Source organism: Archocentrus centrarchus, unplaced genomic scaffold, assembly GCF_007364275.1.
Source record: "Archocentrus centrarchus isolate MPI-CPG fArcCen1 unplaced genomic scaffold, fArcCen1 scaffold_32_ctg1, whole genome shotgun sequence".
NCBI lineage: Eukaryota > Metazoa > Chordata > Actinopteri > Cichliformes > Cichlidae > Archocentrus > Archocentrus centrarchus.
The window spans coordinates 1,855,992-1,928,080 of NW_022060260.1; the positions used below are offsets into that span (position 1 = coordinate 1,855,992).

General features: G+C 43.8%; 1 protein-coding gene across 1 annotated transcript; it reads right to left on the reverse strand.

The window, feature by feature from the left end:
- Window positions 1-1,872: 1,872 nt before the first annotated feature.
- hdgfl3 (HDGF like 3) lies at window positions 1,873-14,628 on the reverse strand. Its single transcript, XM_030724090.1, has 6 exons — window positions 14,342-14,628; window positions 11,816-11,892; window positions 10,610-10,748; window positions 10,284-10,445; window positions 5,609-5,743; window positions 1,873-3,540 (listed from the first exon to the last, which is right to left on the reverse strand). Exons 1-6 carry the CDS (start codon window positions 14,423-14,425, stop codon window positions 3,514-3,516), a joined length of 624 nt encoding a protein of 207 aa, XP_030579950.1. The 5' UTR covers window positions 14,426-14,628; the 3' UTR covers window positions 1,873-3,513.
- Window positions 14,629-72,089: the final 57,461 nt, after the last annotated feature.

Consider the following 72,089-nt stretch of genomic DNA (forward strand, 5'->3'; position numbering starts at 1 on the left):
AGGAGTCCTGTGATGTGCAGAGACAAAATGATCCAATAACTTACAGACCTGAGTGCAGAAACATAAAACACATGCACTGCGGGCACATACAGGGAGCTTTACACGGAAAAGTGAATTTTAAGAGATAAATCTGGGCATTTCACATCCTGTTTGTGAGCTCTGGAGCTTACATTAGTAATGAGTGGAGACTTAACAGAAACATGGACAGCTCGGTGCTCTCACTGAGTTCAGTCAGGTTTACAGCTGTTTTCATGGCATCCTTCTTTCAAAATAAACAAGAACATGAAAGTAAACCCTGAATTTGCCAAAACATTTAAAAGCCATTACGGGCACAGTGTTCACTTTAGTTAGCCTAGTTTTAGACTTTCGTTGTCTACATTCATCCTTTAAAACTGATCAAATTACATTAAAAACATGCTGCAGTTACAGGCCAGGGGTCCTGCCAGCGGCTGATCCCACTGCGCCGGGCTCAGGATTTCACCGTTGGCACCGACTGCTCTCACCATGCAAGCGGTTGCGACTGCTAGCATTAGCCGGTGGTCGTCCGCTACCTGGGCTAAATTTTTGTAGCGTTTTCTGTGCTTTATGAACACAAACAGGTAAAAGAAGCAGCGCTTTTCTGAAACTGTCACATTAGTCCTGCTGGGCTGTTAGCTACAGCTACACTGACACGTTCTCTTTTCAAAGCTTTATTTAAAAAAAAACACATTTTAACTGTGGTTTTTGTCCCAGGATTGACAGTTGGACCACACCTCTGGAACTATATCTGCCTCAGCCAATCAGCACGTAGGAGTGAGCAAGCCCTGCTGCTGATGTCACTAAAATGAGTAATTAATTAAGGAATACATTTATTCTGCTATTAATAATGTGTTTGCACATTAGTGTAAATGGGAGGTTTTCTCTCCTATACTCACTGCCCTCTGCCTATGCTGTTTCCTGCTGATTGGCTCTTTGGAGAATGGGGCGGGACAAACTGTCACCTTAAAGAATTTCTGTTGTGGAGACACCGAGTCTCACCTCACCTTATTTAATGTCTCCAGCAGAACAGAGTGCAGCAGTGACCGCCCACCGATTTTAAAGGGCTCCAAGTCCAGAAGTGAATTTCCTGCCCACCTGCCCTACGATGTTCCCGAAAATCCTTCAAGAATAAAGTGTTTAAACCGTGAACCAACCAGCCAGCTGCGAGTGAATCACGACCATAAGATTAAAAAAAATTAGGTAAAACAATAAAAAAAAAAAAAAAGTAAAAGGTACACGATTGAGTACATCAGTAGCTCCCAAAGTCTGTCACAAGGTAGAAGCTGCAATCAGTTTTTGTCAAAGTGATTTTTCTATATTCTTTATCTATCTGGGTAAAAACTGTCATTGACATTAAAAATGTCTTTTTAAACAGAAATCTGGCTCAGAAGGCTGCAGAAATCACAACAAATATAACATCACAGATCTATAAACATAGTTGAAGTAGCCAAAAAGGACTGGATTCATTATAATGTAGGTACAATAACACAGAGTCAGATGTCATTCATAGATCCTGTTGACTGCACTTGATTTACCAAAATAAGCAGACATTACAAATGAAAGCACATAGAAACACTGGAAATCACTTTTTGGCAGACAGTCATTTTATGGCACAACACCGGCCTGTGAAATTTTCCTGGCTTCACTCTCATCACAATAAAGAGGAAATGATGGATTTAAACAGCACATAAACAACACAGGCTGTTGGCTACAAATTGCTAATACTACCCAGTCATACAGTACCAGCTAAACTTTTGACTGGTACTGAAACTCGCCACTCAAACACAAACTTCAATACAAGAGCAGTAAATTTAGGTCAGTTAATGAGTAATATCACAAACTAACCACCTCCTATTACCCGTTTTAAGTCACTCTTTATATAAATGAATATATATAAATGAATACATTTATATAAATATGCAACTGTTCATACTTCATTTAATTAATTTCAAAGTGAATTTCTATTACTGCCCCACCGCAGTACCTTCGCAGCCCACCAGGGGGCCGCAGCCCACACTTTGGGAACCACTGGAGTACATGATTACCACTGCTCTCATTGAGTGACCTGATGCTTGAGGTTTAAACGTTTCCATGGTAACAGCTGTTTCAGCTTAGGATTGTGGGTAGTGTAGTTCTTTCCTGACACTGACTAAAACACGGTTTTGTTGAAATGAGGCTGATTTCAGCAGCACACACCATCAGTGCTGCAGCTCACGGTGAGTCTGCTTTGGATGGTTACATTACGGTTACATAACATTACGGCTCACAACCAAACGAGAATATGATGGGATTTTACATCCAGAGCCTGACTGCAGAGTTATTCCACACGTACTTCCTGTCACAGTTTAAAATGTACCCGATATCTGTGTGCTGTAGAGTAATGAACACTACATGTTTTCACAGAGCGGTTTTCTTCCATCAGTTTAATTTTTGTATTGCTGAACACACTCCTGTGTGTGTGTGTGTGTGTGTGTGTGTGTGTGCATTTTTTTCTCAGATGCATAAGTTTATAGTGTAAATCTTGAATGAAAGCTGCACTTTATATTGTTACTTGGTATGAATCTTACATATAGACTGATAAAAATATGCTTAGTTCATTGTTTCATTTAGTTACTTTGCAGCTAATTCAAGTATTTTATTATTCACACTGAGTCACAACCAGAAAAAAATATTTAATTTTTTTAGTAAAAAAAAATCATGCATTTTGTAACTATTAAAATAAAAGATTAAATTGTATTTTAATTTTAATGCCTTGTTGTGACTTGGAGCTGTATAAATAAAGCTGAATTGAATAAATCCCAGAATCTGCTCAAACATGCTTCTGTGCAGCAGTTACACAGTGTACATGTCAAGGACTTTTATTTTGAAAGGCAGGAAGAAGAAGTGAAGTACTAAATTTGTCAGGTCACCAGGAAGGTGCTCTGCAATGACATCACAAACCCTGATTGGCTGAGGCAGTCGTTGTTTGGGGAGGGGTCCAGATGTGTAATGAGGTTTCCAAAACTCTCGGTCCAGTCAAAATCAGAGTTTTCAAACTGAAACTAAAACTTTAGGCTCTTAAAGAAGCAACTGTATGAGGATGCTTTAAAAAATGAAAACACATATCAGTCGCCTCAGTCTGAGTAAAAAAAGCTCCATAAAAACACAGATAATGTTACCAAAGCTCCTAAAGGTCTTCATGTACTTAATGCCCCTTTAAATATCCTTCAAATCACTGCATGAACCTAATTACAACCTTCAGCTGCTGATTTTAGAGGCTCCACCTGGCATTAAGTGAGAGTGCTGAGAAATAACCTGTGTGACGTAATGCCCAGTCTTACCCTGGTACCCACATGGCGGCTGATACCAGCATCAGTAAGGGTGCATCTTTCATACAAACACGCACTGAAGAACAGGAAGTGGAGGTGGCGATGGCAGCCAGCAGGTGGTGCTGATGAGAAATCATGTTGTAGATTCACCTTCTCAACGTCACAGCTACACAAAATGATTTCCCCTTTAGTGTTCCTCTATGAGGAGCTGGTTCTGAGGGCACACACAGGAAGAACAGGAGGGTCAAAGAAACGAAGAACAGCGTACACAGAAAAGATAAAGGCAGACGAATCTGAGGCACTCTGCCTTCACGTCCAGGACGTTTGTTGACTGGTTTCTGTTTACTGGACTGATGGACCTGTTGGACCTGGAAGTCAAGGACAAAATGAGACAAAGCCACATTGACTCTGCTTTGAATCAGTGAGGGACAATGAGGGAGCAAAGTCTGGTCTTTGTGGATCCTTGGATGCTCCTCCTTTGCTGGAACTGTCACATCATACCATCATCATCTGAGCTTCCAGAGCTGCACGATCTTTAGGATTTACAGAAAGTGTGCAATAATTATTTAACAAAATTAGGCAGGTACATAAGTTTGGGCATCCTTGTGGTTTTATTGATTTGAATATCTTTAGCACTAATTATTGGAACACAAAATCTGTTTTGTAAGCTCATTGACCCTTGACCTACATACACAGGTGAATCCAATTATGAGGAAGGGTTAAGGTGGCCAATTGCAAGTGTTTCTCCTCTTTGCATCTTCTCTGCAGAGTGGCAACATGGGAGCCTCAAAACAACTCTCAGATGAGCTGAAAACAAAGATTGTTCAGCATCATGGTTTAGAGGAAGGATCCAAAAAGCTCTCTCAGAGATTTCAGCTGTCAGTTTCCACTGTGAGGAACATAGTGAGGAAATGGAAGACCACAGGCACAGTTCTAGTTAAGGCCCGAAGTGGCAGGACAAGAAAAACCTCAGATAGGCAGAGGCGAAGGATGGTGAGAACAGTCATAGTCAACCCACAGAGCAGCTCCAAAGACCTACAACATCATCTTGCTGCAGATGGTGTCACTGTGCATCGTTCAACTATTCAGCGCACTTTGCACAAGGAGAGGCTGTATGGGAGAGTAATGCAGAAGAAGCCTTTTCTGCACACACGCCACAAACAGAGTCGCTGAGGTCTGCTAAAGCACATTTGGACAAACCAGCTTCATTCTGGAATAAGGTGCTGTGGACTGATGAAACTAAAACTGAGTTATTTGGACATAATAAGGGGCAGTATGCATGGTGGAAAAAAAACACAGCATTCCAAGACAAACACTTGGTACACACAGTAACATTTGGTGGTGGTCCCATCATGCTGTGGGGCTGTGTGGCCAGTGCAGGTACTGGGAATCTTGTTAAAGCTGAGGGTCGCATGGATTCCAGTCAATATCAGCAGATTCTTGAGAACAATGTTCAAGAATCAGTGACGAAGTTGAAGCTCCGCTGGGGCTGGATACTTCAACAAGACAACGACCCTAAACACTGCTCAGAATCTGAGTCATTCATGCAGAGCAACAAGTACAACGTTCTGGAACGGCCATCTCAGTCCCAGACCTGAATATTATTGGAAATCTGTGGTGGGATTTAAAGCTCCATGCTCGGAAACCATCAAACCTGACTGAACTGGAGATGTTTTGGAGAGAAGAACAGTCCAAAATCCCTTCAACCAGAATCTAGACTCTCACTGGAAGCTATAGGAAGCATTTAGAGGCTGTTATTTCTGCAACAGGAGGATCTACTAAATATTGATGTTATTTTCCTGTTGGGGTGCCCAAACTTATGTACCTGCCTAATTTTGGTTAAATAATTATTGCACACTTTCTGTAACTCCTATAAACTTCATTTCACTTCTCAAATATCACTGTGTTTGTCTGCTATATGATAGAGTCAACTGAAACTGATGATCAGAACAACCAATGATTTATAAAAGAAGATCATGAACATTATCAGGGGTGCCCAAACTTTTGCAAACCACTGTACCAACACATTCTCATCTCAAAGTGCTGCATGATACAGGTTCATCAGCTCGGGTGTCCTCTACCCTCACTGGTCAGGTTCAGCTAAGGTGTTAAAAACGACTTGGTTTAGGTTAAAACACACACACACACACACACACACACACACACACACACACACACACACACACACACACACACACACACACACACACACACACACACACACACACACACACACACACCAAACTTTCCTGATCCTGGGTGCTAACACGTTTTATTCCCACCTTACTGTCGGTGGTGTTCTGCATGATGTCATTGTCGGGGTCCCCTCCCTCTGAGCCGCTCTTCTGGTCGTCATCCTTCCCATCTTTCCCCACGTCATCCTCTCCAGACGAGATCCTCGACAGTTTCGAGGATTTCTGAGGTGGAGAAACAAACATCAGCGGGAGCTCATCCCGTTTCCATCGGGAAACTAAACCCAGTTTGAGGGACGTTCAGATCATAAAGCAGTTCAGCCGGACAACCAAACATGAGCCAAATCTCCTCAGCACGCTTCAAAACTAAATGACACTCCCAGAGTTCTGAAGGAGATTTAAAAAGAAAAAGATCCAAACAGATGAAGCAGAAATGTCGCCTTTTTAATTCACGTCAGCACAGCTGTTGTGATTGGCCTGTTCAGCACTGTTGATTCCTCCTGTGCATTTCCAGCTACTTCTTCACTGCAGTGCTCGAATTTATCAGAGAGAAAATTATAATCATAGCATCAATATAAGTGCTGACCTCTCAGAAAAAGGTGTGAACAGAGACAAAGAGGAAGTAAAATATTAAAGATCAACAAGCTATGAAATACTTTCAAAATAAAAACAGGAAACAAAACAAAAACAACACAAAGAAAACTCAGCAGATGACCCCCCCTCCCTGAGCGTGGTTCTGTTGGAGGTCTCTTCCTGTTAAATGGAGTTCTTCCTCCCCACAGTCACACAGCGCGGCTCATCTCTGATACCTGTCTCTAATTCTTCACTTTGTAGATCACCTTCAAACCACTGCTGCCTGTGAACTCTGTCATATAAATAAAGTTGAATTAAAATATTGAAGTGACACCACAGACCTTAAAACATGATTTCACCTTTAATGTCAGTTGATTCATGCTTCTTTGTCCCCACTAGGGATGTTCCTGGCGACTAATTTCTTAGTCGACTACACAAGAAAAAAAAATTTAGACTAATCGACTAGTTTAAAACTGAGAACCAATCAGATATCAAGTTCAATTTCAGGCCTGTTTAATGGATGATGCCAAAAACGGTCTAAACAAAGGCATTTGAAACCATTAATCACGTTCTGCTATAATGAGTCGCACTTTAAATGCTGTGTGGCACCACGGATTATGAATACTGCACACTATACTCCAAACAACAACAAAAAAAACTTTAAATAAATCGATGTTAAATATATGAAAACACATCATTGCAAACGATGCTTACACATCACTGAAATATGAGAAATAAACATCCAAAAAGAAAAAAGAAAAAAAAATGATGCTCGTTGTTCTACAATTAATGACACGCATCTCAGTAAAAGTTAAAATCTAAAATGATAATAAAACAATAAATCCATCCATTTTCTTCTGCTTATTCGGGGCAGGGTCACAGGGGTGGCATCCTGAGCAGTGGAGCCTCCCTCTCCTCCAGCCTACCCCGATTCAGACTTCAGCGCTGGGTCTTTGTAGAGCTACAATGTAACCTATGTAAGTGGCCGATGTTGTTGGCGGTGTTTGTACCTGTGCAGGTGCGTTAGTGTGTTAATTACCTTTCGGTCGTGTCCCGGTGTTTTACACGCAGTGTCGGCCGACAGTAACATAAAATGCTGGGATCCTGGTCACTCAGATCAGCTGACCAACTGCACCGTGATGTGCCGAGGACACAGCGGAGGCTCAGAGGAGACGGAGCCTTTGCTGTGGCAGCTCCTAAATTCACTGCCATCGGGCATCAAACAGGCCTCATCATTGGCTAGTTTTAAATCTGCTCTTAAGACCTACCTTTTTCATTTGGCCTTTGACTGGTATCCATTCCATAAAACATCTCCTGGCATGTCTAGGTGATATTAAAGCTTGGTTGGCCTTGAACTTTTTAAATTTTAATGAAAAGAAAACAGAGGTAATGGTGTTTGGAGCCAGTGGCTCCTGTGAGTCCTCCTCTGTTGACCTGGGACCCTTGGAGGTATATTTTAAACCCATTATTACTGATCTTGGTTTTAAGGTGGACAGTGATTTTAAATTGGACAGCCAAATCAGAGCTGTGGTTAAGTCCAGTTTTTATCATTTGAAGCAATTGGCATCAGTAAAAGCATTTCTATCTAGGCAGCATTTTGAAACAGTGATCCATGCTTTTATTTTATCTCGACTGGATTACTGTAATTCACTTTATTTTGGAGTCAGTCAGTCGCTACTCTCACGTCTGCAGCTGGTTCAAAATGCTGCTGCATGACTTTTGATGGGAACTCAAAAGAGAGAGCACATGACCTCTGTCCTGGCCTCACTTCACTGGTTGCCTGTACATTTTAGGATTCATTTTAAGATTCTTATGTTTGTTTTTAAATCTTTGCACAATCTTGCCCCGCCTTACCTCTCTGAGCTTCTTCACCCCTACATACCTTGCCGGTCTCTCAGGTCAGCAGACCAGCTGCTCTTGGAGGTACCAAGATCAAGAAGGAAGCTCAGAGGGGACAGGGCTTTCTCTGTTGTTGGTCCTAAGTTATGGAATGACTTGCCTTTGCAGGTTAGAGCGGCCCCTTCACTGTCCACTTTTAAAGTTCGTCTTAAAACCCATCTTTTTTCCTTGGCTTTTAACTCCAGCGGGATCTAGTTTTAAACTGGTTTTTTTTTTTCTTTTTTTTTTTTTAACCTGAAAGAGTTATTAAATTGTTATTTATTTGTGTTTTAATGTACAGCACTTTGTGTCAGCTGTGGTTGTTTTAAAGTGCTTTATAAATAAAGATGGTATGATATGGTATGGTATGGTATGAGCTGCTGTTTTGTTTTTTTGATTTTATTCATTTATTTTTTAGGATAAACTGTGTATTTTATTGTTATTTATTTTTTATTTTGTTTATGTATAACATTTTATTTTTTAAATTACCTTTTTAAATTGTATCTTCTCTTGTCCTGATGTGTTTCATGTACAGCACTTTGGTGAGTGGTTACTGTTTTTAAAGTGCTTTATAAATAAACTTGGTTTGGGATCTGGCTGGATCCGACTCTGCTGTGCTCAGTTTTTAAAGATGCAAACACATCTGTCCCTCTAGTTTTTTGCTTCTTTGTACAAACTTGGGGGAAGTAGTCAGAAATGTATGGAAGGAAATTCAGGTGTTTCTTGGGAGATGCGCTTCAGGTTACGTTGTAAAATCAAAAAAGACTAACAGTTTTAGACATAATGAAAGTATCAGGCCAAGGTGAACAGTTAGGGCATTTTTCTATAGTGATGTCAGGGCTGCAGCTCCATCTGGTGGACGATGGCTGCGTAGCATTTAGGACAAACATTTACAGCACCAGGCATCAATTAACATCTTAACAATCAGGCTAACCGACAACTACGTCTGGTACCACTGGTGACAGTAGTGCCGATTAGGCGTCTAGTTGCACACATCCCCAGTCCCCACAGTCTGACCATGCACGCATGGACACACACACACACACACACACACACACACACACACACACACACACACACACACACACACACACCAGCATCTGCTCCGGGGAGCGCTGTCACATTCCTTCAGATACACCACATGTGCTGTGTGTAATGGAGACCAGTTGCTAGGCAACTGTGGTTGCTAAGTGAGGAGCAGGATGCGGGTGACTCCATTTACAGCAGCTTAAACATGAATACAGTAACACAGAGAGAGGGGGAGGGAGAGCTCTCCTCCAGAACAAAAGGTCAAACAAAAGAAGAAGGACGCAACAAACACAGGGAAGGTCATCAGGACGAGACGCTGCTGCGAGGACAGCAAACGTCTCGATGAATGAAACTGATGAAGGATTAGACTCGATTTAAGCAATTAAAACAAATATTTAACTATGAGATCTAAACAATATCTGCGATGCTGCTCACAGGCTTTACGTGATCCTCTGGACACATCCTTCAGATACATGCTGGAGAACGGAGCTGCTTTTATTTCAGAGGTTTCAGAATCAACAAATCAAACATTCATGTTATCCTGCTTCACGAAACGTTCCTCAAACAGCAGCAAACTGATCATCTGTTGGGTCTCAAGTGAGTATCTTGAGTCAACACACACACACACACTCATCACCGTGTGTGTTCATGGTGATGATGAGGATGTCATCGAGCTCGCTGATGTTTTTTAAAAGCAGGTTTTAGACCCGGTGAAATAACCTAATCAAAGCTTTACTGTTGGGTTTGCTGACAGTAAAAAATGAGAGAAAAATGCTTCAGACTGTTAATTCTCTTTGTGATGGTTCATCACACTGTGGCTTTTTAGAGGCTGTCAGCATCAGCCAAGTGGGAACCTCCAGGGCTGAGGAGGCACCAAAAGCTGCAGTTCCTCTGCAGTCCAGCAGGGGCGCCACAGTGAGTCAGTCCCCATAGACTCCCATGTTAAAGCTCTCCAGCAGAAATAACCATGTTTACAGCTGATACAGAAACTGCTGTGCTGTTGGAGTCCTTTTAATAACAAATAACATGGCTGCTGTGTGGTTAATTGTGCTAACTGACTGTGATATGTTTGCATGCCACATATTACAACCCAACATAAACTCCAAAGCTTTCCAGAAAAACTTCAGCTTTCAAAATCCCAAAATAAGTAAAACCCTGAGGACAGATTAGTGAAGCACAGCTGATAACTTTTCCTGTTCAAGCCAAATCTCACATCAGCATCATAACGAGCTCTGATCAAAGGTCCCTGCTGCAGTTTTTGAATCTTCTATCTGGAGTCTGGTACCTTGGAGCTGGCCGTCTTTTTCCGTTTGGACCCGGTCTTTTCTCCTTTCAGTTTCTCCTTGTCATCTTCCTCCTCGATAGAGTCGCCCTCCTCGCCCTCGCTGCTGCCGTCAGCGGCATTCCCGCCCTCCTCGAGCTCCGATGAGCTCTGTTGCTGGATGGCCTGCGGACAAACAACACTCCGTGTTTGATTTGAAAAGCTGAAAGGGGGAAGTTTGATTATGAGACGCTTCAAACAGCTTTTTTTTTTTTTTTTTAAGTGCCAGGGTGTCTTTATGGCTCAGCGCCCTTCTGTCTGATCTCAGACGTGACAAACTGCCCACTGACCTGATAGCCCGTGAACTTCACTCCGGGGTTGTTCTCAATCTCCCACAGGCCTTCATTGAAACCTTTCCTCTTGTTGGATTTGCCAAATTTGTCTTTGTACTCGTTGTAGGGAAGAAGATCCTTTGGACCTAAGAATGCTCTGAAAAAGAAGAGACATTTGCTTCTGTCGTCATTATTAAAACAGTCAGAAATAATCTAAAGTTGACTGATAATGTGCAGCGAATGCACGGGGCTCTGTGGAAATAACCTGGATGAGTCCATCGCTGCTTGGTGATTCTTTCTATGTAACTTCTGCGGTTTTATTTTGCTAATTTAGTGAAACTGCTTCCTGAAAATTCAGCTCCATAAACTTGTCCAACGTAATTGCTGAATATGACCATAATTTACAAAATAAACATTAAGTTTGATTCAGTAAGACTTGAAACTAGATTGAGACCATAAACTCATCAGGAAAGAGGTCAGAGGTCAGTGAACAATGGGCTTCTTTTCTCACATACTTCTATAGAGTCAGACTTCTGAGGAGTCGCCCCCTACAGGATATTAGAAAAAAAGGCAAGTTTAAGGATCGAATCTATGTCCATCTTTTATATACAGTGTATGCTATCATGTGTGACAAGCAGGGGTGTGTGCATGGGGGGAGGGGGTGTCTCCATCCCTCCCTCACATATGATTGGCCCTTCCATGACTGCCATTGGACCATTGGTAGGACCAGAGATGGAATGTAACTGAGTACGTTTACTGGATGAAGTACGGCTTTAATTTACTTTATTCAAGGCTTTGGATGTGAATGTTCCTCCTTTTACTCCGAACATTTATTTTAAAGCTTATGTTCCTTCTTACTGTGCAAAAGTACAAACCTCCTAATATATAAAGTTTCAGAGGCTTCAGAGGATGCTACAGCAGAGAAATGTGCATATTAATATCACAGCTATGACTCCACAGAATGAGAACTTCATGCAGTTTAAATATATTTTGATGCGTAACCGTTTGTACTTAAGCAGGATTATGACTTCAAATTATGTAAAACATTCAGTCAGCACATTTAAACTCTTGCGCAGCCGATTTTCATGAACCGCCCTCAGTACGAGAGCTCAGGGCCAAACACGAGATTCATTTCTGATCAGATATCTGGATTTCCTGCGTACCTGAGCGGCACACCTGCTGCTCGCCTCGCAAACACAAGTGGAAAAATGAAAAGGTGCGTACGTTTCATGGGTCCCGAAGAAGAAGATGGGATACTTGTTGGCAGGTGGTTTGACAGCTCCTTCAGGAAGTTCATCAATCTGAAGCAGAGAGAGACAAACTGAATATTTATCAGACCAACATCTGCCGCGCTTCCTGAAACCAGAGAGGCTCCTCTGAGGTTACGAGCCGCCGTCACCCACGCACAATAAAAGCACGTAAGGAGAAACCCTCAGAGAGGTTACCCTCCTGGAGGATGTGGGGAATTAAGCTTTTTAAAAACTTTATTTATAAAGCATAGTAGCAGTTACAGAAGCAACATTGCAGTTTTTATCTGTGACAAAGCCCCCTGAAAAGATTTTTAACACATTTATGAGTCACAAGGAACAACTTTCCCTTTACAGGAAACACAACAGGCACAAAATGTAGAAATAAGAGAGAAAAAAAACAGGATTTAAATTAATAAAACAAACAGAGATAAAACAAGAACATCGAGTTATAAAATGGTCTGGGTAACGAATGAAGCAAGTCATTATATTCCATAACTAATTTATTTTTTAAGATTGGATGGACTTTATTCATCCCAACAGTTAAACACAACATGCGGAGCTAGTTTCAATAACCAGAGATCAGACAGCCAGGGACTCCCAATCAGTACAACACCCGGTCCCTACGGCGCCTCCTGTAGGCCACCATTGCTTCTTCAGGCTGCCACTGACCAGGCCACACAGGCTAAGGTCCAGCCACCAGGCACCCTCACCTCAAGTCCCCTCAGCAGGCCTGGCTCCAGGGCAGGGCCCCTGTAACCCTGTCCCAGGCAGGGCCATCATGTCCGCTGATGCTGATACTTCATAGAGGCAATGTGAAACTCTCATCTGGGCCCTCGTCCAGGACCTGTTTGCCTTGGTAGACCCTACCAGAGGTAAATGGCCCTGACAAAGCAGCTCTTTGGATCACTAAGGCACAAGTGAGGCAAAATGCCAAATTAGATACCAGGAAAGGCCTAAACACACAAGCTCTGTTCCCTGAGAATATGCTGAGAGTAAAGCCACTGATGGCATTTAAGGAACCCGATCAGCAAATTTCATGATACTCTAACTAGAACCTTTCAAAGGTTTGAGGCCACACGGCTGTGCCTGAAAAGAACATTAATAACCTGTTACCTGAACACGTCGGCAGACTGCTGCAGGTGTTTCACTTCTGTTAACAAAGCACTTCATGTTTGACAGAAATCAGTGGAAAGGCTTGGTTACAGACTCTGAGACAACGCATCCATCAGAGGAGCAAAGGCTGAATATCAGGGGACTTCTGCTGGACCCTGACATTACTGACAACATCATACACTTTTTAATGTACACTCTGACTCTACCTGATACAGTCACGTGTTATGTAACGGCTTCAGCACAGTCACACCTGTCCAACAACACATAACGTGACTGTCTCAGGCAGAGACCCTGGCTGGTGTTTCTGGGAGAATCCTGGCACAGTTCTCATATCAGAAATGAGTGTTTCCTCACTCTCTGTTTTTCAGGCATGCAGAGGAGCCCCCGAGTTTCACATGAATCACTGCTTCCATTATGAAATTACAGGAGATCAGGAGGAGCCTCTCCCATTTGTCTTGGCATCATTTGCAGTTTTCATTTAGGGGATGTTCCAATTTTACAGTAAAATATTTTTAGGAGCCATCTCATAAATGAGAACATGCTTCGTTCTTCCTCCTGCAGGTGGAAAACTGAAGCACTTTTGGAGCCCATCCTTTCAGCAACATCCTGAAACTTTTATAAGAGAGCATTTTATTATAACCTCAAAACCAAACATCCTCAGAGCGTCAAAACTTTCCGTCTTCAACTTGGACTTCATTGGAAATGACAAACATCATGAGGGCTTTGAGGGAACCACAGGTGTGGAGAGTTAACGGAGCTCCGTTAACGAGGAGACCAGGAAGGTTGTCCTAACTATAGGAAAGAAGTCTGCATTTATGGATTATTTTAATCCCGTCATTGCGGACTTCCATGTGTTCTGGGTCACGTGGTCATGTCACAGGTGTAACAGAGGAGCCGTTTCTCTGCACCTGTGCTGCTGAGTGACAGTTAGAATTATAGCCAATCATTTAAAATGTTTTTAAGGCTTCGTAAACCAGGACAGACTGTTTTATCACACAAAGCCTCAGAAATGCATTTTTGTGTCATTTTAGTGATTTGAGGAGCCTCCGTGTGGAGCACCGAGCAGCGTGAATCCGAGAGAAACACGGTGTGTGTCTGTGTGTGTGTGAGCAGGGTTACCTGAGGTCATCTGCAGCTTTACCGTCAGCACAATTTACATGTTAAATTAAAGACCCGCACAGCACGAAGCTGCGGCGGAGAGCCGCGCAGGTACACGGAAAATGGAGCACAGTTAACGGCCCGCTACTCGGTTTAAAATGTCCAGAGACCGAGGGATGCCCCGGGCCGTAAATGCGCAGAGAAATGCGGCTCCGCTCCGCCAGCAGCGGAGCGACAGCAAACCGACCCCGCCTCCCGCGCTCCCAGCCCGGCCGCATCCCGGACTCACCCTCGCCGGCCAGTGCGGGTATCCCTTCATCTTCGCGAAAACCAGATCTCCTGCCTTGTAGTCCCGCGGCCGAGGGCGAGCCATGTCTGCGGATGGAAGCGGAGCTCTGAGCCTAAAATCCTTCAGCGCAGCGCGGGCTGATCGACCATCAGTGATTTTAGATCCACGCTGCAGTTTACACCGAGAGAAATAATTAAAAAAAGGCGGAAAACGGGGCCTGACTGAGGGTTCTCCTCTTACGCACAGAGTCAGGCGTAAACGAACCGGGAATGGCCTACGGAGGCGTAAGATGCGCAAAGAGTCAGAGGAGCGAGGACCCGACTTCCGGCCTTCAAAATAAATGCAGCACTGATGCGCAACCGTCTCCTGCAAACACTTCCGGTGAAATAACCATCAGCTGACCGCTGATCGGGAAAATATTAAAAAATGAAAGATGAAGACGTGATAGCGCCCTCTGCTGGACGTGCTCTACCCTCCTGCTCCCGAGACCAAAACAAAACAGGAACTCTGTCTGGACTCCTACTGATGACCTTTGATCCTGACCAGCAGATCCTGAGAAGATCTCACCTTTCTGCTTTTTTTTTTTTTTTTTACATACTGCGTATCTCATTCAGCATCATTACCTTCCTTTAAATTTTCCGATTGTCAAAAATTTTATTTTACTTCAACCTGATCACAGTTTTACCCTCCATCACAGTCATTTTTATTCCTGTTATGCTTTATTTTCTTCCATATGTTGAATATTTGATTCAAGTGTGTTTTTAGTCAGTGCTCAGTGCACTGCACTTTGCTTTTTAAGACTGGTTTGGAAAGAAATTTGAACTCAGTTTGAACTCCTGGGATCAATAACTGAGAAACACCGTTAGCACTCCAACCACACGGTGAAGGCAGACAACAAACAACATTAATTAAAATGAGCCATCCTCTGACCCGGCTTTCCTTCCAGCTTCAAATAAACTTTATAACCTATTTTCCAGTTAAACGCTCTTACACACACACACACACACACACACACACACACACACACACACACACACACACACACACACACACACACACACACACACACACACAGACAGAGCTTTGAATCCTTTTCCTCTCACACACATTCACACTCTGCGGCTTCAGTCTGGTTTCTGTGTTTAACCTCTTCTGTGTGTAAAATTGCTGCTCTGTCCCCAAACAGCCCAATCAGCTCCTCCCTGATCTCTGACCAACATTCTTCCTTCTTCAGCTTCCACCATTCAATCCTCACATCTGCCTTCAGCTGCTTCTTCTTCTTGATGTCCAAAGTCATCCTGCAGACTACCATCTGATGCTGCCGAGCTGCATCCTCCCGACTCCACCTTGAAGTCTTCTCTCTTTCAGATTGCACCTTCTGCATAAGATGTAGTCCATAGGTGTGCACCTTCCTTCGCTCTTTTATACCACCCTATGTTCCCCCTCTTCTTAAAGAATGTGTTCACCACAGCCATTTCCAACACTGAAATGAATAAAAACTAAATTAAAACTAAACATTTGTAAACAATGCAAACTAAACTGTAACAAGCAAACCTGCTCTGGAAACAAACTGAATCAAAACTGGTTTAAAGAAACAACAAATCAAAGTGAAATAAAAATAAAAGCTGATTAAAAAATACAAAACTATAATAACTCTGGATCTCTGGGCCGTGTTTGTGCTGTTGGAGCCTTCTGGAGCATTTTTAATGCAATTATCTGACCAATAATACGGCTGCTGTGGCTTCATTGGACTAACAGGCCGTCCAAGAAGGCGGAGCTCCAGTTTTGCTGAGTGAAATTCTGGGATTTCGCAGCACTGATTAGCTGATAACTTAGCATCCCACCCTCTCGTCCAAATATGGTCATTTCTAAAAATGAATTTCAAAAAACCAACATGTGCTAAATGCTAAAGTTAAGGCTTCAAAATTAGTGGATGATGCTAGTTTATGTTATGGTAGCTACATCTTTTATATACAGTCTATAAGCTATGACTTCCTTGAGAGTTTACCGACCAGAGGAGTCGCCCCCTGCTGGCCACTAAAAAACATTAGTTCGACTTGTTTGTGCTATCTCTGTAACAGCAAAGCTCAGTGTGACACATGAACTTCTCACTGCTCAGAGATCTGATGAGTCAACAATGGGACGATCCAAAGACTGAATGATGTCTTCTTCACGAGGCAGGAACTTTTCAGTGTATTCAGCGGTGCAGTTTTTTTATGTCAGTAACTTTTACAGCTTTTTCTTCATGTGGGTGGAGTAAGGGCCTTGTCCCAGTGTGCCCTTAAACCTGTGACCACGGCTCTCCATGAAGCCTTTATCCATTGTGAACGTGTTGATGACCACACAGCTACCTGTTACTCTTTACATCTGGTTTAGTTTTCAGTGACGTGCCTGTTAGAACCTGCTCGATAACATTATGCCAAAATTTGCATTTGGAGAACTTTCTAATTACATCACAGAGAAAGCGAGGGAAGGGCAGGCAAACAGTTAAAAAAAGGTTTTACGAGGGGCACGGAGACGGACGAGGGGCACGGAGACGGAGACTATGCTGTAGTCACGCGAGACTTTGTGAATCTCGGCAGTATCGTTAATGGCGGCGTGACTCTATCAGCAAACATTTGCGTGATTAGCCTTTTTTTTTCTCGCCAATTTATAACTAGACAGGCTTAAAACTAAAAAAATATAGGTAGTTTCTTAGCCTAACTTAAATTATTTTCAACAATCTGGAGGACGGTGGAGAGGACCTGGATAGTTTGCTGCGGTACATCGACGGGTGTTTTGAGCGAGTCGTCATGGGGAAAACAGACAAGACGCCGACTCCCTCCACCAGCAAAGCAACGCCGTCCACAAAAAGAAGCCGCCCAGAAGATTCCCCAGAGGCAACTTCGCCACCCACCACCAATATTGTGGACATTCTGGAGTCCATTAATAACAAATTGTCCAGCTTTGACGCCCGCTTGGCCCTGGTTGAAATCCTTCACAAGGAGTTTCAGGCCCTGCGGGAGTCAGTCGAGTTCAGCCAGCATCAGGTGGAAACACTGGCTGCTGAAAACGCTGTCCTCAGAGAGTCGGTGAATTCCCTCACCGAGGAAACGACCCGGCTCTCAGAAGAAAATAAGAAAATTAAAGAATCGATTATCGAGCTTCAGGCCCGCAGCATGAGAGAAAATCTTGTGTTTTCAGGTATCCCGGAGAAGGCAGAGGAGGACCCGGAGGCTACAGTGAAGGAATTTATCCAAACTCACCTGAAGCTCCCGGAGGACGCCGTGAAGACCATCGCCTTCCATAGAGTCCACCGCCTGGGAGGGAAGCGACCCGGAGCACGCAGACCCAGACCGATCGTGGCCAAATTCGAACACTTCAAAGAAAAAGAGCTGGTGAAGAGCCGCGGCCGGGAGCTGAGAGGGACGGACTTCAGCGTCAACGACCAGTTTCCAAAGGAGATTCTGGAGCGACGCAAGGCCCTATTCCCCATCCGGAAGAAGTTCATGCAGGAAGGCTCCCGGGCTGTCATCGCCGTGGACAAACTGTATGTAAACGGACAGCTTTACCGAGACAAAAACACCACGCCATGGCTCAGCTGATCGATCAGGTGATCTGTGTCCATATTAACGTTCTTTTCTGAGTTTTTTTTTCAACTATCTAAACAGTACCATTAAATAGTCTAAATCTGTCTAAGTAGTACCATTAACGCCGACGAGTCAGCATAGTACCGTGATCGTTTGTTTGGTTGTTTGTTCTGTTTTGTTTTCCCCTCATCTAATTTCATTCTTATGTCACTTAGTTCACTTTTTACACGTCTTTTTTCTTTCTGCACTCAGCAATATGTTTACGTCACTTACAATGCTACAGTTTACTACACTAACATACAGCGCAGATGCACACACACCAACATACAGCGCACATACACACGCACACATCAATATAAAGGGCACACGCCAACATACAGAACATATGTACACACACACACACATCCTTAGTGAGCACACAACAGTCCATCAGTTAGTTTAAATATGAGCACACTCAGATTTGTCTCATGGAATGTGCACGGGGCTGGTTCGAGGGAAAAGAGACTAAAAATTTTTAATCGGTTAAAAGACTTAAAAGCAGATGTTGTTTTTCTACAGGAGACACATGTGTCCAAAACATCTGTGCTCACTCTTTCCTCTCCACAGTTCCCTCACACGTACTCAGCCTGCTATAACTCCAAACAAAGAGGTGTAGCTATATTGATTAACAAGAAGATAAACTTTAACATTAGCAACAGTACAATAGACCCTGAAGGTAGATTTATAATACTTAATTTATCTATACAGAATACAGATTTATGTATTGCTAGTATATATGGACCAAATGTTGATGACCCCTCCTTCTTTCATGCTTTGTTCACTTCACTCTCAGATCACTCTGACACCACACTTGTAATAGGAGGAGACTTCAACCTGGTACTTAATGCAGATATTGACAGGCTCAGTACAGCAGCGAGTCAGAGGAACTGGCAGTCTGCAGACATTCTTAAACAGTACATGAAGGATTTTGGACTTTGCGATGCTTGGCGTTCACATCACCCTACTTTGAGAGATTATAGTTATTTCTCACAAGTACACAAATCTCATTCCCGCTTAGATTACTTTTTAGTTAGCAGCTCCATAATGATGGATATCACAGACACTCAGATTCACCCTATCACTATTAGCGATCATGCACCGGTGTCTATGTCTCTGACACAGAAAAGAGTCACACCACCAATCAGGAACTGGAGATTTAATACATCATTACTTAAAGAAGAAGATTTTATTAATTATTTCAAAAAGGAATGGTCAGCATACTTAGAATATAATGATATTCCAGGAATATCACCATGTGTTCTTTGGGAAGCAGGAAAGGCAGTAATGCGGGGCAAAATAATATCTTACTGCTCGCATAGGAAAAATAAAGAAAAAGCACTTGTGTTAGAATTAGAACAAAAAATTAAATCTTTAGAAACTGCTTATGCCGCTTCACCACAAGAACATACAATTATCAGCCTGAGGAAACTGAAACTGGAGCTAAATGAAATAATTGATAAAAGGACACAATTTATGTTGCAGAGGCTGCGTTTGGAAAACTTTGAGCATGGAAATAAATCTGGAAAATTCCTGGCCAAGCAATTAAAACTGAATAAAGAAAAAACAGCTATTTTTTCTATTAAAGACTCGACTGGTATTATTACTCATGACCCACAACAAATAAATAACTCTTTCAGAGACTTCTATGAAGCCTTATATTCACCACAGATTAACCCATCTGATACTGAAATTGAAGAATTTCTTAATAATATAAATCTACCAAAACTAAATGACAGCCAGGCTGCAGCTCTGGATTTACCTCTTTCATTGTCTGAACTTAGTGAAGCCCTACAGCATCTCCCAAATAATAAAGCCCCAGGCCCAGATGGTTTTCCAGCCGAGTTTTATAAAGAATTTTGGTCTGAGCTAGCTCCCATTTTTTTCAGAATGGTAACTCAGATTCAGAATGACCACATCTTATCTCCAACCTTAAACTCTGCTAACATTAGCCTGCTTCTTAAACCAGGCAAAGACCCCACACTCCCATCCAGCTACAGGCCAATCTCTCTCATTAATGTAGATCTTAAAATAATTTGCAAAGCCCTTGCCAAAAGATTAGAAAGTATTACTCCATTTATTGTACATCCAGATCAAACAGGCTTTATCAAGGGTCGGCACTCAGCCAATAATACACGTCGACTGATAAATATAATAGACTATTGTTCTATTAACAAATTAGAGACGACAATCGTGTCTTTAGATGCAGAGAAAGCATTTGATCGGGTAAATTGGAAATTCTTACTAGCAGTTCTGCAAAAATTTGGATTCGGTTCATCCTTTATAAACTGGATCAGAACACTACACAGCTCTCCGAATGCGCGAGTTAGGACAAATGATCTCATTTCACAAAGTTTCAGTCTGCAGAGGGGCACTAGGCAGGGCTGCCCACTCTCTCCCTCTCTTTTTGTAATTTTCATTGAGCCGCTAGCAGCAGCAATCCGTCAAAATGCAAATATTAAAGGGATTCAAACTGAAAATATGGACCATAAACTTAGCCTTTATGCTGATGATGTATTACTTTTCCTTGGGAATTCACAAGGCTCTCTTTTGAAGACTATCACACTGATAGATAAGTTCTCATCTATATCTGATTACTCTATCAATTGGAGTAAATCAACAGTTTTGCCTCTGAATTGTAATTTCCAGAGAACCTCTAGGACCCCACTAAAGTCAGGAAATATTAGATATTTAGGCATAAATTTTTCCGCCAGGCTCTCAGACTTGGTACGATTAAATCATATCCCCTTATTAAAAACAATAGAGGATGATCTCACACGTTGGAACAGTTTACCTATATCACTTATGGGGAGAGTTGCTGCCATTAAAATGATGGTTTTACCAAAAATTAATTATCTATTTTCATTGATCCCTAATAAACCTTCTATTCCTTGGTTCAAGTCACTAGATTCAAACATCTCAAAATTTTTATGGAAAAACAAACCGTCAAGAATAAGCTTAAAAACTTTACAAAAGCCAAAACACAGTGGAGGTCTAGAATTACCAAACTTTTATTACTATTTCTTAAGCAGTAGATTGCAGTATATTTCAAAGTGGATCAAATCCAACTCATTAGACAACCCATGGCTGGATCTAGAACAGGCGTTTTGTGGAAAAATAAAAATCTCAGATTTACCTTTCATTAGTTCCAGTATTAAACATCATAACTGCTATAAAGTCCTTAGTATAAATACCTCTCTGACAGCCTGGTGGGAATTTTTAAAAATAACTAAGTCTTCACTCATCCCCTGTAAACTAACACCCATTTGGAACAATCCAGATATTTGTCAGAAAAAGAAAATGCTGAATTTTCCGTTATGGCGTGATAAGGGTATAAATAACTTAGAACATATTATCCAAGATGGAAATTTTATCACGTTCCAAGAACTTATATCAAAATATAGAATTGGCAACGGTAGATTTCTGGAATATCAACAAGTTAAGTCCGTCCTACAGGGAAGATTTAACCTTAATCAATTGAATCTAGAAATGCCTACTTGGGTAACAGAATTTCTTAACCTCTGTACCCCAAAATTGTTATCAAAATTATATAAATTATTAATAAAAACTGATGATTCAGTTTCCCTCCCAATTACAAAATGGGAGCGTGATCTTTCTGTCAACCTGGATCAAAATTTATGGACAGAAATATGTTTAAATATCTTCAAAATGACTAAAAGACCCCAAATACAACTTGTACAATATAAGATTCTCCATAGAACATACTACACTGGACAAAGGATGTTCCAAATGGGCCTTACACACTCAAACATATGCACCCACTGTACAAGCAATTCAGAGGATAATCATCTACACGCTCTGTGGTCTTGTGTACCAGTTCAGAGATTTTGGCAGAGGATTTGTGAAGATCTATCCACATGGTTTAGCTGTCATATCCCAACTTCCCCCAGACTATGCATCTTAGGTGATGTCAGTGAATTAATTATGGAGTTAAATATATCACACATAGTTCTTACTGCCTTGTGCATCGCTAAGAAGATGATCCTCATGAACTGGAAGACAAAAAATAAACTATGTATTACTCAGTACAGAAATTTATTAGTAGATCATGTTAGTTTAGAGAGAATGTCTGCTTCATCTAAAAACAAATTGGAGGAATTTGACTCTCTTTGGTTCCCACTGCTCAGCTCCATTACTTAGTGGGGGTGGTGGGCTGCGGGCTCTGCTCCTGATGTGCTTTGTGGGGGGGTGGGGGGGGACTCCGGGGGCCTGGGTAGCTGGTAGCCTCCTGGGGCTGGGGTCCTGGGGCGACCTTCTGGTGATGTCTGTGTGCCTGTCCTGGTTGATGGTGGTGGGGGCTTGGATGGTGCTGCCTTCGGTCCTGGGGTGTGGGCGGGGTGCTTGGGGGGGTGGTGCCGGCCCTCGGTCGGTTGGCTGGTCTTCCCTGTATGGCTTGGGGGCTGGGGTCTGGGGCCCCGGCACTGGGGCCGCGCCGGCTCCCGGTGGGCCCCCCCTGGCGCGGGGGGGGCCTCGGCTGTCCCGGCCGCGCCGCCGGGTGGGGGGGGTTGGCCTGACGTCGGGATGTCCGGTCTACGCTTTTGGGGCCCTGGGGTGCCTGCATTGCAGGGGGGTGGGGTGGGGGATGGGGCCGCGGTGGGGTGGTTGGGGGGGACTGGGCACTGCATTTCCATGCCCAGGCCAGTATGTCCTGTCGCCTGTTTGTGTCTATTGTTGAGTGAATGGGCATCTAGGAGGAGCGGGCCGCCCTCTGCGGTGGGGGCGAGGGCGCCAACCTCGGGTGCTGCAGTGCTCCGGGATGCTGTCACCGCGGCCCCGGGCTCACCTCCCCCTGCCCTGTGCTGGGGTGTGGGAGGTCGGGGTGCCTATTGAGCCAGCGGCCAGCTGGCTCTCTTCTTCCCGGATTTTTCCTGGTCATATGCCCCCCCCCCCCCTCCCCCTCCCCATACACAAACACACACACACACACACACAGAATACACATCACTCACAGATGTAGGATGGAGAGGCCACGTGGAGAGCTGCACCACCACTTGCCTCTCCGTTTTAATTGCACTTTAGTCATTATAACTCACAACACATACACACTTACACCCTGATACACATAGGACCTTTGGGGCAGGCATGTTACTCAGAGGTTGATGAGATGGGCCGCTGAGGTGGCCCCACTCGGATCCTCGTCACTGTCTGTCTCCAAATTTTATTTGCACTTTAGACATGGAGGGTTTTGGGGGGGCAGTGTGGGCAAGCGCTGACGACCAACAGTTGGCGCTTGTGGCATAACTGTCCCCTCAATTTTAACTGCACCCTATACACCTCATTCACTCACAAACATTAACACATAGACCTACAAGTTGGGGAGGAGGAGGGGTGGATGGGTCATCTTACACCCCGATTTCTTGCGTCTCGCCCGGGGTAGGGGTCGGGTGGTTCCTTGGGGACCGGGCTGGTGGCGTCCTGGGGTCGCTGTTGGCCCTGGGGTGGTTTCCACTTGCCCCGCCTTCAGAGGGTGGGTAGCTATGGATGAATGTGTGTCTTTGTGTATTTGTCACCGTCTCCGTGAGTATGGGTGGGTGAGTGAATGTGTATGTATGGCATATCTGTGTGTGGGTAAGTATGTATGGGCATGTATGAGTATCTGTGTATAAATGTGTACACGGGTGTCTGGGTGTGTTTGTATGTATGGCTGGACCTGGGTCTGGGCCTTGTGCCTTGCCTCCTGGCCGCTCCTTGCTGGTTGCCTCCTCCCCCCTACCCCCCTGGGATGGGGGTGCCTCGGGGTTCCTGGGTGGGGCTGGGTGTTCTGGCGTGGGTACTGGCCTGCCCCCCTTGGGGGTGCGGTGCGGGGCTGCGTTGGCTTCTTCGGCGTGGGGGGGGGCTCTGTGGAGGGTCGGGCGGTCCTTGGGTGCCGTGGGCCCGGGAGCCCTGCCGCCGGCCAGTGCAGGGGGCTGGCCGCTGGGGGGGGGCTGGCTTCTCATCGCCTTGGGTTCCCTGGAGCCCTCGCTCCTCGACTGGGGGGGCTCCGTCTGAGACCACCCTCTCCCGTCTGCTGGGGTAGGTGTGCGGTTGTCTTTGGACTGAGTGGCCGGGGGTCTTCCTGGCCCTTGGTGGGCTGCTGGTGGCCTGGGGTTCTGGGGGCTTTCCGTACCTGCCTCTGGCTTCTGATGGGTGGAGCTGCAGCGTTTTGCCCTCATTGGTAAGTACGTTCCATGACACAGACACAAACATGACACAGACACAAACGCCCACTCAATCACAACTCAACAAAATTGTTGGTGTGCGTAACATGCTTTGTTAGTTTTGTTTTTCACACACAAATTTATTTTTGCAAGTATTGATAGTATTTTTTTTTATATGTTAAAGTGATGAACTATCTGATTAATAGACTTGTGCTCTTTCCCCTTTTTTTTGCTCCCTTTCTCTCTCCCTTTTTCTTCTCTTTATTTTCCTCTTCTTCAGCCTGTCAGCTCTGGCTGTTACATAGTATGTGGAAAAATAACTCAGATAAATAAAATAAAGGGTTAAAACAACAACAAGAAGAGCCTATTGAGAACCTATAGAGCTCATCTTGAAATAGCAAATATGTTTGGCACAACAACGCATTCAGATCACAGTTCTGCTTGCAAGATCTACCAGACATGACAGGCTAAAAAAAAAAAAAAAAAAAAAAAAAGGTTTTAAATAAGAAACGGTCTAAACTCATGGGTACAGGGTTTGTTTGAGCATTAGAGGGACTTACTTTGCAGCTTTGCTAACCCTTTTTTGCAGTTTCTCTGAGCACTGCACAGGCTGAGTTTGCTGGGACGTCCATTCCTGGGAAGACTGAGTCACTGTGTTAAGAGAAGACCAGCAAACTACCAAAACGTCTACTTTAATAGAAGTGCTCACACTTGCTGATCAATTAATCAGTGCAGTGATTTTTTATTTTCATTCTCAAAAAGAATAAATAAAACCAAAGCATCAGGCAGCTGCAGTCCTAAATATCACTTCATCCCTCAGATCTCTGGCTTCATTTTGTAAACCTCACATAAAGAGCTTCTGTGATGCGTTTGATTCCTCTTTGAAATCAAAGATGCTGCAGCTAAAGTTAAACACTTGTACACAAGTAATTTCATGATATGACTGAATGCCTCTGGTACATAATGTGGTCTCATACCAACTGCTAATATCAGGACACCACATCTTCTTCTTGACAGTGAGATGTGCAGGATTGCACCATCTGTGGTTCACAAATAAAGCCAGACCGCCACCTTTTTCTTGCCACTAGCTTTAGCATCTCTGTCTGACTGTATGAGGCTGAAACCAGGTAGATCCTCATTAGAGTCTGAGATGTTTGGATTCAACCATGTTTCAGTAAGACACACGAGACTGACTCATGTTGTACTTTCTGAGTCTTCACCGATATCTCCAGCTCATCACTGTTGTTGGGCAGAGAGTTGACATTTCCCATGATGCCTGTTGGCAGAAAGCTTCTATCTCCACAGGGCTGGCCCGAGGCATAGGCGACATATGCGGCTGCAAGCTCACCTAAATTTTTCATGAAAATATTTTTTTACATGCCAATGTCCTAAAAGGAAGAATAAACTATTATAACGCTCCAGAATTGTACAGTTGTAGCAACACTGTCTTAATGAGTAGACTACTTGCTGACTGCCTTCGTGTGTCAGTGTGGTTTCAGGTAGTTTGGTGCAGGCATGCGCATCAGCAGTGCTCCAGGGGACCCGATGGTCCGTCAGTTTTGTGGATGAGGCTACACAACAGAAATGTCCCAGAACAGGCCTTTTCCTCTGGGGCAGAGAGGAGGGAAAAGAAGATTAGAGGAGGAAAAAAGGCAAGAGGTTAAAGGTATGTTTCCATACTATACATTTAGTTGGTAACCAACTCCAAATGGTTGTGTAGTTAGCAATCCCTAGCTGGTATGGTTGGTCAGAGGTGGTCAAATGTATGGTTATCAGAGGTGGGAAGTGATGAAGTACAAATACTTTGTTACTGTACTTAAGTAGAATTTTCAGGTATCTGTACTTTACTGGAGTATTTATTTTTCTGACAACTTTTTAAACAAATATCTGTACTTTCTACTCGTTATACATTTTCAAACAGACTCGTTACTTTAGGTTTAACATCTGAATGAAGTTTTGATTTCCGGTCACTGCGACTTCAAACATCAACCGGATCTGAGCCTAAATGGAGGAACAATAACACATTAAGGGTTGACTAAAAATATCAGGTAGAAACGTCCTCAAAGAATTACTTTTACTTTCTTACTCTGAGTACATTTCAGAGCCTGTACTTTTACACTTTTGCTTGAGTAAAGAAGTTGAACCAGTACTTCAACTTTTACCAGAGTATTTTTTGACACAAGTATCTGTACTTCTTCTTAAGTACAGGATGTCTGTACTTTTGCCATCTCTGGTCTTTATCATGTTTCCAGAGCTCTATAGAACAACACAACCTGTCCGCCTGTGTCGCCGCCTCAAAGCTGAAGTGTTTCTAGTTAATATACATTTTGCTTGGTTCTTATTGTCATGGTCCTGGGTTTATGACCCAGCGTTTTCAGTTTTTGGACTTTCATTTTTCTGTTGTTTCAGTTACTGTTTGGTTCCCAGTTTATTGTGTTTTTGCAGTTTTGTATTTTTGTTGTTTTCTGCTAATTCCTGGTCGGTTTCATTGTTTATATCCTCAGACTTCTTACTTTAGTTTTCTGGGTTCTGTTACTGGCTGTTGTACACTTTGTATTTAATCCCGTGTTCCCGGGTCTGTTTGGTGTTTCATTGTTTCTCCAGTTAAGTAGATTTAGTCCTGCTCTCTGTTCCTTGTGCTGTAGTTTGAGTCCTCCTCTTGTGTCTAGTTACCTGTTGTGTTCTTGTTCCTCTGGTGTTGCTGTTGTGGTCCCTCAGTGTGTCTGTGTCCCTGTGTTATGCCAAGTCAGTATTTCTCTTTCCATGTCTACTTCCTGTTTTACTTTGGCAGTCCTTGTATCGTGTTCAGTTTTTCTTGCCTTGTCTTGTTCAGTTGTGCTCACTGGTGTATCTCCCTGATCACCTCCTTCTGTTCTTTGTCACATCGTCTCACTTAGGTAGTGTGTTTCCTTGTACCTGATGTGCATCCAGCAATAAAGCTTTGCCTCCTGAGTCCTGTGTTTGGGTCCTTATCCTGCCTGCTGAATCATGACTCTTATATGTCAGGGCTGTTGATGGGACATGCTAGCTGGGCATATCTTGGCTTTATTCATGCACGTTCAGACATAAATGCATTTGTAAGCTGTGGTGGTTTAATCCGACTGGTTTACTCACTGTTCCTGTGGTGACAGCGTTTTGCTGTCTTCACACTGTGGTCAGGTTGCATGGATAGACTCGTAGACCTCACTTTCATGCCTCATTTGTGGTCTTGGGGTACTGCCAAACCTTTTTGTGGTATAACAGCGTAATAACATATTTACGGCACTTCTTGCTGCACTGAGTAACCACTGACCACTTGTGTTCAGTATTATTCCAGTGATGCTCAGCAGTTCTATATGCTCAATAATTGTTATTTTTATATTACAAATGGCTTATTTATTAGTCTGTAATTAGGTGCATTTGCATAGTTATGCAAAACTATGCATCTTTTGGATGAAAACAATCCAACATGTCCAAAAGCAGGTCAAACACCCAAAATCACATATTTCCTAAAAAGCCTATGGCCTCTAGATTGGATATGACATGCACTGATACTTGACCCACCCTCCTCCACGTCATGGACATGACGTAGTTTTTACATAGTCTATCACACTGAAATACATTGTTTTTCAATGGGCTTGTGTACATGAAACAGCAATGCATCCCAAAAAATTAATATTCAACTTCAACCCTCCAGCATTAATAACAGTTAGGCTCAGGGGACAATGAGGAGATATGAGTGGGGCCTCAAATAAAATTTTGCTTAGGGCCCCTTCAAGGCTTGGACTGTATGTCCACTTCTAAGCCTTCCCCCTTGCAGCAGCACAGCAACCACAAAAACACCTCTTCATCTCAGGGTGGAATAAGGTGGCATCTTCCACATGTGCTCCATTTCAATGAAAACAGCTCTTCTCTTGAGTGAACTCTTCTCCTCACAGAAGGATCCATCAGTACTTGACAAAAAAAAGGTAAAAATACAACAAAAATAAAGTTGGACTAAAGATCAGCTGAAGTGCATGTTTTGCTCCCTCATTGCTTCTAATTCCTTTTTCCAAATCGATTTTTTGGTTCTTTGTCTTTTGAGCTCAGTCACTGCAAATTTGGTCACAGCCTGAAGCTCAGTCTGAGGGGCAGACCTCAGAGGGAAAGCAGAAAGTGTCGGCAGACATTTTATTTCCATTTTACATATCGGCACTTGTATTTATTGAGGTCCATGAGTCACTGTTGCAGTAGTCCCGTCTGCAGCCTTTGTCAGACTGTGTTTCACAAAGTTTTCCAGCAGATGGCAGCAAGAAACAAGCACCTACTTCAAGAGAAAGACATGAGGTATTCTTTGTGTAACACGGTTCATGCAGAAACTGTAATAATGTGTGTGTGTTACATGTTCTTACAGTTCTCACGGAAGACAGAGCGAGGGCAGGCGTTGAAGCCCAGCTGGGACGGTTACGTTTCTGCAGCAGTTTGAACTGCAGGTGGCAGCAGAGGCAAAGAGAAGCTGGACCTGGAGCTCTCCTCTGGCTCACATGGTTCTCATCTGTCTCCTGCAGATATTTGTGGACTGCTGAGCCAGTGTCATGTAGCGCTATTTCACCATCAGGAAGCCATTAGGCCGCCCTCTCTCCCTCCCTCTCTGCAGTGCACTCACTCACTCCTTTATCCACACACACCCACCTTGACAACAGGTGGTCAGATGAAAAGCATTTTCAAGGTGCTGTCATGTCGTTGGGTCAGGCTTTTTAAACTAACAGCATTAGCCGGGGTCACTGCTTTTTATCGTGTCCTTGAAGTTGTGTTTAATTCAGAAATGTTGCGAAACTTTGTGCTTTTTCTCTGCTGCTCATTGGTGCACAAAACCCGGATAAATCTGGCTTCTATGGCTGCCAGTAGCGCACTGTCAACTCCCATGATCCTAAATAGCCACAGTCATAACAATGCCTGCGACCAGCCACAGCACTTCACAGCCATGAAGCCCCCCCGGCACGCTCAATTTATCATACATTTTGCACTTTCACACTGTTCACAGAAAGACCTTCATGTGGCATTAGTGTTAGTTTGTGAAGAGGACCTCTGACACCCGGCCCGATGCACCTTCCACGGCTCACAACCTGAAGGGAGAGGCGTGAGCCGAGGACCCCGGCACACAAATGTGGGCAATTTGGTTTGCGGCTGACACCCGGCGCTCTAAATAAATGATCTAAATGCTCGCCAGAGATTGTTTTGCCACTGCCGCCCCTCAGCAATGACACGAGGGGCGGGAGAGGGGGCCAACGCACCCCCGTGGCCCTGTGAAGGCCAGCCAGGATGAATATGCGGAAATGAGGCAGACATCCAGTAAATAATAGTTGCCATTGTGCCCCTCAGCGAGCGGTGGGGCCGGGGATGGGCTGGAGGGGGGGCCGATGAGGGAGGGGGGGCTCTGCATGATATGCCAGGCCCTGACATGGCACCCAGACCCAGAGCTGTCACCCCTGCGGAAACATCACCCTCGCCTCCACAATTTGTGCACTTAACACTTCAGTTGGCACATGACAGGTGCTTATTTCCCCGCACTGGCTTCCCCCTCGCAGTGATGCCTCTGAGCCCAGGGCACACTCAGCATCTGGTACGGGTGTCTGTCCGCCGAACTGCTCGCTGGAAAGTGTGTGACTACACCAGCGATACTTTTCACATCCGCTCACATCGCATTCGCAGCCCACTGAGCATAGCTTCAGTTTGTGTGTGTGTGTGTGTGTGTGTGTGTGTGTGTGTGTGTGTGTGTGAGGGACAGAAGAGTCATGTGTCCACAAAGAGCTCAACATGGTGCATCAGATCTCTGCAGGCCCAATGAAACATCTCATACAGAGGAGACACAGATTAGGATAAATGCTGAGAGTGTGACACAGAGCACCCTTCAGATAATAACTCTAACAAGGTTTCTCTTTGATCGCCACGTCTTCACATATGAATACATGGTGTCAAAACTGAATTATATGGAAGAAAGCTGGCATATGAGAAATGCCACTAGACTAGAGTATATGGAGTGAATGCCAGAATATAAGGAATCAAACTTCAACATCTGGAATAAAAGTCAATCTATGGAATAAAAACTTGCACGTATAGAGAGCATATTTGTGCTGTGATTGGGCACAGGTGAAGCAATCAGAGTGTCAGAGGTGGGACGACAAAACAGTAAGCAAAGAAACAGAGACACCAAAATAAAACAGGAAGTGATGAAAACAAGGAAACTAACAGAAGCATCAGCGAGACAGAGAAGGCTCTTACCATATTAAGGTTTTATACATAAACTGCTTTGCACAGTCATATGTTCAATAATGCCTTAAAGGCTGTGATACATCAGTATTAATAATTTATCTTCATCTCTGACTTTTTATGGGTCAAACCTGGAAACCTGCCTATGATTTCATTCAGTCCGGTGCGTCTGGGGGGCTGAGGACCACACCGATCCTCTCAGGGAGGATCAGTGTGGTGAGGGAGGGCCACGCTTTAAACGCCTGAATACAAAAATAACACACACAGCACTGAATGGTGCTAAACTGCACAAATTTTAGTCCTTGTTTGAAAGAACAAGTTTTTTTTTTTACATAAAACAATCCACTTGTATTTTTAATATTTATTATATTTGCATAATAAAAATAAAGATCTTTGAGGATTTCAGGCTGTATTTTGCTGTTTAACCACAGATCGTATAACAGGTGGGCCTAACCGCCGTGACATCACCCGCTGGTTAGTGAAACCCTGTTATGAACCCCGGATAATCCTCCTTTCTGTCTCTTAGAATGATCATAATTTACAAAATGGACCTAATGTTTTATTCAGGAGGACCTGAAATGAGAGACTGAGCCATAAACCCATCAGGAAAGCGTGCGCAGAGGTCAGAGCAGAGCGCTGATTTCCCGTAGACTGAAGTCCATGGGAAACCCTAGCTATCGCCCCCTGGTGGTTGGACATTAGAAGAATGCATGTTAAAGGAGCTTTAGTGTTTGCTTCTTTTATCCTGTCTGTGGGCTTAATGACCAGAAACCTCCCAGTTTCTCCGCATATCGTTAACCTCTGACCTTGTCACCCCTCTGTTCTAGTAAAGAGATGGCCATCGTTTTTGGCAAATCTACTCTGAAGGTTTTCTTTCACTTGTTTGTTGATGTAACTGTGACGTCCGCTCCAGAATGATCCACGGCAGCTGGAGGAGGCTGGGGTGGATGGATGGGCCTCTAACACCGCAGACGGGCAGCTGATTGTTTCCTGCGTATGCTTTTCCAGCGCTGCGTGATGATAACGTGTGGGTGACTGCTCCCATGTTTCACACCGGAGCTTTTTCTGTTTTCTGACTCTTTGACTGACTCATGGTTCTTAATCATCCAGCCAAGAAAGGATACAGCAGGGTCTGTGTTCACTGGATTTAATCCATGTGATAGAAATATGGTGGCTACATACAAGGAAATAGATTCTGTTGAACAAGTTACTGATCAGAGCTCACAGGTTACTGATTAGTCCTGAATCCCAGACCCATTTTTATCAACTTATGTGTCAAAATCTACTCCAGTGCCATCGAAAGGCCACTTCCACTGAAGTTAAACTAGTTTAATTGTAAACTGTTTGGCTTCCACTGCTGAAGTATGAGAGAATACACCCTCCTTGAAATGGCTGTAAGCTGTTTGGCCTTGAAAGTACCCACGCTCCCCAGTGTTATAAATAATTGAATGTCCTGTTGAGACTGGCTCTTACCTTGGCGCCCTAAATGACTTTCCTGGATACTGTAATCACACTTGTCATGCTTAAGTCCTTTTCTTCTTGAAGTCAAAGTCACGGTTTTCATCCTTCACTCCCAAATCCCACGGCTGCGGTTGACAATTCAAAAACAGAAGTGGGACTACTCCACTTTCTGTCCTTGTCAATCACAAGGAGTCTGACTCCTTTCCTGCAGGCCACAGTCAAGACTGCAGGGAGCGATTGTCAGGTGGCATTACTGTCCCACGAACGCTGCTAAAAGCCAGCTTTTTTACATTACAAAAAAATGTTGATGCATTATTTAACACAGAGATCAGGCGCAATTTCTACGAAGATCTTGAGTTCTAAAACGGACGGTTGCAGCCAAGACTCCTGGGTGATGGCGAGGCGGCTGTGAGGCTGTGTGACAGGACTGCTTCAGCTTTTCTCCTACACACACACACACACACACACACACACACACACACACACACACACACACACACACACACACACACACACACACACACACACACACACACACACACACAGTTAAGAAAACCTTTGAATATGTTCCTAGCCTTAACTGTGACTGCTTCTGAGATGTAAATCTTTAGAATAGCACATTTGTTTGGGAACTATTTTCAGCAGTGTATTAATACACTTCTAGTGAATGTCAGGGACACTGCCATGAAACATTGACAGTTTACGTATCAATTTGAAAGGCAGAGCAAATTCACCCACAGCCCTTAATGTTAATATGCACCTAAAGCGGTTCAGGTGAAAAAGGAAGGAAACAGAGATCTGTGCATGTCTTCTCGATGAAAGGAGAGCACGCTTGTATTCTGCACTGACTGCACTGCATTCACAGATAACTTTTTCTATACGATCCAGAGAAAAACCAAGGATTTCACATCATAAAACGTCACATAAAAAGAAGGATGCGTCATTGCCACCGTTCATAGTTTTTACCTATTTTCATTTAATGAATATTATGTGAATTCTACAACATTTGATTGATATGTTCCACAATTTCTTTCCCTCAAGAGGACAGTGAAGCACAGCAAATGTCCACTCAGTTAACTAGAAACTCTGTATAAGCCTGTTATTTCTTCACAAATACAATTTTAAACATTAGAGAAAAAAATCTTCATGACCATCTCAAAGACATATCTTTTTATTCAGCTGCTTTCAGTGCTGCTGGTATTTGTCTAGACTCTCTCTGATTGATCTTTCTGAGTTAACTTCAATAGTTACTTCTTCCAAACCATCAACATATCTATTAGACCCCATTCCTACTAGACTGCTCAGAGAAGTCCTTCCATTAATTAATGCTTCAGTCTTAAATATGATCAATCAATCATTATTAGTTGGCTGCCATGGTCCTGGGTCTTTTGCCCAGTGTTTTGAGTTTTGGTAGCCTGTTGCAGTTTTGAGTTTTGTATTTTTCCTGAGGAGGATCAGTTGTGAGTATTTACTTTTGGTGCTTATGATATTAGGTTTGCTCTGTCTTTGCTATGTTCTCCTGTGTGCCTTCTTCTCTGTGTTTGTTTATTTCCTAGTCTGTGTGTCAAGTTCACGTGTCTTAGGGGCTCGACACACGGGGAGCGACAAATGGGTCGCATCCCCACCGGGGTGAAACCGAACACACAGGACGCAATAGCGACGGCAGCTTTGCGAATCGCGCTCTCACGTCACTCGCCTCCAAGAAATGTGATTGGTTATGAAACTGGAGGGATTTAGACATTTTCAAACCAGCCCGTGTCAGACACGGCAATAAAGATGAGGAGTCAGAAGATTTTAGTGGAACTGACAGAAATCTTGCTGTTAAGTCTCCTCTACAAAAAAAAAAGACGACCTTGGGTTCATCCTATATTAGCACAAAAGTCCTGGTCTTGGTCTCTGGGTTTTTCACTTCCTGTCTTATTTTGGTAGTATCTTGTCTCTTGTGCAGTGTGTTCATTTTTGCTTCCCCGGTCTTGTTAATGTAGTTCTGTCCACCTGTTCTTCCCAGCTGTTTCTTATTGTCTCATTACCTGGTGTATTTATTGTTTGTGTTCTTGTCAGTTCTTTGTCATGTTGTAGTCAGTAGGTCATCTCATGGTGGTGTGTTTGTCTGTTCCTGCATCTTCCTGAAGTTTATTGATTACCTCTTCAGGTTCTGTTCCATGGAGGTTTTTGACTGGAGATTGAAATTAAGCAATAAAGCCTCTTAAGTTTACATCTGTCTTCTGAGTACTGAGTTTTGGGTTCAAAGTATGCCTGCCACACTGCCCGCCATGATGGTTGGCTATGTACCACAGGCTTTTAAGGTGGCTGTAATTAAACCTCTACTTAAAAAGCCATCACTTGACCCAGCTGTCTTAGCTAATTATAGGCCAATCTCCAACCTTCCATTTCTCTCAAAGATTCTTGAAAGAGTAGTTGTAAAACAGCTCACTGATCATCTGCAGAGGAACGGTTTATTTGAAGAGTTTCAGTCAGGTTTCAGAATTCATCACAGTACAGAAACAGCATTAGTGAAGGTTACCAATGATCTTCTTACAGCCTCTGACAGTGGACTCATCTCTGTTCTTGTCCTGTTGGACCTCAGTGCAGCTTTGATACTGTTGATCATACCATTTTATTACAGAGATTAGAGCATACTATAGGTATTAAAGGTACTGCACTGCAGTGGTTTGAATCATATTTATCTAATAGACTCCAATTTGTTCATGTAAATGGGGAGTCTTCTTCACACACTAAGGTTAATTATGGAGTTCCACAGGGTTCTGTGCTAGGACCAATTCTATTTACATTATACATGCTTCCCTTAGGCAGTATTACTAGAAAGCATTGCATCAATTTTTATTGTTATGTAGATGATACTCAGCTTTACCTATCAATGAAGCCAGATGACACACATCAATTAGTTAAACTGCAGGAATGTCTTAAAGACATTAAGGCCTGGATGACCTCTAATTTCCTGCTTCTAAATTCAGATCAAACTGAAATTCTTGTTCTCGGCCCCACAAATCTTAGAAACATGGTGTCTAACCAGATACTTACTCTGGATGGCATTACTTTGGCCTCCAGTAACACTGTGAGAAATCTTGGAGTCATTTTTGACCAGGATATGTCCTTCAATGCACATATTAAACAAATATGTAGGACCGCTTTTTTGCATTTGTGCAATATTTCTAAAATTAGAAACATCCTTTCTCAGAGTGATGCTGAAAAGCTAATTCATGCATTTATTACTTCTGGGCTGGACTATTGTAATTCATTATTATCAGGCTGTCCTAAAAGCTCCCTGAAAAGCCTTCAGCTGATCCAAAATGCTGCAGCTAGAGTACTGACAGGGACTAGAAAGAGAGAGCAGATTTCTCCCATATTGGCTTCTCTTCATTGGCTCTCTCTCAACTCAACTCAACTCATCTCAACTCAACTGTTTCTGTTTCTCTACCATTTTATTTTAGACATGATATCTCACCCACATTAATTTCTTCGTTAAAGTCTTTCTGCAGTTAAAATGTGTTCTGGAGAGGAAATCCTGGACTCTTAGAAACTTGGAGCCTCTGGTGCACAACAAGCTTAATGAGATGGCACCGGAGAGTGAAGCAGAATCTATAGGAAAATGATCTCTCTCTCTCTCTCACACACACACACACACACACACACACACACACACACACACACACACACACACACACACACACACACACACACACACACACACACAGTAAGTCAAGGTGTGTGTCCATTAATAAATCATGGCGGACACAAGTTTGGTGCTGCAGACTTCCAGCTCCTCTGTGGTGCTGAGAGGCTGGTCCTGACAGGTAGGGAGGAGAGGCCAGCTGTGAGCGATAGCCAGGTGGTCCCAGTCCCAGCACCCCACCATCACCACATCAGCCTGCCACTGCCCTGATTGGCATTAATTGGCAGGTAGTGGGGGATGGGGGGGGTCAAAGGGGAACAGAGGATTGGGGAGGGAGGAGAACAGCAGTGAGACAGAGAGGAGCTGGATGATCTGTGGAGGCTAAACAGAGAAAAACTCACCTGTCAAACCCTCGATACTGTTTCTGTTTCACAATCAGTGGAAAAAGTCCTGCTCACCTGATAGCAGCTCCACAGTTAGTGTGAAAGGGGCCAACTCCCCTCAGACTAATCTACGAGAAAAATGAGCCGTTCATCTTTGTGAAAGTAGCTGCACAAGAAAAAATCACTTTAGGCTGGACCCAGCCACACCTCCGTTAACAATCTTTTAGGTAATTTTGCCAACAGATGATTCAAACAACACGTTCTCATCCCGGCACATTAAATATAAAGCTGTGTTTTTCTCACCTTTCGCTGTCTTTCCGCACCGGCTGCTGAGAGATAACCCTTTTAAAGACCTGCAGAGTCTGCATGAGCAGGTTTTTACTTTTGTTTCTCATTTGCTTGTTCAGCTTAAATCTGCTCTGTTAAGGTTCAGGAAAGATTGTGGTTTGGGTTAAAATACATCAATAACCCAGCGCCTTGGAAAATGAAGTTGGGAGTGACAAAAGTGTCCCAGTGACACCTTAATCTGGTGCATCGGACACCACTGCCACCATGTGGAGCAGCCCGGGCTCATGGCTAAATGTGAAGTAGTCATGAAAAAGCAATCAGTGTGAACGTGGGTGGGCACTGTCTCAGTTTTCTGTTATAATGAACACGACTTTGAATCGAGTGTTTTGTGTCTGGACCGCGTACGCAGAGCCATCGGAGTACTTTGGAGTTTGTCTCTTTAAACCTGGAAAATCTCCACTTGTAAATGGACACAAATCAGCAGATGTGAGGAAAGAGTGTGTTCATGTACATGAAAACAAGGAGGGAAACTTGTGTTCATTAAGAGATTAAACTGCTGTGTTCTGGGTGGGTTTGGAAATGCTGAAGATGAGATAAAATGCATGATTTAATGCAGATATTCTGTATCAGAAGGCTGATTATGAATCATATTTTTAACTCGGGAGCTGAGTGTATGAGGCTAAGTGAAGCAGAGATGAGGACAGCGGGGTCACGCCGCCATCAGCTGCCTGCTGACCAGCAACCGCTGTGCTGAACAGGAATCAATACTGAGACCCAATATCACGAGTTTATGAAGAAGATGCACTTGCCTCCTTCGCCGTGGCTTTTAAGGCAGCTCCTCGCAGGCCTGGACTCAAGATAAACATAACCCTCATGACTCCCAGTAATTGTTTGTTGAACAGTTCAGACAAACCGGCTGAATGAACGGAGGCACTCAATAGTGTCTCCTTGTCACTCCAGTGACAGTTACTTTGCAGGGACTGAAAAACATGTTTTTCTGGCTCTTTCTTCAGAAAACCCTTTTATCTTTCTGTTTTTACCCATTTCTTCTTGGCCTGAACCTGGGTGACTCGGTCTTTTCTTCCCTCTGGGCTAAATTGATGGCAGTGCAGGAGTTAATTGTTCAGGCATGTGTTTGGCTTCCTGATGGAGAGTGGATGTGGATCAGGTTGGGGTCATGGTTCACAATGACATGTTTTTTTTTCCTGGGTGCTGGAAATGGAGAAGAGGCCATGGGAGAGTGCTGAACATGGGGGTGAATAGGAGTTCCACCAAGGCACTTAAACCTGTTTCTATACAGCCGGCAACAAAAGAGAAAAATCATCGTACACATCAGAGACGATGGCATATCAATGAGAGACGGCGCTTCACAGAGACGGCGGACACACAAAGAGCCTCCATTTGTCAGCATGAAAAGAAGTGTGACATACAGTAAAATAAGCACAGAACAGTTAGCTTTCAGGAGTGAACTCTGAGAAAACTTTAAAACTTTCATTTATAATTTCATACAGACGCATCTAAAGGAATGTGATGACTACCACTTTGCTTTGTTAGGCAGGTTTTAGTCTGAAAGGACCATTTATGGAGAAGTTAAAAGCAAAGGCGACTGGAAATAAAGTGCAGAAAACCACAAACTGTATTATCAACCAAGAATTAAATAAGATTTTTTATGTGTTTTATATGTTTCTAACAAATCAAAGGAAAGCTTAACAAAGATACTGAAAATACATTATTAAAACCTTTGATATTTGCTTTTAAATAGGTGCAGTTTAATGGAAAAGACTCAGTCTACAGTCTCTATGCTTTCATATTAACAAATCCCCTAACAGACCAAAATCAATAACACTGATCCTGCTGATTGATTATTATTCTGATAAAACAAAAACGGTCCTGGAAATACCCACCAGACTGGAGGTGAAATGAGAGATTTCTGTTGATAAAAAAATAGCAAGTAAAAAAGTATTATTAAAGAAATGAAGTGGAAGTTAAAAAAAAAAAAAAAGCCTTTTTTTTTTTAGGACTTTAATGATACAAAAACACTTCCAAATGCTTTAAAGACATACATTAAAAAAAAGTCTCTAATTCCTAAATGATGAATGCAATCTTTCTGTTTAAAGGTGACCCATCCAGCTCCAGGTTTTTGTCCTTGGACTCTACCAAACCAGCTTTGCATGATTCACAGTTCAAAATAATCCTTCTTTCTCTTATCCTTGGCCTTGGTGCACCCCTTCAGCTCTGTCTGAACTGTGGTAGTTCCTCATCCTTTAATTCAGTTCAATTCAATTTTATTTACATATATAGCTTTTCAGCATCACTCTGAGAAAGGATGTTTCTAATTTTATAAATATTGCACAAATGCAAAAAAGCGGTCCTACATATTTGTTTAATATGTGCATTGAAGGACAAATCCTGGTCAAAAATGACTCCTAGATTTCTCACAGTGTTACTGGAGGCCAAAGTAATGCCATCCAGAGTAAGTATCTGGTTTGACACCATGTTTCTAAGATTTGTGGGGCCAAGTACAAGAACTTCAGTTTGATCTGAATTTAGAAGCAGGAAATTAGAGGTCATCCAGGCCTTAATGTCTTTAAGACATTCCTGCAGTTTAACTCATTGATGTGTGTCATCTGGCTTCATTGATAGGTAAAGCTGAGTATCATCTGCATAACAATGAAAATGTATGCAATGCTTTCTAATAATACTGCCTAAGGGAAGCATGTATAATGTAAATAGAATTGGTCCTAGCACAGAACCCTGCGGAACTCCATAATTAACATAAAAGCGCTTTGAGTGCTCAGCTAGAGTAGAAAACAGCTATATAAGAACCGGTCCATTTACTGTTTAATAAAATGTTATGGTCAACAGTATCAAAGCTGCACTGAGGTCCAACAGGACAAGAACAGAGATGAGTCCACTGTCAGAGGCTGTAAGAAGATCATTGGTAACCTTCACTAATGCTGTTTCTGTACTGTGATGAATTCTGAAACCTGACTGAAACTCTTCAAATAAACTGTTTATGATTGGCTGCCCCTCACAGACAAAAGGTTTAAACAGCAGGTAGTTAGTTCTTCTGTGACCATAAGAGCTGCAATATATTTTAACATTATAAATTCCAGTTAGCTGAGGTGAAGCCTAGCAGACAGCTAGCAGCTACAGCTGTCTGCGTCGCCATCCACCTGTCAGTCCAATTTAAACAGGTGGAGCCTCTGGTGGACATAAGAGGAGCTGTAGCTTTTGGTACTTCCTTTTTAAGCCCTGGAGGGTGATGTGAGCAGCAAAGAGAGGGAGAAATAACAAAGATATGCAACTCAGTGCTAAGAAACATAAAAAGAGACCCAAAGGAAAATGGCTGATATGGCAGACTATGACAGAAAACATACAAGCCTTTAATTGGTTAAACGTAAAAATGCAGCATATTTGATCACATAAAAGGCGAACATACTGACATCGTTCTTGCTTCAAACAGTTTTTTTTTCTCTCCAGCCATCAGCTGAATGATGTCTCGCCCGGGTGAGGCCCAGAACCGACACTTGGGTGACCGCACAAGATAAAAGGAGCCCCCCTGCTGGTGGGACATCACAGCTATGTGGTGGTTAGTGTGGGGGGAGGCTCTGCCCTCCTCATCAGCCCCAGATCAGCAGGCACCGGCCCAGCATCTCGTGGCATTACTTCAGCCAGCTTAAGACACCAAATTGCAGTGCAGCCGGACAGCGATCTGGGGTTATTTGTCTCAGCGGCTGCTGTTTGGCTCCTTTAACTCCGTCAGTGTGGGGTGAGCGGAGTCAGGAAATCGCAGGGCTATTTAACAAAGCTTGTGTAATTGATTGTGGCAGATCCTGCCAGCAAACAGCAGGTCCACAGCCCCTCTCATTGCACCCAGCAGAGGGCCCGCATTGATGTGGATAAGGGAATTATCTCTCCTCTGGTGACTTGGACTGGAGGACACTGGAAATTCAATTAAACCAATCTACTGTATGTTCTCAGCATCCAGAGCCAGCGTCCATACCGAGGTGGCTGAAAGCTGCTGCTTCAAAAACAGACAAAGGTGGGCTTTATGACAGGAGTTAATGTGTTTTTTCCCTCAGATGTAAAACTACACAGAAAGGAGCATAAAGCAGGGGAGGGTTACACATGGGGCTGTGTACTTGTGACTCTTTGGCTCATCTCCAGCAGCTCTTGGTGGCTTTGAAAAAGAAAACTCGATCAAAATGAATATTTAAATAATATTTTTAACATTAAAACTTCATATATCACTGCTGTAAGTGATTCTTTACATTCTCAAGTTTTGAAAATATGGAGCCTGGACATTGATTTTAAATCTATCCTCTGGTGTCTTATTCTCTCAGTTTTTCTGGTTAGCATGGATGTAAACACATAAATGGTTAGTCCGCAGATCTCCAAGCCATGCAATCCAAAAAAAAAAAAAGAAAAAAAAAAACAGCGTGTGGACAGATTTGTTTGCTTTCACGCTAATGCTGCCAGCATACAGCACACAGCTCAAACAGGCCAGTTTCAGTTTAATGGAAGCTGCTGCACATTCTACATGGTGTTTCTGTGATAGCGAAAAATAAATCTATTATTGTTTCCCAGCCAACTCCATCTAAGACTGAGTGCTGTACTCTGTGCTGGCCCCCCAAAAATGTGCTGGACTCTGAGACTGTGTGTTATGCACCTTTGTGACCCTCCTCTAAGATTGTCACTAAAATTAATATTGACTCGGTGTGTAACTTTGCAAAAACAATGTGGGACTCTGTAGTTTTCTCTGGGCCCCTCCCCAATCAGACCAGGAGCGACATGTTTAGCTGCATGTTTTCCTTGAATCGCTGGCTGTCTGAGTGGTGTCCAAAAAACGACGTGGTCTTCATAGATAATTGGCAAAGTTTCTGGGGAAAACCTGGTCTTGTTAGAAGAGATGACATCCATCCCACTTTGGATGGAGCAGCTCTCATTTCTAGAAATCTGGCCAAATTTATTAACCCTCCTAAAACCTGACTACCCAGGGTTGAGACCAGGAAGCAGAGTTGCAGTCTTACACGCCTCTCTGCAGCTTCTCTCCTCCTGCCATCCCCCCAAAACCCCATCCCCATAGAGTCGGTGCTGCTCCCAGACCACCAAAAAACAATGCTAAAATCAGCAAAAACTATTTAAGCATAAAAATAAAAAAAACAATATAACTTCCTCAAACGAACCAAAGAATAAAACAATTAAATGGGGATTATTAAACATTAGGTCTCTCTCTTCCAAGTCCCTGTTAGTAAATGATTTAATAATTGATCAACATATTGATTTATTCTGCCTTACAGAAACCTGGTTACAGCAGGATGAATATGTTAGTTTAAATGAATCAACACCCCCGAGTCACAGTAACTGTCAGAATGCTCGAAGCACAGGTCGAGGAGGAGGAGTAGCAGCAATCTTCAATTCCAGCTGATTAATTAATCAAAGACCCAGACAAAGTTTTCATTCTTTTGAAAGCCTGACTCTTAGTCTTGTCCATCCTAATTGGGAAAATCAAAAACCTGTTTTATTTGTTATTATCTATTGTCCACCTGGTCCTTACTCAGAGTTTCTGTCTGATTTCTCAGACTATTTATCTGATTTAGTGCTCAGTTCAGATAAAATCATTATAGTGGGTGATTTTAACATCCATGTAGATGCTGAGAATGACAGCCTCAACACTGCATTTACTCTATTGTTAGATTCAATTTTCTTCTCTCAAAATGTAAAGGAGCCCACCCACCACTTTAATCATACTCTGGATCTTGTCCTGACATATGACACAGAAACTGAAGACTTAACAGTATTCCCTGAAAGCCCCCTCCTGTCTGATCATTTCTTAGTAACATTTACATTACTTTAATGGATTACACAGCAGTGGGGAATAAGTTTTATTACAGTAGAAGTCTTTCTGAAAGTGCTGTAACTAAGTTTAAGGATCTAATTCCTTCATTGTTATGCTCTTCAGTGCCAACACAGTGCAGAGCAGCTACCTAAACTCTGCTCCCAGTGAGGTCGATTATCTCGTCAATAGTTTTACATCCTCACTGCGTACAACTTTGGATACTGTGGCTCCCCTGAAAAGGAAAGCTTCAAATCAGAAGTGCCTGACTCCGTGGTATAATTCACAAACGCACAGCTTAAAGCAGATAACCCGAAAGCTGGAGAGGGAATGGGGTCTCACTAAATTAGAAGATGCTCATTTAGCCTGGAAAAAGAGTTTGTTGCTCTATAAAAAGCCCTCCGTAAAGCTAGGACATCTTACTACTCATCATTAATTGAAGAAAATAAGAACAACCCCAGGTTTGTTTTCAGCACTGTAGCCAGGCTGACAAAGACTGTAGAGCCGAGTATTCCTTTCACTTTAACTAGTAGTGACTTCATGGATTTCTTTACAAATAAAATTTTAGACATTAGAGAAAAAATTATTCAGAACCATCTCAAAGATTATTCTTCATGTTCGGCTGCTTTCAGCACTGCTGGTATTTGTTTAGACTCTTTTGCTCCAGTTGGTCTTTCAGAGTTAACTTCAATAGTTACTTCCTCCAAAGCAGCAACATGTTTATTAGATCCCATTCCTACTAGACTGTTCAAACAAGTCATTCCAATCATTCCAATTATTGATGCTTCAATCTTAAAAATGATCAATCAGTCTTTATTAGTATTAGCTATGTACCACAGACCTTCAAGGTGGCTGTAATTAAACCGCTACTTAAAAAGCCATCACTGACCCAGCTGTCTTAGCTAATTATAGGCCAATCTCCAACCTTCCTTTTCTCTCAAAGACTCTTGAAAGAGTAGTTGTAAAACAGCTCACTGATCATCTGCAGAGGAACGGTTTATTTGAAGAGTTTCAGTCAGGTTTCAGAATTCATCACAGTACAGAAACAGCATTAGTGAAGGTTACCAATGATCTTCTTAGAGCCTCTGACAGTGGACTCATCTCTGTTCTTGTCCTGTTGGACTTCAGTGCAGCTTTGATACTGTTGACCACAACATTTTATTACAGAGATTAGAGCATACTATAGGTATTAAAGGTACTGCATTGCAGTGGTTTGAATCATATTTATCTAATAGACTCCAATTTGTTCATGTAAATGGGGAGTCTTCTTCACACACTAAGGTTAATTATGGAGTTCCACAGGGTTCTGTGCTGGAACCAATTCTATTTACATCATATATGCTTCCCTTAGGCAGTATTATTAGAAAGCATGGAATCAATTTTCATTGTTATGCAGATGATACTCAGCTTTACCTATCAATGAAGCCAGATGACACACATCAATTAATTAAACTGCAGGAATGTCTTAAAGACATTAAGGCCTGGATGACCTCTAATTTCCTGCTTCTAAATTCAGATCAAACTGAAATTCTTGTACTCGGCCCCACAAATCTTAGAAACATGGTGTCAAACCAGATACTTACTCTGGATGGCATTACTTTGGCCTCCAGTAACACTGTGAGAAATCTTGGAGTCATTTTTGACCAGGATATGTCCTTCAATGCACATATTAAACAAATATGTAGGACCGCTTTTTTGCATTTGCGCAATATTTCTAAAATTAGAAACATCCTTTCTCAGACTGATGCTGAAAAGCTAATTCATGCATTTATTACCTCTAGGCTGCACTATTGTAATTCGTTATTATCAGGCTGTCCTAAAAGCTCCCTGAAAAGCCTTCAGCTGATCCAAAATGCTGCAGCTAGAGTACTGACAGGGACTAGAAAGAGAGAGCAGATTTCTCCCATTTTGGCTTCTCTTCATTGGCTCCCTGTTAACTCTAGAATAGAATTTAAAATCCTTCTCCTCACATACAAGGTCTTGAATAATCAGGCCCCATCTTATCTCAAAGACCTCATAGTACCATATCACCCCAACAGAGCACTTCGCTCTCAGACTGCTGGCTTACTTGTGGTTCCTAGGATACTTAAGAGTAGAATGGGAGGCAGAGCCTTCAGCTTTCAGGCCCCTCTTCTGTGGAACCAGCTCCCAGCTTGGATTCAGGAGACAGACACCCTCTCTATTTTTAAGATTAGGCTTAAAACTTTCCTTTTTGATCAAACTTATAGTTAGGGCTGGATCAGGTGACCCTGAACCCTCCCTTAGTTTTGCTGCTATAGGCCTAGACTGCTGGGGGGTTCCCATAATGCACTGTTTCTTTTCATTCACCTTATTTACTTTGTTTATACTCCACTCTGCATTTAATCATTAATTGATATTAATCTCTGGCTCTCTTCCACAGCATGTCTTTTCTCTCCCCTCAGCCCCCCCTCAGCAGATGACTGCCCCTCCCTGAGCCTGGTTCTGCTGGAGATTTCTTCCTGTTAAAGGGAGTTTTTCCTTCCCACTGTCACCAAGTGCTGCTCATAAGGGGTCGTTTTGACTGTTGGGGTTTCTCTGTATTATTGTAGGGTCTTTACCCACAATACAAAGCACCTTGAGGCGACTGTTTGTTGTGATTTGGCGCTATATAAATAAAATTGAATTGAATTGAATTAAAACTGTCCACATTTCACAGACTGCATTCCCTGTGTCTTGTAATAGTGCATGTGAGCAGGCCCCACCTTACACTGATTATGGTTCACTGCCTGCACCTTCTGGGACCATTTTAACCTGAGGCTCCCCCTGTGCCTGAGCACTCTGCACCCAATCTGCTCCTCAAGTGGGGGTGGCTAGGGTCCAACCTGTTCCTAGGGTGAGAACAGTCAGGCCCCAGCTTCAGCCTCAGAGGATTAGGAGCCAGAGTCAGAGGGTCCCATTCTACCTGCACCTGAACCTGAGCTTTAGGGTCCTGAGCTGCCGAACCCGAGCCCCCCTCAGTGTATGGAGTCCAAGGGTCCGACACCGCCTGTGTCAGAGGTGTCCCGTCACCTTCGTTGATGTCAGCCCTCAGAGAGTCTCTTCATCGACCGGCCACTGGAGATGTCCCATTGTTCTTCACCAACACTGGCATCTAGAGGGTCTCCTTTTTTGCTGGCCCCCAGAAGGTTTCTTCTGACCCCCCAGCCAAGCTACCAGAGGGGTCCCATCGCCTCCTCTTTATGCCAGCCTTCAGCCATGCCACCTCGGGGTCTCTGTTTTCCAGGGCTGGCTGGCCTCCAGAGTTGCTTACTTCTTGCCCACTGGCCTCCTGGCTGGCCTCCTGAACCCTTTTTGCCTCTGTTCTGCTTCATCTCCAGCATCCTACCTTGGACTATTTGTCCCAGCCTTGTGCCGCTGCCTTTTGTTTTGGTTCTGGCCCCCTGTTTTAGTCTTTGCTTTTGATCTCGGCTCTTGTATTTCCATTCAGTCCTGGTCTCGTCTCTGTGTCTCTGTCTTCTCTAAAATTTTGGACAGAAAAGGGAGCTTTGAGAATGGCCTAAAATTTTAAAAAATCAGTCTAAGCCAGGATTTTTTAATAAGTGCTGTCACCACTGTATTCTTAAAGTCGGCAGGCACAGTTCCATTAGCTATGCTACATTATTAATATTAAGCACATATAGCGCCAAGGTGAAAAAGACTTCTTTAAAAACAGCTGGACTGTCATGGTCTGCCAGCTGGCTAGGATGTTATATTCTTTCTGTCTCTGTTTGTATTGCTCTCTTTCTCTCCTCTGTCTGTGTGTGCGTGTTAACCACACCTTTGTGTTTCAGTGGGCGGGTCCTCCTGGTTTCTCCCTCTGCTACTGAAGCACACCTGTTTGCAATCTGCTCATTTGGATGTTACTTAAACAGAGGAGTGACCTTCAGTCAGTGTGGGATTGTTGTACCACTCATGTTAGTGACATTGGGTCTGCTACATACCTGTCTGAAGTATTGTTTGATGAAATACCTGCCTTCTCACCTGTGTGCTTCCTCTGTTCAGATTTCCTTGGTGTTCCCAGAGAGAGAGGAGCTGAGAGTGAGAAGTTTGGACCAACCTGTTCTGTGTGACCTGTTTGTGAGAGTGAGGGCAGTTAATGGACTTTCCCATTCAGTGGTGTCGGAACAGATTCGCCATCTGGAAATCTCACCCTGTTTAGTTATTGACTATCAGAATTGAAAATAAAATAAATGTTTGAACTTTTAGTCATGAGTTCTGCTGTGAGTCCACCAGCTTGCTGAGCCATGACACGGGCATGTGACAGAGCTGTTGGTCCACGAAGTGTCTCAAACCTTCTTACTCTGGGTGCTGTTTTGGCTCAGTGGGTGCGCAGGTGAACATATACCTTATAGCTGGAATGCAGCGGCCTAGGTTTGAGTCCGACCCGTGGCCCTTTGTGTGTCCTCCCCTTCTCTCTCTCTGTCTTGCCCCACCTTCCTGTCTATCTTCACTGCTCCATCAGCCAAAAAAAAATAACCACCTTAATCTGCAGGACTGCAGCTTGAGATCCAGGACTAAGATTATAGATACTTTCTCTGATTCTGTGCAGTCTCTACTTTATTGTGATCATTATGTTTGTTCTGTTCATGTTACAATTATTTTCACTTTTTATTCCTACTTTCTGTATTCCGTAAATTACTCAGTCCATTGTGATAAAGCAGAGTTTCATTTTCATCACTTCTAAACAGATTAAGATGTTTTTTCCAGTGACTCCGCAGAGATATTTATATCGCTGGGAATTGGAAGTGTGTGTCATGTCTGTGCCATGTTTGTAGCTGACTGAGTTAAGACTCAGAAGAACTTTAAAACCCTGAGAGAAAATCTTCCTTTCTGGGTTTTAAACAACTTAAATTGCCTCCATGAGCTGTGTGTCACAGCCACCGCTGCTGCCACATGTTGATAAGCAGCTGGATCACTGGGTAAAAACACAATAACTCACTTTCTATTTTTATTTTCTTTAACCTGCATGCACCTCTTCACACCTCTCACCTCCACTGCAATATCAGAAATAAGGGTACAGTGAATACAGACTTTCACTGTTTACTTTCAGGTGCACCAATTTATGGCTTAGGGAGAATTATTGGACCTCAAAGTAACCGTGTGTACCATTTCTGGGTTCAAAAAGGTGCACAGCAGTAAAACGGTTCATATTTGCATCATTTCTTCTAGAGTTTAAGGTCCAATATCTGTAATCAGACAAGTACAAAAATTTTGTAAATTATTAATTTCACTGCATAAGTTTCCATCCATCCATCCATTTTCTTCCGCTTATCTGGGGCCGGGTCACGGGGGCAGCAGCCTAAGCAGAGAAGCCCAGACATCCCTTTCCCCAGCCACCACCTCCTGCTTATCCAGGGAAACACCAAGGCGTTCCCAGGCTAGCCGAGAGATATGATGCATTTCGGCCTCCTGTTTACACAGAGATGCTTCAGAAACGATCTCCGTTTACACAGAAACGTTAGAAACGGTAAAAACGATGTAGTTCCCATTCCCAGGCCACAAATTGGTGGTGGGTTTTTTTTTTTGCAAAGCTTGTTTATGCAACATGCATGCATGGAGGGACTCAGTGGGATGCGCGGCAAAGATCTGTGGACTGACAATGAGTTGGATTGCTGCTGCCCACAACACTAAATTATAAAACTGCAAAAACACAGGAAATTATTGATTGGGAATCGTGCCACTCGAAGTACGCAGATATTTCAGTTAAAGTTTAAGTTAAGTTCAAAAGACTGAGCAGCACAAGAAACACTTGTGAATCTGCCATTGCGATTGTTGTTCATCTATCAGCGCGTGCGCAGAAAACTGTGCCGTCGCAACCATAGTGAGCACGTCGAGTGCCCCCGTTTTCAAAAAGCATCGTATTTGCCTGTTTACATGGAGCCGGAGGCTGGAGCATTTCAGAAAAGCTCCACTCTGGAGGCCGTTCCCAAAAAATATTGTTTTCACTGCGTTCTCGTATAAACGGGAGGCCGAAACGCATCAAAACGACCCAGTTTCCACTGGAAACGTTGTCGTGTGAACGAGGCCTGAGGCCACCAGAGCAGAAGCTTTTCACCACTTGGCTACACCTACAAACTGTGTCCATTAAAATTATGAACAGAATCAGTGACAGAGGGCAGCCCCGGCAAAGTCCAGCACTCACTGCAATACGGACCAAGCTCTCGTTGCAGTTGTACAGGGACTGGATGGCCTGTAACAATGGGCCAGACACCCCATATTCCTGCAGCACCCCCCACAGGATGCTCCATGGAACGCAGTCTAATGCCTTCTCCAGGTCCACAAACATGTAGACTGGATGGGCAAATTCCCACGCACACTCGAATATCCTTGAGAGGATAAAGAGCTGGTCCAGCGTTCCGCAACATGGACAAAAACTGCATTGTTCCTCTTGGATCCAAGGTTCAGCTAACGGATGAGGTTTCCAGCACCCTGGCGTAGACCAGCACCCCTTTAGTTGGAGCATGCCCTCCGGTCCCCCTTCTTAAAGTTGAGGACCATCACCCCAGTGTGCCAATCCAGTGGCACCACCCCTAATCTCCACGTGACATTGCAGAGGTGTGTCATGCAAGCCTTACAACATCCAGAGGCTTCAGGAACTCAGGGCGAATCTCATCCACCCCAGGGGCCCTGACACCAAGGAGTTGTTTAACTACATTTGTGGCCTCATCCCCAGTAATGGGCGAGTTGTCCTCCTCGTTCCCAGACTCTGCTCCCTCTACAGAAGATGTGTCAGTGGGATTAAGGAAGTCCTCAAAAAAGATACTTTTGATGAAAATGATAAAAAGATGATGTTTGTTTTCCACAGAAACTACTGAGCTGAATTTTGTGAACTGTGTTGATCAGGTGGAGCATGTATGAAGGAAGAACCTGTTAAATTCTGCTGCAGGTCAGAAGTGGTTGGGAATGACCTCCCAGATTTTCCTTTTAGTTTTAATTCTTTGCTCTGCTTTACACACACACACACACACACACACACACACACACACACACACACACACACACACACACACACACACACACACACACACACACACACACACACACACAGGAAGTATCACATGTCTGGGTGATAAATGTCACCCCTGAGGTGTCTGGCAGACGCATATCTGATAATATTTAATTGACGTATAGAGTGCATGTCTCCACAACTGCAGGCCCATAACCCAATAGTGTTTGACTGGCACTCCCCTCTGCTGCTGTGTGTTGTGTTACACCCTGCCTAATACTAGCTGCATATTAATTCTTATGTTTCATCTGTCAGATCGAATTGTTTCACAGAACCATGTGCTAAATACATTGCCAGTAAACACATCATCAGCAGGTAATAGTGAAAAAAGAAATGAGTTTAAAGCTGAGGGACGTTTAATTCTGTTTGAGGGTGAAATAGAATCTGTGGATGAGCAAAACTTTAAAGAATTGAACAACAAACCGTTTCCTGTTTATTCACAGTACATTTGTATCATTCAGCACCAGTGATATGTTTTATGTCATTTTTGTTTATATATCCACACGGAGTGAGTAATTCAGACTAAATACTAACTAATAAGCACTCACAAGGAGCCTGTGAATATGACCGTGGATGATGGCAGATGCATCGGGTAATTTTTTAGGTAACTGCTGTTCAAATATGATTACCTTGTTATGTTAATACACTCCCCTCCAAATTTATTGGCACAGTGAGGTCAGTCCCTTAATTTTTGCTGCAGACTGAAACATTTGGGTTTGACATCAAAAATCAATCCAAGTATTTCCATCTGGATCTGATCCTTTGGTCTGAAGCCACCCAGTTTTCTTGTGAGCAAAAGCGGAACAGATAAAATATATTAAAAGGAATTAGACTTAATATTGATATAATAGTGACAAAGAAAGGAAAAGAAACAAAGGCAGGATGTAAAATACACATTAGAAAAGAACCCTTCAAAGTAAAACAGGAAATAACCCAAAGATGAATAACAGTGAAAGATGAAGACAGAAGCAGTAGGAAACACAAAGGAGCGCCGTGCCCATGAAATAAAAAGAATTAAAGCTGATGGACCACAGGTTGTAAACATGCAGCCCTGGAACCTCACGCTGCTCTCCTGCGGCTGAATTTGAATATGCAAATAAACAGTGTTTATTTTTTTAAACTTTATTAACAGAAACGAGAGGAAGCCAGCCGGGAGAGCCCGGGGACCGCGACACAAAGTGACTGCAGAGCTTTATGGCTGCTCTGTTTCAGAGCCGAAACATAGTAACGGATATTTTTTACTTCACAGTTACATTTTATTTTGCTGGTAATAAAAAAGAAACACCAACAAAAAAAAAAATGTACTTCCATAATTTATAAAGTACAAAAAAAATATAGTATTATTATTAAAATGACAAGTGATCATAAATAGCTCAGCTATTAATTAATTACACCTGTTAGTGATGTTGATCAGCTAATTTAGAAGTAACAGTCTGTCTCCTTCGTTATAAGGCTCAGATGGCTTTTTTAAGTACCTACAGTTTTTTTAATTGTTCATTAGATTGTAAAGGTTGACAGACCTTTTTAGTAGGAATGGGTTTAATCATGAGAGGATAATGATGCAGAATATCCAGCATGCTGGAGTAAAAATAAAAAATGTTTGGCTCAGGAGATCATGAAGCAGTAAGGTCCAAACATGAAAACAGTGGAAAAAAACCCCTCTCAGGTCTCAGTTTCCTTCACACACACACACACACACACACACACACACACACACACACACACACACACACACACACACACACACACACTCCACCATCCCCCCTCACGTTTGTGGGTAATGGATTTTTATCAGGGCAACAGTATCAGGGCTGATTTTGACGAGTCCCTCGGCTGCTCTGCGATTCCTTTTGAAATCCCTTTCTTTAGTAGTCTTGTTCAAGTAGCCTGAGGCCATGGCCCTCAGAGATCACAATGTTATTAATACAAACATGTCAAACCGCATGCTGAAATTCAAAACAGAGGTGCCAAAATGTCAAGGTGTCAAACTCCTGAAATATAAATTATGCTTTAATATTCCTAAGCACTACACAAAATATGCTTCAGTGCATAAAAAGAGTGATGCAGACCAGTGTTTAATATTTCAGCGTAATGTCACCACAGCGGCGGCAGCAGAGGGGCTTCGCTGACGGCCGCGGCCCCGCCTCTGATCCGAAATTTTGAGAAGCCTGCAGGATTAATGACTGGACCCCCCCACACCCCCCCAAGTCACTCCAGCATAGGAAGAAAATTCAAGGACGTCTGCTGAGAGAACAAAAGAGCAGCTAATTATCATCTAATATCCCCAATTTGTTTATTTTCTGCTGTAAATGCTGGCTGCTGTTTGGAGGGTGAAATGAAACACAGCTGAATCTGTTTAAAGACTCAGACCTTTAAACCTGCTGCATGGTGTGTTCTCAGGCTCACCTCTCAAACCGTGAATCAGTCACCAGGTGTGTCAGTGGTCAAAGTGAGTGTCGAATGCTTTAGCAGGCAGGCAGGTGAACAAAAAGGGTTTCATTCAGATGTTATGTTGTGTGTAGGAGTTTGAACCATAGCACATGTGGCAGTACCTCCATTTTCCAAAAAGTAGCGTTTTAGCCGTTCACATGAAAACAGAGACCGGAGCGCCTCAAAATGCCCCACTCTGGAACCCGTTTTCAAGTCGCGCCATTTTTCAGGGACTCAAAACAAACCAACGGCCAAAATGCAACAAAAAAAATTACTATTTTGACCTGAAAATGTTTTCATGTAACCGGGGCCTGAGACTCATGCCGCCTTCTGTTCATCATTCAGGTTTCATATTGGGTTTAGTAATAAATAATATAATGCAATGGCCAGTCTCTGTGTATATAAAGTCCACAGCTCAGCCTTCCACCTTCCATTCACCACATTGTCTCTGAGTCGTTTGCTGTCATGCTTTCCAGCGTTCTTCAGGTCCTCTGTTGACACAGGTGGGAATAATTAAGGTGAGGTAGACAATGATGAGAGGAGGGAAAAGAAACAAAAGCAGGAAGTAAAAACCACAAAAAGACACAAAAGAAAACAAAACAGAAAATAACCAGAAGACAAAAAATCATGAAACAGAGAAAACCAAAGCACGAAGGACCACAGTGAATCTGCTCATGCATGACTTTTGGACAGATTTTACTGGATTTGTGTGTGTTTGCTGATGCAGGAATGAACCCTGTTTGTCTTTAGTAAAAACTTGGATTTCTCTCTGTCCTCCTCTTCCTCGTGTTCATCTCATATAGTGGGGAACGTTGATGCTTTTATTCCATTGTTAATTTTTATCTGTGGTCTGATTTCTATGGCAATCTTCCAGAAAAATCCAAAAAGATGACACTTATGCTCCCTCCCAAAGTCCAGGCCTCGGTGCCGCACGTCTGCTTCCCAGCAGCGCTGACGCTGAGCTAAGTTAGCTGCACTGCTCACTACCATCACCAAACGACCGGCTCCCAGCAGGGAAGTACTAACAGTATCAGTAATACAGATTAGTATCACTGATGACATCATCGAGTATGAGGATAGCCCGCTAGCTGTGCGTTAGCTGTTGATAGCTTAGTCATGCCTAGGCTGCAGTGCTGTTTGGTCTGCTGCTGGCAAACTGATACCTCTTCACTCTGAGAAAATGTGATGAAGGCCTGCAGTCATTAGCCCCTTTCTGTGGGGTCGCCTGCAAAGGTCAGGTCCTGCTCTACTATATAAATGTCCTTTTAGTTTGTCATTAGACAGGCAACGTGATGGCATCATTTCATAGCCTATCAGAATATTCAGGTTTTGTGGATATAAATGAGATGGTGCAGTCCTTACAGGTTCATAAAAAAAGGTCATTTTAGCTTGTGGGGAGGCGGCTGCTAGGCAACGTGATGACATCACCATATCTGATAAGCTGTTCTGTTGGTTTTTCATATAATGTGTAAATCCCTCCTCAGGCCTCAGCCTTAAATCAGTCAGGTGATAACTGATAACCGGGACTGAAGTTCTGTTGCACTCTCAGGATCTCCTTCACAGGTACAGCTGAGGGCCAAACTGCTGCTGTGTCTTTCAATGTGACATCCTGTTTAAAGCCAGCAGGGCCACAAATGAGCTTCACTTTCCCCTGACATCTGTCCATGAACACAAATCGCTTCAATGACCTCTGAGGATGATATCAATATTTACGGCTCTGTCTTCTCCTTCTCGTAGCTACCGGTTGGCATCTGCGGCACCAGTTAGCAACCAGTTAAACGCCTCCACTGCACATCGCGCCTGTCACTTCCAGTGACCATGAACGTCTGATTCGAAGCCATCTTGCATCTGTGGCGGGAGAGGCTGGGATCCATCCGGAAAGGCAAAGTTACCTGATGTGTTTTGTCACCTCTTCCGGTTGCCTGAGCAGGCGTTTGCATTTGAGCGCTCGCTCCGGGGCCCGGGAGTGTCGGACTGCATCTGCTGTGGCTGCTCTCCTCCCGCCAGCTCCTCTTCATGACATCTGAAACGAGCCAGACCAGCACCGGTTTACACATGAAATGCTCAGGCCACTCAGCCCTGTGAGAGCAAACTGTCAGTCAGACAGAGCAGGACCTTGAAGCGCTGACCTGCCTGCTGAACTGAGCTGAGCTGCACACCTCCTCTGCACCGGGAGCGGGAGAAAGATATTCCATCTATTAGTTTATCATCTCTGCTTTTTCTGCAGTCTAGTTTCTCCTACTTTCACTGGGGTAAAGAATTGTTTGCATCATTATATGGGCTCTGTTAGATGTCACATGGAGCAGTTCATGCAGTTTGAGACTTATAACTACCTGAACAAGAAAAAAAACAGATCATCTGCTTGGCCAGACCTGAGGTAACAGGGAAATTTGTTGGTTACATTTTAATGTGTAAGTGTAGGTTCTAAAAGGGCTCTTTAGCCCTCTTTCACCATAAAGCTTTCAGAGTGATGCTTTTCCCCCTTTAATCATCTCATCCTTAAGTGAAAGTTGTCCAACATTTTGAGAAAGAAACATGGTCCAAGGTCCAAACCTAGCAGACAGCTAGCAGCTACAGCCGCCTGTGTCACCATCCACCTGTCAGTCAAAGAGACCACGCCCCTCGTAATGCAAATTGGTGAATTATAAAAACATTCCTGTACAGTTGTTATGAAAGAGAAATTAACTATAGAGACCAAAACAGTTTTTTTGTAGCAGGTTGTAAATGTGGGTACGGGGTCACTGTTGGAGCCTCTAGAGGACATTAGCAGGCCTTACATAATGAAAGGCCAAAGGTCATACAAAACTCAATTTAAATATCATTAACTCCACGTTTGTCCTTCTTTCACATAGTTTGGACCACACTGAATCCTGTCAGAACTACAGTCAAACTTCAGTCAGTTTAAAGCAGCTGTAGAGTGGAAGGCTGGAGGCAGACTGTGACTCTAAGTATTGACCATTTCAGAAATGATGCTGATCCTCTGACCTGCTCTTATTTACTGCCTCCTCGTCTTCATACCGACTCACTCTGCAGTGGTGTGGATGACCTCTTCTAGCAGCTTCAGAAGAACCTGTCTCCAGTCCAGCTTCTTCTATCAGCCCTCCCATCACACGCTGACACCACGGCGGCACTTCAAAGAGGCCTGCGTTTGATGCTAACCATCAATATGCATTTCATCCTGCACTGCTTTCTCCCCACCATTCCTCCTCTGTGTCTTCTCTCTGCTGTAATTGCCTTCAGAGCCAATTAGCACAAATTATTTGCGACCGCGCTGGTGGTAAAACTCCAGCTCTTGTCGGTGGAGGTGTCGCGGGGGTCAGATATATTAGCTCAGTGGCTCTCATTTTCTGTAAAGCTTTCCGGTCTCCACTTGCACAAATAGGCGATCAGCATAACCCGTGTCAACCCTTCCTACATTAATCTCTGTAAGTGCATTATTAGAAGAGCACCAGCTCACGATTTTTCAAGGCTCACGGGGCACGCTGCCCTAAACATGTGAGACTGGTAAGTATGTTTAGTTAATTTGTTGGGCTGTGTGTTAAGTCGATGTTTGGCTAATGCTGCCAGGGCCATTTCACTGTGGTGCCGGGCTGTATTCCCCCTTGGAAAATACATGTTTTACTCTGTGAGCCAGATCAAAGGAGCGACGCTGGGATCAAAGGCCGGCATCACGCCGCTTTGGTCACATCTGCGTTGTTTACATGAATGCTAAAGGCACTTATATCAAATATTACCAACTTTGAAAGATGTATGTATCGAATCAAAGCATTTTGATGTCACTTTTGAAGTACATCAGTGCATTTGGGGATAATTTCCAAAATCTCCTCACAATTACACAACAATTTTGTAAGCCTTAAACAAGATGGGAGGACTAAGCCCTGGTAGAGTATGCATCGCTTTGCATTCCACCACATCCCCACTATCAGCAGCCCCCGTGGGGATGTCTGAGCAGCTCGGCCAGCCTCGCTGTGTCCGCGCCGTGGACCGAACTCTGCAGGATCAAACGCTCGCCATACAAGACAGAAAAACAGTGGGGAAACAGGGATACTTACTGTACCTCTCTCTCTGTCGGGCTGTTGTTTATCTGTTGACCTCAGATTTCTCGTGTGGGTAATCTTCCCCGACGGGAGGCTGAGAAGGAGGAGGAAGAGACGTGGGTGAAGGAGGGAGGAGGAGCAGAAGGGAGTTCAATGACCTGTGAGCCAGCCTGCTGTTGGGCTGGGGGCTAAACAACCACCAGGAACTTCGAACCCCCCCCCCCACCTCTAACTGGATTATAGACCCTGCTATTCCATCTCTTAAGCAGCCCTCACCCCTCCTTCCATCTGAGCCCTCTTCACTCTTTATGCTCCTCCGTCCCCTCCAGGTGGAGAGAGGAGGTGCATGGATAGGATGGGACGCAGCGCACCTACTCCGAAGCCCCCCACCCTTTACTTGCTGTCTTTCCCTCTGTCTCTGTGCCAGCAGCTGACCCCTGACAGAGTGGTATGTGTTGGAGATAAGTATGTCAGGACTCAGGAGGAATGTAAGGTTCAGTGGTTTGGGGTGATCTGCAGCGTCTGGCTCTGTTTCACCGCCGGGACTCACTCAGCTTCCAAAGACAGCTTCTTATCTAGACACAGACACACACACACACACACAATCCTAAATAACTAGATTTAAGAGTACAACGCCAAAATAACACACAATTTCAAAATAACAGTAAATATTTCAGAGACACTGATGCAAATATGGAGTTAGTGTTATGTAGATCACATGCTGTTAATATTCCACATATCATCATCATATTATTGATATTATTCACTTAAAAGAATCCTGTTGAGTGGATGAGCAGGCGACCATGAATGCCACGTGGCGGTGCAGACGGCCCGGGTTCATGTCCCGACCTCTGGTCATTTACTGCGTGTTTTCCCCCATCTCTCTCTCCCACTTTCCTGTCTCTCTCCACTGTAGCCTATTGAATAAAGCTGCAAAAGGCCAAAAATCCTATGTACCTCAAGTGTTGGGGTGGCTGTAGCTCAGTAGGTAGAGCAGGTCACCTACTAATCGGAAGGTCAGCGGTTCGATTCCTGGCTGCTACATGCCAATGTATCCTTGGGCAAGATACTTAACCCCAAGTTGCTCTCCGACCGTCCCATCGGAGTATGAATGTGTGTGAATGTTAGCCAATTAAAAAGCACTTAGCTTAGTAAACATGGAAGTGCTTGTATGAATGGGAGTGTATGGGTGAATGTAAAACATGTTGTATAAGTGCTTTGAGTGCTCATACTGAGTAGAAAAGTGCTATATAAGAACTAGTCCATTTACCATTCAAATCTGCAGTTCCTCTGCAGTCCAGCAGAGGTGCCACAGCGAGTCCATTCCCATAGACTCCCATGTTAAAACTTTCCAGCAGAAATAAACATGTTTGCAGCCTGATACAGAAACTTCTTTGGTCTCTGTGGATCATTTCCCCCTTCATAACAGCTGTACGGGGGATGTTTCTATAACTCACCTGTTTAAACTGGATTAAGGCTGAGCCCACCCACAGCAAAAGTCCAACAGTGAAGCAGAGTGACCAAGAAAAAAAATAAAACTAGTCTCACTTTGTGAAACTCAAAACTCTCCAAACAGCAGATGTTAATTCTCTCATTATTTTTCAGCATCACACAAATACACACAGCGGTGCTGGATGGTGGCCAAGGGCGGAGGCTCTGGCGGACCGATGCCTGGCTACCGAGACTGGCTATTGGGACATGGATTGTCACCTCTCTGGTGGGGTAGGAGCCTGAGCTAGTGTGTGAGATTGAGAGTTACTGGCTAGATATAGTCGGGCTCACCTCAACGCATGGCCTGGGCTCTGGAATCGGTCTCCTGGAGAGGGGCTGGACTCTGTTCCAGTCTGGAGTTGCCCTCGGTGAGAGGTGGTGGTGAGCTGGGGTGGGTATTCTTGTATCCCCTCAGCTCGCTGCCTGTATGTTGGAGTTTTCACTGGTAGATGAGAGGGTTGCTTCCTTGTGCCTTCGAGCCAGGGAACAGGTCTTGACTGATGTTTGTGCATATCTGCCAAATGACAGTTCAGAGTACCCACACTTCTTGAAGTTGCTGGGCGGGGGTGCTTGAGGGTGCTCCATCTGGTGACTCTATTGTCCTACTGGAAGTCTTCAACGCTAATGTGGGCAATGACAGTGAGCCATGGAGGGGCGGGATTGGGAGGAACGGCCTGCCCGATCTGGACCCGTATGGTGTTTTGTTATTGAACTTCTGTGCAAACCACAGTTTGTCCATAACAAACACATGTAAGGATGTCCATAAGTGCTTGTGGCACCAGGACACTAGGTCACAGGTCAATGATCGATGTTGTAATTGTATCATCAGATCTGCGGCTGTATGTTCTGGACACTCGGGTGAAGAGAGGAGCTGAGCTGTTAACTAATGGTGGTGAGTTGAATCACATGGTGGGGGAGAATGCTGGCCAGACCCAGGGCACCTAAACATATTGTGAGGGTGTGCTGGGAATGCCTGGCAGAAGCCCCAGTCAACAAGATCTTCAACTCCCATCTCCAGCAGAAATGAGCTTCCTCCAAAGGGTGGCTGGCCTCTCCCTTAGAGATAGTACAAGAAGTGCAGCCATTCAGGAGGGGCTCAAAGTAGATCCGCTGCTCCTCCACATCGAAAGAAGCCAGTTGAGGTAGTTCGTGCATCTGACTAGGATGCCTCCTGGGTGCCTCTTGGGTGAGGTGTTCTGGGCATGTCCTCCCGGGAAGAGGCCCTGGGGCAGACACAGGACATGCTGGAGAGATTATATCTCTCGGCTTGCCTATGAATGCCTTGGGGTCCCTCCGGATGAGCTGGAGGAGATGGCTGGGGAGAGGGAGGTCTGGGCTTCTGCTTAGGCTGCTGCCCCAATGACCTGTCCCCGGATAAGCAGAAAATGGATGGATGGATGGATGGATGGATGGATGGATGGATGGATGGATTTTGCAGCATCTCTGCTCTCCTCTCTTCATCCTCCATCTGTCTTTATGCCCATCCAGCAGAATTCCTGTTCAGTGGTATCAATTTATGTGCAGTTTTTAGCTATATTAGAAATTGTTTGATTCAAAAATGATTTTGTGGTTCATGCTTTGTTGTCTTAATGTGTCTGATTGAAATGATTAGAACTGTGAGTTTGAATGGTGCACTGAGGTGAAAGTAAGCCGGTACGGTCCGGTACTGCGTACCACTAAAAGATTCTGCGCTGGTACGCAGTACCTGGAAGAGGGGGAGCGGCTGTCTGCTGTAAAGCCGTCATTCAGAACCGGTCACGGCTGCACTTTGGGTCAGAATAGATCCACTAGCAATAAGCAGTCTAAAGCACGACTTAATCAGTTAATAAATAGCTTTTTTTTCTCATTTCAAATTGTTTCTGAACTGTTCATGCTGTGCTGGAGCCTCAATTCTCCAGCTTCTCTCCCCTCAGAGATCGAGGCTTTCGTCGACGGCCAGCCTTTAAAACATCCACCGCTACGTTTAATGTCTGTCTGCTTGTTACAGAATATCCCAATTAAAAGCAAAGAGAGATTAACTAATTGTGCTTCATGTTATTCTGCTCAATTTCAACAACACAGCACAGCTCGAAAATACGGCTTATGACCGAAGATTTCATTTATGCTACATGAGAGCGCATTCACCCCAAAACACAGTACCAAGGGGACTGAGGTTTGAGAAAGTTTGGTGGTTATTTATTTCCAGAAGTTTTGTATTGGTGGACAGAGGCAGAATGCATGTACAGTGTGTGCAAACATCTCAGTTCCTTAACAGTTGAAAAAATATGTTCCACAGTGTCAGGTGCTTCTAATTTCTGCCTTATACAGGTAGGCAGCGGTAAAGTAAAAAAAAAAAAAAATTATATATATATATATATATATATATATATATATATATATATATATATATATATATATATATATATATATATATATACACACATACATACACACACACACACACACACACACACACACACACACGGTTTTTGTCATAGTACCGGCAAGAATTTAAAACTACTTCCACCCCGGTCATAATACAGCATAATGCATTTAAACTACCGCAATTTGTCTTTAAAAATTTATACCATACATGAAATTAAGACTGGTATACTGGTACATGGTATAACAGCAGCACTATGATGCACCCAAGCAGTCTGTGGATGCAGCATGCTGCCCAGGTTATGTAGCTGGTGATTTAAAGGTGTGTTACAGTTTCCATATCTGTGAGTTGGCTTGGGTAAATGTATTTATTTTTTAATGGTTACGCAGTCTTGTCTGGGACCAACTACACTAATGCGCCAAGTCCAAAGGGCGAGGCCACTGGAGCGTACAGGTGGTTTCTGTCCCCTCTCATTACAGGTGTGCGTAGAAGCCTGGTTACACTGCATTTGTGTACACGAGTTAGTTTTATTTTGAACAGCTCTCGTGGGGGAATGAACCACCTCAGCTGTTCTTCATTCACAAACAACACTAACAAAACCCTGAAATGCATCCAGCGTTCAGACTCACTGAATCACACTATGATGTGCAGGTCAGCTTCATCCTGCAGCATTTTCACACCAAGACAGGTCACCGCAAGTTAATATTGGTTTATGAAATAAGAGCCTTCACAGAAAAGTGCAGAGACACTCCTTCAACAAATGGCCTGTATTACTGTAAGTGAAATGATCACAGAGCAGGATTTGTTGGGCTTCCCACCTATGCTGGGCACTTTTCTTCAGCTTTGTGCTGTTGTGTATTTACTGCTGTCGTTTGGAGGGCCAGCCTTTAATCGGTGTTGCGTGTGTTTTGCGGCGTGTGAACTGATGCACCGGCAGCCATCGGCCCTCAGCGTCTGTCGCTCTGACTCAATGGCTCGGCTCAGCGTTAGTCTGTAATTCCTCTCCCCTCTCTCGCCCCTGGAGGGCAACATCAGGCCCATAAACCCAGAGAGAGCAGGGCGGACACACACTCTCAGAAAGCAGAGAGTGTGTGTGTGTGTTTAGTCCTCTGGAGCTGTGCTTGTACCTTACCTCTGGGCAAAATATGGGTCTCAGCTTGACAGCCGACACTATAATTTCCCATTGCGACCCCTGATAGGCAGGGTCAGTACAATATCATCATCATGCTGGCCGCCATGGGCCAGCCTGAGGAGAGGTGGGGTTTGTGCCCCCCCTCCTCGTAGACACAATGTGAATCCAATTACCCGCTTTGTCTCTGGCCAGAGTGCAATCCAAGATGCATGGCAGGGAATCGCCGGGCAAGGAGGAATAACAGCGCCGTCACTGCAATTTCACAACCCGTCCTAAACGCCGTTCCATCTGTAAACACGAGGAGACCACATGTGATTATATGATTTACACTGCTTTAATGTGTTGGAGTTTTTCATATAAAAACAGTTTGAATGCACAGACGTGAGCAGCTTTCTTCATATATTTAATAAGTCCCTGTGCACATGCAGTGCGCTCAGAGAGCGACCAATGAAGCCTAAAAAATTAAAACTTCAGCGTGATCAGGGAAAATTCTCACAGCTGGGATTAGAAAAAAATGCAGTTTGTACAGATACTGTGAATTCAACAGACCTAATAAGAGAATTCAGTCAGTTTAGACACTATACAATTATGATTTATAATTTTGTCACACACAAAAGTTTTTGGCACCATCCCAAATCCATTAAAGCCAGTGCCAAAGGAAAATCGTGACTGCCAAAATGCTCACATTTAATATAAAATATCAGTTCAAACAATCTGTGAATGTACGTCAAACAACAAGCAGCACACAGAGTCTCGACTCTGTGTGCTGCTTTATACCATACAGTGAGATCCTACGATGAAACCAGTGGTTTCATCGTAGGATCTCACGGCGTTCCTGTGCGGTTCTCTTCATGGTTCTCTTCATGGTCCATATTTCAGCACCGGCTCTGTCCAACACAGTTCCTGTTATCAGAGGAAGTGAAGATCTGGATTTACTGTAAAAGGCTAACAGTAGATCTGTCAGTTTCTCTCCTCAACTGTATTTTAATTGATCCAAAATCACATTGAGGCTGTGTGTATGTATGTTGTACATACGCTGCTGTTCCATCATGCTGACGTTCTTAGAAACAGGAGCTGAAATGCAGCGTTTCACACAGAGGAGGCGCAGCAGTGTAAACATGAAAGCATGCAAACCTGTTCTGTAAAGGGCCAGTTCACCACACGTTACACAGCCTTCCTGATAAGAGAAATGTTTGAGTTGAAAAACAGGACCCTGAAGCAACTGTGCAGCTGTTTACTGCAACCTCACCACTCATTTGTAATACTCAGTGTTTTTCTTTAATAATCGTTAGGCAATGATTGCTGCTTTGGCTCTTCTTATCGTATAGGATTGGTGTGTTTAGTCATAAATAACAGGGATATTTAGGCTGAAAGCTCCTCGTTTTGGCCTGAAAAAAAGGTTTGAGCTAAAATAAAACACTTTTTCCTGAGCTTTTTCTTAGTTGCCATGGTGATGCGTCCTCGCTGAAGACTCTGGATGACATACGGGATGCAGACAAACCTACGTCCTCCTGAAATACATCGTGAAAAAAATGTGGTAGTTTGTGTTGAAGAAAAGGAAAAAGTCCAAAAAGGTTTTTTTTTTGACTGATTCAGGTTTTGTTATGAGGCTGCTCCAGAAAGCGGACCTGCTGCCCACCAACCAGAGCTCAGCCTGAGGGCTTCAGGCACAAAGTCTCTGTCTTCTGTTTCCATCTGATGAAAGCTCATTAAAGGTGACCACATGTTTGAGCAGCCTGAGGAACTCCCACTCGCTTCATCACCGTTAGAGACTTATCAAAGACATTCTTGGCTTACCTCAATTTGATTTGTTTGAATTTATTCTTTACTATGGAGTCAGTTACAGGTCAAAGGGAATTGTTTGAATTCAGCCACATTGGAGGGTTTTCCAGCATGAACGGCCTGTTTGAGGTCAAAGCATCTGATTTAAGTCCAGACTTGGACCAGACCGCTCCAAACCTTCAGTTAGGGTTTCAGAGGTGTGTTTGTGGACCCAAATGCAAAGACACAGAAGGCAGGACTAAACTCAAAGTGAGTCACAGTAACAAAACCGACTGAAAACTTAACAAACAGCGGCGTATACAAAAGAGCAGACTTTAATAACAAGGCTAAAAAATATATCATTAGAACAGAAAACATCAAATAGCCCTGAAACCAATCAGATGATCGATTACCAACATTTCCACCTAAAATTAGAAATCATGTGAAAACATTAAAGAAAAAGTTACAAAACACGAGATAAATAAAATCTGTAAACACAGGCAGAATAACACAGCAGCTCAATAAGCTAAATACTGGCTAACCAAGGATAGCTTAAAACGAAGGCCTTTTTCTGGAGGCCATCTTTGCCCAGTCTCTTTCTGATTGTTGAATCATGAACTCTGACCTTAGCTGAGGCCTGCAGTTCTGTACTTTTTCACACAGGGCAGGTAGGGTCAGAAAACTTTTTCCCTTTAATAAATAAACTCATCATTTAAGAACTGTATTCTATTTACTTGGGTTATCTTTGTTCAATATTAAACTTAGTTTGATGATGTGAAACATGTAAGTGTGACAAATATGCAGAAAACTAAGAGATCAGGAATCACTGCACTGTATGTGGTTTTATTTTGACGCTACACTTGAACCCACTGTTTTGAATTGAGATGCAAATTGTTTCTGTAAATTTTATTATTGTGTGTCGCTGTGATGCTGGTGATCCTGTAAGTGTGACGTGAATAAAGCCGAACATTTTGACTGTGCAGAAAAGAACCTGAAGATAACGGAGTGTCCTGGGCTGGCTGATTACACCACACTTACACAACATGATTGTGCCTTTACAGCCTCTTGCATGGCACAGTATATATTTAACCAGTTCCTGAGAATAGTACAGGCAAAGTGTTAAATGCAGGTTACTGAGTGTAGAAACACTGCGCCACTCATGATTGCAAAAAAGCGACTTCAGGTCCATTTATTGACTTATTTTTGTCTCTCTACCAAACATGCTCTTGGAGGCAATCTTTGACAAGTGCTGCGAACACATCGTGCCTCGCAGCAAAGTAAATATCACAGGCTCATGTTTCTGCAGCCGACCCAAACTTATTGATTTCCCCCCCTTTTGAAAAATACATTTGAAAAGGCCCTAAGCTATCTGACACTGCTGAGGGCCCTGACACACACGGGTGAGTCTCCAGGCCCCTTGGGTACATCTTGGGACCCCGAGCAGCTCTGGCAGGAGGAGAGGTCAGAGGTTATCCTGTCAGGCCATGTCCTGCAGGTCCCCCTCCCCTGATACTGATGTCCAAATAAATCTCCACCTCCCCCTTCCCCCCTCCCAATGAAGCAACATGAAAGAGGGCAGAGCCATTACCGCCGGTTACCACAGCAGACGAGCACCACCCCTCTGTTTATACTTCACTCCTCCATCTCCTCTTCCTTCCTCCAGCTCTATGTGTTATCAGCCCATCCCTCCTCTGCCTGATTCCCTCCTTTGATTCTTCACTTCCTGCGCCTGGTGAAGCTGGCCTTGGACAGCCAGTCCTGCTCTGACTGAAGAAATAAGAGCACAATGAAGCTCTTTGGTTTCCTGGGTCCCTCTATCTAATCGCAACACTTACAACAGCTCAAGGCTTCCACTTGCTGTCCCTGAAATCGTCAGTTACACTGAAGACATGCATCAAGTTGTCTATCATGAAAAAACTCCCACAAAACCAGATGGAAATCACTGCTGGATTTCTAAATCTATACTTTTTATGCTTGTATACCTGCTGATCTTCCACTCTCAGAGTCTCTACTCAGAATCTGAACCAGCTGAACCTGTCAGGGGTTCAAGCAGCGAGCGCCAACTGGAATCTAAATCTTTGTTCCTTTCCTGACTCTTACTGTGCCTTAGTTCACACAGTTAGCATGCTTCCACGTAGTACTCTCTGTATGCTTCATACTCCCTAATGTAGTATAACCAGCATAACCACCATTTTTGATTGACCTTGTCTAGCCTCTAGCTTCAATCTTCTACACTGACATGCACGCATAAAACCACAGAATCTATATAATCCTGTTTTAAAGCCTCAAAATTATCTCTCAGCTGCCACCGCGTCGGTTTTTGGAGACTACAAGGTGGAGTGCATCCACAGACTGTACGGGAGCATCACATAGACACAGATACCTGCTAGCCATCGTTCAGTAACATCCAAATAACATCCCAGAGTTTCACTCAGCAAACTGGAGCTCCGCCTTTCTTGGACAGTCTGTTAGGCCAATGAAGCCACAGCAGCCATATCATTGGTCAGATAATTGCATTAAAAATGCTCCAAAAGGCTCCAACAGCTTAGCAGACAGCTAGCAGCTACAGCCACCTGTGTCACCATCCACCTGTCAGTCAGAGAGGCCACGCCCCTAATAATGCAAACTTTAAGCCTTAATCCAATTTAAAATTTGCAGTAAGGCTAGAATGATATCTTTAGGATTATTATGTGTATAAAATGTCAGTGACAAAGCAGGACATCAGGTGATAGGAACAAAGTTCACGAGACACTGCTGTTCATTTCCTGTTTCAGCATGTTCAGTAAATAAGCTGGAACATTGTATTTTATACCAGATATCATGACACAATAGAGAAGATTGAACAACTTCAACACAGTCTGATAGTTTTGTGCGGCACGTTGTTACTGTGTGTTACCTCAGTGACCTTGAAAAATATCCGCCTCACCTGTAACACCAGGCCTTAGACACTCCAACCTGGCAGCTGGAGCAAGCAGCAGTGTGCTGTGTGAAGTTTCTGTATTGACCGGGCTGACCACAGGTGGTAGATTGATATATCTGACTGACTTTGCAGAGCGAGGCGAGTGACCGGACTATCTGTCCAAAGTCATAAAGTTGTTTTGTACATGATTGTGTCAGAATTTGCATCTATTGATATTTGCGGTTGGAGGAGCATGACTGAGCAGTGCATGCACCAATAAACACGTACACTAACACAGTGTCATGGACGGTGCAGAAGTCTGTTTATGCCAATTTAAAAATATTTATCATTTGTTTTTAATGATCCGGTTAAGTTTCATTTTATTCTTTGAAAACGTGGGAACTGATATAAAACATAGACAAATTCATAGTTTTCATTCTTAAAGAAGCTCAGCTTTACTTTAGAAAGCATCAGCCAAAGAGTGCTGAGGCATCGACAGGCTGTCCTTCTTTGGTATGTTGTGTGTTCTGTAGGTCATGTTTGTTGTCCAGCAGCTGAGGAGAGCAGTGTATATACTGTACACCTGAGTATGAATAATAGAAAGGCTAACGTGATGAAGGTACTAATGTCAAGCTAGAGCAGATTTTAGCCATCAGTAAATCGTGTCCTGGCACAAAGCAAAGGTGTATAACTAACATGGGTTTTCTACACTGTTAGCCAGAAAGTTTAACGTCTCACATCGCTCGCATGCCAACAGCAATGTGAGACACAGAGCCTGTTTTAGCTGTAAACCAGTAAATTATTATCATATCTTATACCACTGACAGTAAGCAGCAGCTCCAGTGGGTCCGAAAAGGTCAAGAAGCACATGGCAGTTCGAAGAGGGGTCAAACGGCTGAGAATAAAACCAAATGCAGGCTTCTTTCAATCAAAGGGGAGGCAGAGAAAACATAGCGGTTTCCACCCACAGCTCCATCCACCAGAAACCAGCAGCTCACACTGCTCGGCCATATGTGTTTCTCTTAGCTGCTGCACAAACACAAGCTGCAGACTCTGTCCCCGTCCGAGCCCATAAGTCACAGTCTGGTCCTGACCTGAGGTACCCAGAGTGATGGCTTCAGGAAAGGGGGACTTCCTCTGAGAGCAAGGAAGAGCAGAGGGGCGGTGGTGAGGTATGACTGTGGCAGGAAGCGCAGTGTGTGGCAATCCTGCAAGGACAGACGGCTCGACACTCGGCACCTCTTTGTGGTCGTATGCTGCTGGATTGCAAAATGGACCTGAGGGAGGAGAGAGACAGACCCGGGGGAGAAAAGACTAATTTATGCCTCAGTATGCCAAAAACGGTCCGCTAAGGACTCATCGCATTCCCCTTCTGTTTGTCACGTGCATCGGTCAGAGTTCGGAGAGGACACAGCTGAGGGGAGGCTGAGGGCGTCTCCCTGCAGAAACAGATGAATCACATCGAGGGAACAGAGGAACGGCCATACACAAACAGAGTCCTTGCTTCTTGCCTCAGAACCTATAAAGTGGACTCATCCTGCTTTCCTGCTTTTTAGTTTCTAATCATGAGGTCAGTGTATGTACAAGTAACCCCTGTGATAGAAAAGCTCAGGCTGCAGATTGCTCTAAACACTGAGTTTATCGCTGTTGTTTCTGCTCTTGGATCTGTATGAGCAGATATGTCCTTGTATGTTCATCTGAGGCACGCTGCTCTGGCTTGTAAACACTGTGTATAGACGACGGATGTAGCTTCTTAAAACTGAAGCAAACATGGACGTGCCTTAAACCTGCATTGTTCCTAATGACCAGCGGGGGGCGACTCGGCTGGCAGTAAAAAGGCCTGTGGTTGGGTAGACAGCCCATCTAAAGGGGCATCCACACAGGAAACGGTTTGCTTACTGAATGCCAATGATGTTCAGTGGTCTCTGGTTACCATTCCATTCCTGTTAATCCCATGTTACAGAAACTGGCTGCAGTTTAGCCAGGGTGCAGCAGGGGGCGCTCCATTGAACAGGGGTGAATGAAGCGAAACACCCAAAATAATGATTTCCACCTGCTTTCAGACAAAAATATTTTATTTTAGTTTTCATAAATCCAGTATGGCACATGTCTGACCTGAAATAAAGACTGTCTCTCTCACAGTGGAGCTCATCTACACCATAAAACAGTAGCATCCTGCTGATGCGTGCTGATTGGTTGGGTAAGGATTTAGGACAGTGCGGCTTCCCACTTCTAAGCGATAACTCCAGCAGACGTTGGGACTGTTTTATCTAATGTGCATCCAATGAAATTTACATTTTCATTTCTACAGCTCCAAAGAGCCCCATTCGTTTTGGACGAGAGCGCCCAGGAAGTCCTCCCTCATTGATAATAATAAGTTTGCTAATAAAAGTCTATAAGAAGATTTTTTTTATGTGTGACCTTGGTTAACACCGATGAGTGTTTGGTCTCAGTTGCTTGTCTGAAGCCCCGCCCACCTGCTGTCCAGATTTCCTGTTTGTGAGGGGCAGCCGATCTGAAGAAAGCTGGCTTGAACTAACCCAGGATAAGACAGAGAAGGATTATTTTGAATTGTGAATCATGCAAAGCTACTCTTTCAGGGTCCAAGAATAAAAAGAGAGAGCAGAATAGGAACACTCTCTGGGTTCATGGAGAATGGGATTTACTACATTTGGCCAGTGGTATTTTGAAAGGTGAATATGCTGAAAATATGCTGAAAGATTAAAACTCCTCATGTGTAAAGGGAAAATCATGCAGTGAACACATTTTGAATCATGAGTTCATGATTCTGGTCTTTCTCCTGTCTGAACAGCCCAGCATGAAACCAAAGATATGACTGCAGATAAATAACAAAGACAGATTCTTGACAATTATTCTGCTAACACCGTCTGAATGTCAAGTGACTCTCAGGTCCTGAACCAAAAGGTCTTCATCAAAGACTAAAGCCTGATGGTCTTGACAAGCTCTCCACCCAAGTCTAAACATCTTCCTCGTGCCTGGTCTGTTCTGGTCCTTTACCCAGACGGCCCCCACCAAAACGCTACTCATCTTTTATGTCTCTTTCTTATCCTCCCAGCATTCAGCAGGTTCTCCTTTCTGAGGCGTCCCATGAGGGAGACAGGTGAGATGAAACGGGGTAGGTGACGAATCAAAGGAGGAAGAGCAGGTGGGGGTTAAGGAACACTGTGCATGTGCTCGGTGTCATCTGACTTTCAGGCTGGTTTGCTGATCTCCTCTGATGTACAGTACATGACATGGGCCTCGGAGCCCAGCCCCTAATCAAGCCAACAGCGGCTGCAGTCACCCCCCCTTCTTCCCCCTTCCTCCCCCACGGGAAGGAGGCAACAAACCAGCAGCTGTGCTCACCTCCTCTGCCTCCTCTCCTCCAGTCAGGTGGAATGAGAGGATTGGAGAGGACTGGAAGTGGAACAGAAGGGTATCAGAGTAAAGCCGGAGATATTTGCATGCTTCCCAACGCTTCAGAGCCTCCAATTAGCATCGGAGGCCCCTGCTGCCGGCTGCAGGACCCGAGAGCGGCTGGGCCAGCGGTGGCATTCCTGGGCCTGAGGAGGATTAACACACCCCCTCCTCCTCCTCCGAGCGGGGATGTGCCAACGCCATGACCCGACCGTGACCGTGTACGTAACACATGAGGTCACTCCGTGGAGTCTAGGAGAAAGCTGTCGTTGTTCATTTGTTCATAGTTCAAATTCAAGTTAATTTAGTTATTAAGCTGAATTGTGAAAACAAAAAGTAAAAATTAAAGTCAAGCTGCCACTTAAGGTCATTTTTTTATACTCAATTCATGACCAAAGCATAGGCCTCGTTAGGCCTGACGGTCCTGGGGTTTATTTTGGGAATAGAAATTTCCAGACTCTATTGATCTGTCATTCCAATCATGCATCAAAGCCCCTGAAACAATCACCAAAGCAGATCTACTTCATAACACTTGAGTCCAAAGACTGTCATGTCACCTGCCTGTTTGTGGACTCCACAGCACTTTGGCTGCCATGCTGATATTTTGGTGCCAGAAGTGAGCGTATGAGAGACTCGAGAGCTCAGTTATCACAAATGTGAGCTGCATCAGCTGCAGGTTTGGTGCTGCGGGGCTGGTTTCAGTGCTGGTCGCTGCTTTGTTTGTGGTCTCTATCGTTTGCCCGCCTATATTTGGAAATGAGACTCTCGCAGTGGTTAACGCTGTTGCCTCACAGAAAGAGGGTCCTGGGTTCAGTTTGAAGGGCTTTTTTAATGCATGATGGTTTAGATAACTGTTCACTCTTTTAACAGCTAAAAGGTCTGAATGTGGAAATAAACAGGTGATAATATGTAAGTGTCTACAGCTTGTTGAACTGCCACAAATTTATTTCATGCAGCTTTGTTACATGCATCACTGTTGGCCACAATAACCTCTCTATACTGTATAAACTACTATACCTGCCTTCTTTGGACAGCTTAGAGGACAGCTGCTGTTTCATGCACAGTCAGGACATTCAGGTAACATGAAGAAGATGTTTCAAGTCTCACGTCCAGCTCTGTCCAGGGCGAGGCCCCCGTGGAGAGCGGTCCGAGTTAGACTACAAAGAAAGCGGCTGAGGCGACTCAGGTTCCCAGAATCTGCGCTTTGGGAGCGGATTCAGAGAAGAAATGAACGTCTGCAGCTGAACAATCAATACTGTCACTGAAGAATGGCACAGCCCGGAGATCTGAGAGCAGCTCAGAAAACCAGCCTGAACACATGCTGTCTATTAACACATTACGCTTTGTGCAAAGCAAGACAACAAGCAAGCTTAATTAGCACACCCTGAACATGAATGTCATCCCCGAGGCCAGAGCCTGACACAGCTCTCAGACTCAAAGATTGTTCAGCTGTAAAAACACAACAGCTCATATGGTCCTCACAGATCAGCACATCAACGCCTGCAGAGCTTCTTCTGTTGTCTGTAATGGGAGTGAGGTTCAAACAGCAGCAGGACGGGAACAAGTACCAGACCAAGACTGTACTTATACAAGTGGAGACTGAACAACAGGTAGAGTTTGATGCTGCCGGAGGGTCAGGTGACATCTCTGGACTGTCAGAGCTGGGAGAAACCTTTTGGGTCTCAGGAGGTTAGAAAAAGTAATATATTACTCATTACTCTTTACTTTTTTAAAACATTAATGCATCTAGGAGAACTGTTCTGCTTCTGGCAGCACAGAAGGGGGCGCTCTGAGACGGCCCTCAATGGCTCGTAGTGAATGAGCTAAATGGCTAAAACAGTGATTTCAGAAAAAAAGAAACTTTTGGTAAATCCAGCATGGATAATGTGTCTGAACAGAAGTAAAAGAACTCTTCTGTCCCTCAGTTTCTCTCACAGTTTCTCTGATTTTGCCCATAAAACACGAGCATCCTACTGATGCGTGCTGATTGGCTGGTTAAGGCTTCAGGAGAACGTGCTCACTCGATGGCTCCCGTTTCCAGACGATAACTCCTGCAGATGTTAGCAGTGTAGTTAAAGCCCAGCAGAAACTTCCACGCTTGTAGAAGCAGCAGCTGGTTGTGGAGGATGAAGGTGACGCTGCTGCTTGCTTCATGCCCCAAATCAGAATGGAGGATGCCATAAAGTGGCTTGTATTGTCCCTCATACTCACAGAAAGGCATTTTACTGCAACAGAAACCTGTAAAAATCTAAAAATGGGACAGTATCTAATGTTTACCCCATGAAATTTACAGTTTTGATTTGCAGCTGCATAGAGCCCCATTCATTCTGGATCTGTTTGAGAGCGCCCCCTACTGGAACAGAAAGTGTACGGAGGGGGAGTTTAGTGTTACACTTGAAATCCTTCAGGACTATTTTACGTATTTATTTCCTTGTTTGTTTCAGTGGACAAAGACTGTTCATTTCTTAAACAGGCTTTTATTGTGAAACATTTACAGGAACGAGCACCCGTGCTCTTACTGCACCTCTGCTGTTTCCTGCAGTTATTCATCCAGATTTGTTTTTAAATCATTCCTTCCAAAATATTACTAATCTACTTATTAATTTTCTTGGGAGTTATCAGATCCAGATTCACACAGTGTGGCCGACAGTACAGTGATGGGAGGCATAATAAAAAGGCTGATGAAGCCTTTAATATGAACACATCGATATGACAGTGCACCCGTATCGCTGCTATATTTCACATCATGAATGAGCACAGCTCGTCGTTTTGATGTGACACAAACATTTACAGTGTAAAGTGTTTCAGGACATAAAGTCTTAGAGCTGTGTCTGTGAGACTGTGTCAGGATTACTGACAAGTTATAACCGACACATCTCATGTATATAAAGGTGTGTGCAGCTGTTCTGGTGTCATTTGATTTAATGTGGCGGGGGGGTATAATCCATGATAGCACCAACCAAACTGTCTGTGCTGCATCCTTGTGATGGCTGCAGCACAGACAGTTTGGTTGGACTGAAGCAGAAGCTTTACAAAAGCAGATGCACAGAATTCAAAATGACAGTTAAAAGCTCTGCAGGGATTCTTATAAAGCCTCTCCTGTGTAATCAGTTAATCACAGGTAGGTTTGTGTTCTGGTTTCTCTGCTGGTTTCTGATTCACTGCTGTGGGCTGCAGCCCAGTTTGACCTTTACAGAGGTTTATTTTATTTTATTTACTTTCTGTAGAGGGACACTATGGCATTACAGTTATATCCTGTCACAAAGAGCTCCGAGCTGCTGCAGATTTGCTTTAGTAGGCCGTGGCATTTTCTCCAGGTGACCTGTAGGCAGCGCTGGGCCTACTGTCACCACAGAGATGAGTGAGTCAGATGAGTCAGGCACTGGCATCCAACCATAGCTGAACACTTAAAACATTCCTGTTTCCTGGTAAAAGGCTTACTCACTTATTAAGAAAGAGACACTAAGTGACACATATTTAACTTTTATTTTACCTGCTTTCATTTTAAACACATTTTGGTTTCAGTTTATGGCGCATTAAACAGGGTTCTCTGTTGTTTTTCAACAATAACAGCAGGTATAGATAACATAAATACTTTATGTCAGTCTTTTAATATC

Coding starts and splice junctions, on each gene's coding strand:
- hdgfl3 (XM_030724090.1), bottom strand. CDS start 14,425: ATGGCTCGCCCTCGGCCGCGGGACTACAAGGCAGGAGATCTGGTTTTC. Junction 10,446..10,609: donor TGAAGTTCACGGGCTATCAG/GTCAGTGGGCAG, acceptor GTTTGTCCGCAG/GCCATCCAGCAACAGAGCTC. Junction 5,744..10,283: donor AAAAGACGGCCAGCTCCAAG/GTACCAGACTCC, acceptor TCTCCACCTCAG/AAATCCTCGAAACTGTCGAG.